The sequence below is a fragment of the Macrotis lagotis genome, chromosome 1 (genome assembly GCF_037893015.1).
Source record: "Macrotis lagotis isolate mMagLag1 chromosome 1, bilby.v1.9.chrom.fasta, whole genome shotgun sequence".
Classification (NCBI taxonomy): domain Eukaryota; kingdom Metazoa; phylum Chordata; class Mammalia; order Peramelemorphia; family Peramelidae; genus Macrotis; species Macrotis lagotis.
In genome coordinates, this window is record NC_133658.1 from 779,012,546 (window position 1) to 779,073,493 (window position 60,948).

Here is a 60,948-nt window from a genome sequence, read left to right on the forward strand (position 1 = left end):
CAAAACAATTACAAGTTATCACTAAGATAATACATTATGTTCAAGTAGGTTTTATCCCAGGAATGCAGGGTTGGCTCAATATTAGGAAATCTGTTAGTATCAATAAAAATCCTATCAGAAATCATATGATCATATCAATAGATGCTGGAAAAGCTTTTTAAAAAAATGCAGCACCCATTCCTACTAAAAACACTAGAGAGTGCAGGAATAAATGGATTGTTCCTCAGAATAATAAGCAGTATCTATCTGAAACCATCAACAAGCATTATATGAAATGGGGATAAGCTAGAGGCATTCCCAATAAGATCCGAGTGAAACAAGGATGCCCATTATCACCATTGCTATTCAATATTGTATTAGAAATGTTAGCTTCAGCAATGAGAAGAAAAAGCAATTGAAGGAATTAGACTTGGGAAGGAAAAGACAAAACTCTCACTCTTTGCAGATGACATGATGGTATACTTAGAGAATCCCAAAAAATCATTTAAAAAACTACTAGAAATAATTAGCAACTTTAGCCAAGTCACAGGACATAAAACAAACTCTCATTAATCTGCAACATTTCTATATATGACTAGCAAGATGCAGCAGAAAGACCTTGAAAGAGAAATCAAATCCAAAGTAATTTCAGACAATACTAAATACCTGGGAGTCTATGTGCCAAGGCAGGCTCCAAAACTTTTTGAAAACAATCACAAAACACTTCTCACACAAATTAAATCAGATTTAAATAATTGGGCAAATATCAACTGTTCATAGATAGGCCAAGCTAATATAATAAAAATGATAATTCTACCAAAATTAAACTCCTTTTTTAGTGCCCTACCAATCAAAATTCCAAAAAGTTAATTTAGTGAGTTAGAAAAAGTGGCAAGTAAATTCATAGGGAGAAATAACAAGTCAAGAATTTCTATGGATTCAGTGAAAAAAGTGCAAAAGAAGGTGGCTTAGCCCTACTATATTTTAAATTATATTGTAAAACATCAGTCACCAAAACTGTCAGGTATTGGTTAAGAAATAGAATGGTGGACCAATGGAATAAACTAGGTGCAATAGAAGGAAATGATTACAGTAATAAACTCAAAAGAGTCCACCCATTTGGATAAAAGCTCTCTCTTCAATAAAAACTTTTGGGAAAAATTAGAAGTTAGTATGGCAGAACTTTCATTAGGTCAACACCTCACACCCACTACCAGGATAAGATCCAAATGGATACAGGATTTAGACATAAAAAAACAATATTATAAGCCAACTAAGAGAGCAAGGACTAATTTACCTGTCAGATCTATGGAAAGGAAAGCAGTTTATGACCAAGGAAGAGATGGAGAACATCATTAACAATAAACATGATAATTTTGACTACATTAAATTAAAAATCTTTTGTGTAGACAAAACAACTGTAACCAAGATCAAAAGAATGGTAGTAAATTAGGAAACAATGTTTTTCACTAGTATTTCTGACAAAGGACTCATTTTTAAAATATACAGAGAACTGAATCAAATTTTTAAGAAGACAAGTCATTCCGCAATTGACAAATAGTCAAAGGATATGCAAAGGTAATTTACAGATATTGAAAGCAAAGCAATCCATAGTCATATGAAAATTGCTCTAAATCACTAATTATTAGAAAAATGCAAATTAAAGCTTCTCTGATGTACCACCTCACACCTCTCAGACTGGCCAATACAACCAGAAAGGACAATGGTCAATGTTATAAGGGATGTGGGAGATTTGGGACACTAAAACATTGTTGGTGGAGCTGTGAACTCATTCAACCTTTTGGGAGAGCCATTTGGAATTAAGCCCAAAGGGCAACAAAAATGTGGGTGCCCTTTGATCCATCAATATGAGTTCAATAATGGCTTGTTGAATTTCTTTTTCTGAGATAGGGTTGTTTAGGTATTTAATCTCTTCTTCATTTAACCTGGGCAACTTATATTTTTGTAAATATGCATTTCACTTAGATTATCAAGTGTATTGGCATAGAGTTGGGCAAAATAATTTCAAATTATTACTTTAATTTCCTCCTCACTGGTAGTGAGTTCACCTTTTGCATTTATGATACTAGTAATTTAATTTTCTTCTTTTTTTAATCAAATTGACCAGAGGTTTATCAATTTTATTGTTTTTTTCATAATGCCAAGTTTTGGTTTTATTTATTAATTCAATAGTTTTTTGCTTTCAATTTTATTAATTTCTCCTATAATTTTTAGAATTTTTAATTTAGTATTTAATTGGGCATTTTTAATTTTTTCTTTCTCCAATTTTTTTAGTTGTATGTTTAGTTCATTGATTTCCTCTTTCTCCAATTTATTCATGTAAGCATTTAGAGCTATAAAATATCCCCTGAGAGTCGCTTTGAATGAATCCCATAGGTTTTGGTGTTTTGTTTCATTATTATCATTATCTAGGATAAAATGTTTAATTCTTTCTATAATTTGTTTTTTGGTCCACTCATTTTTTAAGATGAGGTTATTCAGTTTCCAATTTGCTCTGGGTCTATATCTCCTTGGCCCAGTATTGCATATGACTTTTACTGCATTCTGATCTGAGAAAGATGTATTCACTATTTCTGCCTTTCTGTAGTTGATCATTAGGTTTTTATATCTTAGTACATGGTCAATTTTTGTATAAGTTCCAAGTACTGCAGAGAAAAAGATATATTCCTTTTTATCCCCATTCAGTTTCCTCCATAAGTCTACCATATCTAATTTTCCTAACAATCTATTTACCTCCTTAACTTCTTTCTTGTTTATTTTATGATTTGATTTATCTAGATCTGATAGTGGGAGGTTGAGGTCTCCCACCAGTAGAGTTTTGCTGTCTATGTCTTCCTGTAGTTCTTTCAACTTCTCCTCTAATAATTTGGGTGCTGTCCCACTGGGTGCATATATATATATATATATATATATAAATATATATATATATTCAATATTCAATATTGAAATGACTTTATTGTCTATGGTACCTTTTAGGAGGATGAAGTTTCCTTCCTTATCTCTTTTAACTCTATTTTTGCTGCTGCTTTGTCTGAGATAAGGATTGCTACCCCAGCTTTCTCTCTCTCTCTCTCTCTCTCTCTCTCTCTCTCTCTCTCTCTCTCTCTCTCTCCATATATATATATATATATATATATATATATATATATATATATATATATATATATATCTGCTTCAAATGAGTTTCTTGTAAGCAGGATATTATAGGAATCTGGTTTTTTAATCCACTCTGCTATTTGGTTATGTTTTAAGGGAGAGTTCATCCCATTCACATTCAAGGTTATGATTACTAATTCTTTATTGCCCTCCATGCTATCTTCTCTCTGTTTGTATTTTTCCCCCTTTCCCCCACCTTTATCTATATTCCTCAATATTTTGTTTCTGAATATCACCCCCCTTCAGTGTGTTTGCCCTCCTATATCATACCCTCCCCTTTCTTTACCCTTTTCCTTTTTCCCTTTTCCCTTCCCTTCCTTTTGTTATTTTCCCCTTTTTTCCCCCACTCCCCTTCCCTTTCTCCATCCCCCCTTCCCTTTTCCCCTTTTAATACTTGAAAGATTAGATGTTTTATAAGTTAACTGAGTATGTGTAGGTTGACTTTCAGCCAAGTCTGATGAGAAGAAGATTCAGGTGTTTCTCCTCTGCTCTGTTCTTCTCCTCTATTACTGGCGTTTTTTTGTACCTCTTAGTGTAATGAGTTTTTGTACCTCTTAGTGTAATGAGTTTCACTCTATTCAATCCCCTCCCTCCTCCCATCTCTTTCCTGTCCCCCTTTTTAAGGAGGTGGTGTTTTTTTAGATCATTCTATCTAAGTCATAGAAAATTAGTGAGTGTCTATCCCTTCTAGTTCAGTATATTCTATCAAATAAAGTCAAAATTCCTGAGAGTTATTAGAGTCTTTCTCCCAAGTGGGGTTAAAGCCAATTACATCTCATTAGATGGCAGTTTCATGGATAGGTCATGAATGTCCATCATTTCTGGCTAGGTGTATTCTCTCTGTTACAGTTACAATTCTCAAGATTTATAAGAATCTTTTTCCTCCCGCCCATGCTGAGATATAGCCAGTTTCAACTTACTGGATTGCATTTTTTTTCTTTTTACCACCCCCTTTTTTTTTTACCTTTTCATGTGTCTCTTGAACCTCTTGTTTGATGTTCAAATTTTCTGTTTAGCTCTGGTCTTTTCATCAGAACTTTTTGGAATTCTTCCATTTCGTTAAATGTCCATCTTTTTCCCTGGAAGAGAAGGCTCAGCTTTGCAGGAAAGTAGATTCTTGGCTGCATTCCAAGCTCCCGTGTTCTTTGAAATATCTCATTTAAGGCCCTTCGATCCCTTAATGTTGATGCAGCCAGGTCCTGCATGATCCTTACTGTTGCTCCTTGATATTTAAATTGTTTCTTTTTGGCTGCTTGCAGGATTTTCTCTTTTATCTGATAGTTCTGGAGTTTGGCCACAACATTCCTTGGTGTTTTCATTTTAGGACCTTTTTTCTGGTGGGGATCGATATACTCTTTCAATAACTACTTTGCCCTCTGATTCCATGATATCAGGGCAGTTTTCCATCACTAGATCCTGTAATATTAAGTCCAGGCTTTGTTTCTCTTCAGTGTTTTTCAGGAAGTCCTATAATTTTCAGGTTGCCCCTCCTCAATCTATTCTCAAGGTCAGTGGTTTGTTTGATGAGGTATTTTACATTTTCTTCTATTTTTTCTATTTTTTTTTAATTTTGTTTAACTGACTCTTGCTGTCTCATAGAGTCATTAGTTTCTGTAGACTCCATTCTTTTTTGGGGGGAGGAGTTTTCTTCATTAACTTTTTGCAACTCCTTTTCCAGTTGGTCAATTATACTTTTGAAAGAGCTTTCCATTTGACCAATTGAGGTTTTGAGAGAATTAATTTTTTTTTCATTTGCTCATTTGAGGATCTGAGAGAATTATTCTCATTTTATATTGGTCCAATTGATGATCTGAGAGATTTATTCTCCTTTTGTATTTGTCCAATTGTACTTTCCAAGGTTTTGTTTTCTTGTTGCAAGGTATTAATTGTCTCTCCCAAATTTTTAAGCTACTTCCTTATTTCTTCAAGGAAGTCTTTCTGTGCTGGAGACCAGATTGTATTCTCCTTAGAGGTTTCATGTCTCTCTGAGTTAGGGTCTTTTCCTTCCAGGAATTTTTCCATGGATCCACCTTTCAGCTGACCCTTCTTCATTTTGCTAAGAGCTTGGGGGGGGGGGGGGGGCTGGTTCACCGGGGCTTGGGAATCACCAAAGGCTTTACTCACTTAGTGCTATTTCTCTGGCTGGCCAGTAGGAGGTGTTGGTTGCTTTCTCTGGAGTGTCTGTGACCTTGCTTGAGGCCTTCTCCCTTTGCTTGAAGGGAGGAGTTGGAGCTATTGAATTCTTTTGCCTTCAATTAATAATGGGCTTTACCCTGGCCTAAGGTCATTCCTCATTTGGGCTGGTTCTTCTGCGCACACACCTGGGCCTGAAGCAGAAGTAGTTTTCATTTGTTTGTTTGGGAAGAGGCCTCAGCCACATTGGATTTCCTCAGACCTGAGGAGCCCAGGGATGGTGTCCACAGCTCTCCTGGACCAGAACTCTCCCCCAATCCCGGTCCCCAAGCTCCAGGGGGACAGCACCAACACCAGAGCCTCCTCTGCTCCGCCAACCCAAGCCCCTGTCATCCAGCCCCACCGCTCATCCAGCAGGTCTGGCTCTCGGGTCCTCAGACTCCCAGTTCCAATTCAGCTGTTAATCTGATTGATCCAGGGCTGATCCTCCCTCTGAGCCCAGACTCACCTGCCCGAATTCAGCCAAAGCTGCTGCTGGAGACAAATCCTGAGGTAGATTTTCTTTCTCCTGGCTTTTATTTCTGGGTTTTGTGGGTCAGATTTCTTTTAAGAGGTGTGTTTCATGTGATAGATGGGGAAGAGATCAGGAGACTTTAGAACTGTATCTGTCTTCTCTCTGCCATCTTGTCCAGAAGTCCTCTGTCTGTAATAAATTAAAAAGGTTTTCCACTAATAAAAGCAATGAAACAAAGATTAGAAGGAATACAGAAATTTTGAAAACAATTGTTGCAGTGTTTCTGTTAAAGGTCTCATTTCTAAAAAGAGAATTGAATCAAATTTATAGTATTACAAGTGATTCCCAAATTGAAAAATGGTCAAGGATATGAAAAGGCAGTTTCAGCTAAACGAATTAAACTATATATATATATAATCATATGAAAAATTGTTCCAAATCATTATTGATTAGAGAAAGGCTCATTAAAGCAACTATGAAGTACCAACTTATGCCTATCACAATAGATAAGATGATAAAAAAAAGGAAGAAAATGATCAATGTTGGAGAAGTTGTGGGAGGATTGGGACATTAATTGACCATAGGTTGAGTTGTAAACTGATCCAACCTTTCTGAAGGGCAATGTGGAACTATGCCCAACAAATCTGATCTTATCTTTTGACTCAGCAATACCAAAACTAGGTTTATATCCAAAAGAAATCATTGAAAAATGAGAAAAGTCTGACATGTTCATGAATGATTTCACTTCAAAGATATGTAATCCAGATAAAATAATGTAACATAAATCCTGCCTCTTTGTATATGTTATTTTAATGGTGAAGTAATTTCTGGTATAGAAATTTCATTAAATTTTAGAGATCAGGAAATCATTTGTACCTAGAGTGATGCATCCTTGATTACCTAATTACCTAATTACCTAAATTGAATTCAAACTGCTCTCAAATAAACTTATTTTTTGATAGAAGAGAGAGCAAGGCAATGGGATGACATGAATTACTCAAGGTCACGCAACTAGATAATTATTAAGTGTCTGAGGTAGGATTAGAACTCAGGTCCTCCTGACTTCAGGGCTGGTGCTCTATCCACTGTATCTCCCAGCTGCCCACAGAATTCTTTAATTATAAAGATATGGGGAACTTAGGATGGAGACACTGCTTCCAAAGATTAAAGTCAACAACTAACCTATCATCTCCTGCTTTTTGAGTGTTTTCCAGGAAATTTACAAGTAAAGTGACTTGCCAAGGGTCACAGAGCTGGTATAGGTCAAAGGCAGGACTAACATCTGGATCTTCCTGGCAATTTTCAGGTCTTTATATAGCAATTTAAAGAGAAGGAGGGAATAAGGAGTAACAAGAGATACATTACTTCCTGTGCTCCTTTCTCCTTAGGACAACATGTCTAGTGAATCTTTTTTTAGTGCAGTTTTAAACTTTTTTTAAGAAAAATTTTATATATTTTGAGTTTTACAATTCCCCCCCCATTCTTGCTTCCCTCTCTCCCATTCCGCCAGAGAAGGCATGTGTTAGTCTTTACACTATTTCCATGGTAGACATGGATCTCATTTCAATGTGATGAGAAAGAAACCATATCCTTAATGAAGAAAAAATAAAGTATAATAAATAGAAAATTATATAATAAAATAAGTTTTTTTTCCCAAATTGAATGTAATACTCTTTGGTCAGACTCCACAAATCTTTCTCTGCATACAGATGGTATTCACCATTGCAGATAGACCAAAATTGTCCTCGATTATTGCACTGATGGAATGAGTGAGTCCATCAAGGTTTATCAGCAATTCCATGTTGCTGTTAGGGTGTACAATGTTTTTCTGGTCCTGCTCATTTCACTCAGCATCAGCTCATGCAAATCCTTCCAGGCTTTCCTGAATTCCCATCCCTCTGTTTTCTAATAAAACAATAGTGATCCATAACATACATATACCACAGTTTGTTAAGCCATTCCCCAATTGAAGGACATTCACTTAATTTCCAGTTCGTTGCCATCACAAACAAGACTGCTATGAATATTTTTGTACAAGTGATGGTTTTGCACTTTTTCACAATTTCTTCCAGGTATAGACACAGTAGTGGTATTGCTGGATCAAAGGGTAAGCACATTTTTGTTTTTCCCTTTGGGCATAATTCCAAATTGCTCTCTAGAAAGTTTGTATGAGTTCACAGCTCCACCAATAATGTGTTAGTGCCACAGATTTCCTACATCACTTCCAACATTGATGATTGTCCTGTCTGGTCATATTGGCCAGTCTGAGGTGGGTGAGGTTATATCTCACAGAAATTTTAATTTTCATTTCTCTAATAAGTAATGATTTAGAGAAATTTTTCATGTGACTATAGATCATTTTGATTTCCTCAGCTGTAAATTGCCTTTACATATCCTTTGACCATTTTGTCAATTGGGGAATGGCTTTTTTTTTGAAAATTTGACTAAGTTTTCTGTACATTTCAGAAATTAATCCTTTGTCAGACATATTAGTTGTAAAGATTGTTTCCCAACTTGCTACATTCTTTTTTATCTTTGTAATCAAAATTATCTAGTTTGCTTTTAATGATGTTCTGCATGTCTTCCTTGGTCACGAACTGCTGCCCTTTCCATAGATCTGATAAATAAACTATTCTTTGATCTTCTAGTTTACTTATAATATTGCTTTTTATGTCTAAATCTGGTATCAATTTGAATCCTATCTTGATATAGGGTGTGAGATGTTGGTCTAATCCAAGTTTTTTCCATACTAATTTCCCATTATCCCAACAGTTTTTATCAAAGAGAGAGTTTTTATTTCAATAGCTGGACACTTTGGGTTTATCAAACAGCAGATTACTAAAATCATTTCCTGCTATTGCACCTAGTCTATTCCACTGATCTGCCACTCTATTTCTTAGCCAATTCCAGACAGTTTTGATGACTGATGCTTGATAATTTTAGATCTTTTGAGGCTAAGTCACCTTCTTTTGCACTTTTTTCATTGAATCACTTTTCATTTCTTCATATAAATTCACTTACAACTTTTTCTTACCCATTAAAGTAACTTTTTTGAAATTTGATTGGTAGGGCACTAAATAAGTAGTTTACTTTTTGTAGAATTGTCATTTTTATTATATTAACTCAACCTATCAATGAGCAGTTGATGTTTGCCCAGCTATTTATATCTGATTGCATTTGTGCGAGAAGTCTTTTGTAATTGTTTTCGAAAAGCTTTTTTATGTAGCTTTGTATGTTGACTCCCAGGTATTTTATATTGTCAGATTTTACTTTGAATGGGACTTCTCTTTCAAATTATTTCTGCTGTATCTTGCTAGTCATATAGGGAAATGTTGATGATTTATGAGGGTTTATTTTATATCTTGCAACTTTGCTAAATTTGCTAATTATTTCTAGTAGTTTTTTAGAGAATTTTTTTGTGATTCTCTAGGTATTCCATTATGTCATCTGCAAAGAGTGAGAGTTTTGTCTTTTCCTTCCCAAGTCTAATTCCTTCAATTATTTTTCTTCTCATTGCTGAAGCTAACATTTCTAATACAATTCTGAATATTAATGGTGATAATGAGCATCCTTATTTCACTCTGATCTTATTGGGAATGTCTCTAGCTTATCCCCATTTCATATAATGCTTGTTGATGGTTTCAGATAGATACTGCTTATTATCCTGCACTCTCTAGTGTTTTTGGTAGGAATGGGTGCTGCATTTTTTTCAAAAGATTTTCCAGCATCTATTGATATAATCATATGATTTCTGATAAGATTTTTATTGATATAATTAATTATACTAACAGATTTCCTAATATTGAGCCAACCCTGCATTCCTGGGATAAATCCTACTTGAACATACTGTATTATCTTAGTGATAACTTGTAATTGTTTTGCAAAGATTTCATTTAAGATTTTTGCATCTATATTCATCAGGGAGATAGGTCTATAATTTTCTTTCTCTGTTTGAACTCTTTCTGGTTTAGGTATCAGCACCATATTAGTGTCATAGAGTTAGGCAGAGTTCCATCTTCACCTATTTTTCCAAAGAGTTTATATAGAATTGGAACTAATTATTCCTTAAATGTTTGATAGAATTCACTTGTTAATCCATCTGGACAATGAGATTATTTTCTTAGGGAGTTCAATAATGAATGGTTTGTTGAATTTCTTTTTCTGAGATAGGGTCATTTAGGTATTTAATTTCCTCTTTAATCTGGGAAATTTATATTTTTGTAAATATTCATCCATTTCACTTATATTGTCAAATTTATTGGCATAGAGTTGGGCAAAATAATTCCAAAATTATTATTTTAATTTCCTCCTCATTGGTGGTGAGTTCACCTTTTTCATTTATGGTAATAGCAATTTGGTTTCCTTCTTACATTTTTTTTAATCAAATTGATCAGAGGTTTATCAATTTTATTCAATTGTTCATAAAACCAGCTCTTGGTTTTATTTATTGGTTCAATAATGTTCATGCTTTTGATTTTATTAATCTCTCCTTTGATTTTTAAAATTTCTAATTTGGTATTTAATTGGAGGTTTTACTTGGTTTTTTTTAGTTTTTTTTGCAAGGCAATGGGGTTAGGTGGCTTGCCCAAGGCCACACAGGTAGGTAATTATTAATTGTCTGAGAACGAATTTGAACTCAGGTACTCCTGACTTCAAGGGCTGGTGCTCTATCCACTGTACCACCTAGCCACCCCTTAATTGGAGGTTTTAATTTGTTCTTTCTCTGATTTTTTTAGTTTATTTATTTATTAAGTTTATTGATTTAGTTGTCAAAATTTACTTTAATTTATTTATTTTATTGATTTCTTCTTTCTATAATTTATTCATGTAAGAATTTAAAGATATAAGCTATCCCCTGAAAGCTGCCTTGAATGCATCCCATAGGTTTTGGTATGTTCTTTAATTATTGTCATTACCTGGGATGAAATAAATAATTCTTTGTGTAATTTGTTGCTTGATCCATGCATTCTTTAAAGTTTATTTAGTTTCCAATTAGTTCAGGGTCTATAGCTCCCTGGCCCCATATTGCATATGATTTTTATTACATTATGATCTGAGAAAGAAGTATTCACTATTTCTGCCTTTGTGCAATTTATTATTAGGTTTTTATGCCCTAGTTCATGGTCAGTTTTTGTGTAAGTGCCATGTCCTGCAGAAAAAAAGAATTATGTTCCTTTATATCCCCATTTAATTTTCTCCATGTGTTTATCATATCTAGATTTTCTAACAATCTATTTATCTCCTTAACTTCCTTCTTGTTTATTTTATGATTAGATTTATCTAAATCTGAGACTGGGAGGTTGAGGTCTCCCCCACTAGAGTTTTGTTGTTTGTGTCTTCCTGTAGCTCTTTCAATTTTTCCTCTAAGAATTTGCATGCTATATCATTGGTTGCATATCCCCCTACTTTAAATGAGTTTTTATAAGCAACATTGTAGGATTATGAGTTTTGATCTCTTCTGCTTTTCACTTATGTTTTAAGGGAGAGTTCATCCTATTCATATTCAAAGTTATAGTTACTAACTCTTTATTACCCTCCTTGAGATCTTCCTTCTGATAATATTTCCCCCCCTTTCCCCCCTTTATCCATATTCCCCAGTGTTTAGTTTCTGAATACTGCCACCTTCAGTGTGTTTGACCTCCTATTTCAACCCCCTTTCCTTTCTTCCCCCTTAACGCTTCTTCCCTTCCTTCTCTTAGTTCACCTTTGTTTCCCCTCCCTTACCCTTTTTCCCTTTTAATACTTGAAAGGTAGATAATTTTCTTAACTTAACTGAGTTTATGTAAGTTAACTTTCATCCACATCTGATGAGATGAAGATTCAGGTGGTTCTCACCTCCTCCCTTCTTCCCCTCTATTTCAGTAAGTCTTTTATACCTCTTGATGTAATAAGATTTACCCCATTCACTCACCTCCATCCTCCCATTTCCTTACTGTTCCCCCTTTTAAAAGAGATAAAAGAGATATTGCTTTTAAATCATTCTAGCTGAGCCACTGAAAATTTATGAGAGTGTATCACTTCTGATTAAGTATTTTCTCTCTAACAGAGTTACAGTTCTCAAGAGTTATGAGAATCTTTCTCCCTAGTAGGGACATAGCCAGTTTGATTTTATTGGATATCAGGTTTTTTCTTTGCCCTTTTTAAAAATGTTTTCATTGTCTCTTGAGTCTCCTGTTTGATGTCCAAATTTTCTATTTAACTCTGTTCTTTTCATCAGGTAATGTTGGAAATCTCCCATTTCATTAAATTCCCATCTTTTCCCCCTGGAAGAAAAGCCTCAATTTTGCCGGATAGTGGATTCTTGGTTGCATTCTAAGCTTCCTTGCTCTTTGGCATATCTCATTCCAGGCTCTTCAGTCCCTTAATGTTGATGTGACCAGGTCCTGCATAATCCTTACTGTGGCTCCTTGGTATTTAAATTGTTTCTTTCTGGTGGCTTGCAAAATTTTCTCTTTTATCTCATAGTTCTGGAATTTGGCCACAACATTTCTCCATATTTTCATTTTAGGATCTATTTCAGGAGGGGATCAATAAATTCTTTTTATAACTATTTTTCCCTTTGGTTCCATGATATCTGGGCAATTTTCCATTACTAAATCCTGCAGTATTAAGTCCAGACTTTTTTTCTCTTCAATGTTTTCAGGAAGGTCTATAATTCTTAGGTTGTCTCTTCTTGATCTGTTCTCAAGGTCAGTGCTTTTGCTGGTGAGTTTTTTACATTTTATACTATTATTTCTATAGCTTGGTTTTGTTTAACAGAATCTTGTTGTTTCCTGAAGTCTTTAGTTTCTACTGGTTCCATTCTTAGATTCTATTTTTAGAGAAGAATTTTCTTCATTTACCTTCTTTGCAACTTCTTTTCCAATAGGTCAGTTCTATTTTTGAAGTTTTCAATTTGCCCAAGTGAATTTTTAAGAGAATAATCTTCTTTTTGCATTTGCCCAATTGAAGATCTGAGGGAGTGTTAGTCTCATTTTGTATTTGTCCAATTGCATTTTCCAAGGATTTGTTTTCTTGTTGCAAGGTATTAATTTTCTCTTGAGTTCTTTTCCTAATTTTTCCCATTCATTTTAAACTCCTTACTGATCTGATTTCTTCAAGGAACTCTTTCTGGCTGGGGGGGGGGGGGCGGGAATCAAATCATATTCTCCTCAGAAGTGTTACATATATCTGGGTTAGAATCTATTGCTTCTAAGTATTTTTTCATGGGTCCCCCTTTTGCTGGCCTTTCTTCATCTTTTTAGGATCTTGTGGGGGGAATGGCTCTGGGAGTTTTGCTTTTGAAGGTTCTAGAGGCTTTGTTCACTTGGCTTAGTAATTCCATGGGCCGGCCAGTAGGGAGCACTAATTGCTTTCTCTGGATTTTTTGAGGCCCTCAACAGCAGGGTCTGTGTTGACCTTGAACAAAGTGCTGAACAATGTGCTGAGCTCTGGAGGAGGGAGTTAATCTCTCTTTCTGTTGAGTAAACTCTTTTGCCCATTGAGCCTGAGAGTATTGGGGGGGGGGGGGTTGCTTATTGTTTGTTCTGAGAAAAAGTGTTGACTGAAAGTATGGAGCTCAGGTCCCTGACCCAGCTGGTTACTCTCCAGGGGTGCTCTGAAATTCTCTGTGCTGAATCCCACCGTCTGGTAGGTTCTCTCCCCCTGGCCAAAGACTCCTCATCTAAAGGTGTCTCTTGCAACTGCCACACACCATAGTCCCTGCAGTCAACTCCAGTCCTCTGGCTTTCCCCAGCTGCCATTCCTGTGATGGCTCTCTGTTCTCTGTTCCCGGTTCACCCATATTCCCCTGAGACAGACCTTATTGATAGATGTTCTTCTCCTAGCTTCTCTTTCTGAGTTCTGTTGATTGAATTCCTGTTAAGGTTTCTTTCATGTTATTTTTGAGGAGAAAGAGGAGCACTTAACACTGTGACAGTGACTGTCTTCTCTCCGCCATCATGGCCCCTAGTGAATCTTGATGGTAGCATGTAATTGGGGCAGCATTTGTAATGTTGATTCATTTAACATTTTCAGCAATGACATAAGATTTAATTTCTTAGATCCATAAGAGCAATAATTACAAACACCCCCTTAAATACACACTCACAGACACCACAAACCTCCATTGCAAATAATGAGCAGCTTTTCATTAAAATGAGACATTTTCCCATAGATCACACAGGAGGGAAATTCCATCAAATTTTTCCTTCCTTCTTTATGTGTTTGTAAAAAAATGGAAGGTTCATTTTTCCTTTCCTAATGTGGTAAAAAAAATATAGTATTCTCAGCAAAGATAATAAGACATCCAACTTGTCATTCTTCTTTTATTAGGTCCATGAAGTCATGGGTTATCTTTCTTTTCTAGTGGTGAATTTTGAATTATGTTCCTTCCAAGGTCTTAGAGGTTTTTAAAATGTATCATATATCTTGTTTGGAGCAAATGATACATCCTTCATACAGAATTTTCGGACATAAGTTCATACCCCTCAGACTGCTGATATCATTATACATGATTCGGTTAGTTGGGTTTTGATCCATCAACTCTCCTCTAACTAAATATTCTGTCTTTCTTCAGCAACTGTGTGTAAAATTACTTAGAATTGAAGCAGATTATTGCCATCTATTTGGGGTCTGAGAATCACCTTCTTCCCTTCATCACTCATTAGTTATTTAAATCTTAACCAGGAAAAAAGTATCAAATTTGATAAGCTCTTGGATCCAACTTGTTAACTATATAAATTGAACTTGCCTTTCAGGTTGCTTGTTTATGCACAAAATTAAAAAAAAATACTTCCATCCTCAATCCCAAGAAATATTATGTCTGGGCCACAAAGGAAAGAATATGACCTATATCAAGGTCAAGTTCAATGTGTTTATGAATTAATTTTCTAGTGCTAAATTAACTTCACATTGACACATGTTCTAAAAATTGTATATGGTTAGCATACTGTGGACTTACAGAGTTGGCAGAAATATGGGCTCATTTTAGAAAACTGTTCTTCAAGGCCCTTTGTTCTGTATTAACCTCAGTTCATTCAGAGAATTTGAGCACCTGCATACTCTTAGACCCTTGTCCAAGGACTATCTCCTGCTTTACTAAGATAAATGGCAAAAATGAAGGACTTTTTGGTAAACAGTAAAGTAAGTTCTACTTCCTTTATCATTCTAAAGTCATGAGGTTAGAGGAAATAATCTATGAGGCCTCTGTGATCATAAAGAATCCTGTTGGGGTAGGAGGGTTAGTGATAGTGAAGTAGGGAAAATCACAAGAACAATTTATTATTAAACACTGTGTGACAGACCTTGTTCTAAATGTTTTACAAATATTCTCTCATCTGAGAGAGGCAATTTATGGAGGTTGGAATAGTGCTGGCTTTGGAGCAGGGATGGGTAGAAGACCCATGATCAGTTGTTGCCACTGCAACTACAGGGATGACTTGAAATTCAATAAATTTAGGAGTTTTTAGGGATGGATTAATTAAATGCTTGATCAAAAATGGCAGGTGAATGATGTTATAACATATCCAAAAGTCCCTTAACAGAAAAAAGGTTCCCCACCCCTCCTTGGAGCCTTATAACCTGCATTCAAGTACTAGTTCTGAGAGTTATTGTCTGTATGCCCTCAATCAATCAACTGAACTCAGTTTTTTAGATATGTGACCCTTACTAGCTGTGTGACCTTGGGCAAATCACTACACCCTGATTGCTTTTTATCCAGGACCATCTCCATTCATCCTGATTTACATCTGGTCACTGGATCCAGATAGTACTGGAGGAGAATGTGACTTAGCACAGCAGTCCCTAACTCATACCCAATTCATGTGCTTGTCATGGCATCATCTCCCTGATGTTATGATATTCTTCTTCAAGAATGAAGGACAAACATTAGACCATCTATAAAATTAAAATGATTATAGTGGAAAATGTCTAAGCTTTCTCATAAGATTAAATCTATGATCCTATTTTGTTAATTGTTTCATTTGAGAAAAAAAATCCTCTCTGGGTAATTCAATTGGAGAGGCAGTAGGGCAAAATGAATAATATCCTGAATTTGAAATGAGGAAGATCTGGATAAAGATTCTGTTTCTGACACTAAATACATTACTATGAACAAATAATTTATTCTCTCTGAGTCTCAGTTTTCACATCTGTAAACTATCTGTGTTATGGACCTCACAATTTTTTATTGTAGAATTAAAAGATACTATGTAAAATACTATGTTCACTTAATAAATTATATTTAGTATAGGAATAAGGTTTAGTCCTGTGGTTTCATTCCTATAGGAAACTCATAGTTAGGGAGTCTCCTTCTATAAATACAGCTCAGTGCCAGTCCCACAACTTAGTCTAAGAATGTTACCCAGAGCACTCAGAAGTTAAGCAACTTGTCTAAGGTCACAGTCAGAATACATCAGAAATAGGACTTGCATAGGACTTCTGACTTTTAGACCAGTTCTCTAGTCATAACTCCATGATACCTCTGGGGTGTAGGGTGACTTCAAGGAAGACTAAGACCTTGGTGTCAGGGTTGCATTTCAACTTGATGTCTACCTGAGCCAGCTAACACTCATCTGTGGCTCCAAAAAGTTGTAGCATGCAGAGCAGTCACTTCCTGGTAAACCATTTTGACAGACGGGCTGAACCAGATTTACAGTAATCAAGGGAGTCTCAAACTCATCAGTGTGTAGTGGAGGGAGTCTACCCCAAGAATATGAAGTCTTCCACTGGTGGATTGGGCAGAGGAGAGCAATTTGTTCCAATGGCCATGAAGCCAGCTGAAGCAGGTGCTGTGGAGTGCTTAGAGCTCAGTTAGACATCAAAGAAGCCAAAATTATTCACTGCATCTAGAACCATCACCAGTTTTGATTCTGTCTTGCCATGCTGGATCATGATGACTTTAAAAGAGAGAGTGAGGCTATGACATCCTGCAGCTCTGCCTCACTTAAATTCAATTTACACCTGCAACAAAAGACATCATTCATAACCATTCCTCAAAGTCCTATGGTAATAGGCAAGTGAAGAAGCAGCAGCTACATATACATTGGGAGCTCTAATCACAACCCTGCACACAGGTGGTCCACTGAAAGCAGTAATGGGAATTGGTAAGTCCCTGGGTAACTGAGCAGCCCTTTTAAGGATCACACTGATGTGAGGAAGGGGCTAGAAAAGGTGCCCTAAAAATTGTCTGCTTACCCAAACCTGGCCTGATTACCGCAGCTGGTGGGGAATCCCACAGTTGGGTCCAGACACCAAGAAAATCTGCAAAAACTTCATGAAATGTGTGCACATCATAGAGAACATAAGATCTAATAGACCTGAAAGATGAACAGCTCTTGTTGCAAGAGGCCTCAGCAGGTATGGTATTCAAATAGTAGCCCTTCTGAAACAAGGCTGGCAAATGAAGGCCAGCTTACTGAAGTTGGAGCTGAATACACATTTTTCTGAAGTAGTGATAGTGAAAAGAAACACTGTCAAACTGGGGTAGATTTTGAAATCAAAATTAATCTAATAAACATTCTTGAGTACCTACAAAAAGGGGTAAATGATAGCTCATCATGATGAGATTGCCAATTTCAAAAAAATACCATAGCCCCATTATCAGTGCCTATGCTCCCACTGAGACATTGATAAAGTTAAAGAAAAATTTTGTGATGACCTGGAGACCCTTATCATCAATGTACCGAAATAAGAGGAAAAGCTTATAATTCTGTTTGACATTAATGCTATAATAGGCTCAGATTACCAGACATGGAAGGGAGTACTTGGGAGGAATGGAGTTGGAAACAGTAACATCAATAGTACCTGCTGAAGACATGCATTTCATGATCTTATCACACTTTCTCCCATTTACCTAAACACAATAAAACTTCCTGGATGTGCCCTTGTAGCAAACATTGACATCTAATAGATTATGTGATTGTAAGAAGAAGCAACAACCAGGATATGAGAGTGACAAAGGCAATATGTGGTGGAGATTGTTGAATTGATCACAGATGCATCCTGTCTAAGCTAAATATTCACATTTAACCAAAGCAAAATGAAAACTAGAAGAATTAATGTCTGAATGTTGAAGTGTCTCTCTGACTGGGAACAGTTCATTGTTAACTTGGAAGGAAAACTAAGCCAACACACAGTTAGCAAAAAAGGAATGGGCAGCTTTCAGAGATCTAGTGTACAGCACTGCATTTGCTCCTCTGAGCCAGAACACTAGCAAACACCAAGACTGGTTTGATGAAATAATGGGGAAATATGGAAGCTGCTAAATGAAAAACAAGAACTCTATAGGGTTTACCAGCAGGATAGTTATCCATTTCCAAGAAGGTAGCATTTAATTCTATCAAAAATAAAGTCCAAGAAAAGTTTAGTGAGATGCAGTAAGAAGGCAGATGAAATTCAATTTTATGCAAAAAGTAACAAACCAAAATGCCTTTATGATACTCTGAAGTCTACGGACCAAAGACATGGTGCATCTCAACTACTCAGTGCTGATGGATCCATATAGATTAATGTTAGGGACGTGATTCTAGAGAGATGGGCTAAACACTTCCACAGTGTTCTTAGCAGACCATCATCAATCAATGCATAAGTCATTGACCATTTACTTCAAGCTAAAGTCAATCAGTTCCTAGGTGAAATTCCAAATGAAAAAGAGGTTTGGAATGTCAATAAGCTCCTTTCAAGTGGCAAAGCACCTGGTGTTAATTCTATTCCACCTCAGATCTATAAAGTGTGGTGTCCATTACTCATCTAAAAAATGACTAAAATTTTCTAACCAACGTTGCCTCCATCCTCCATCTCTATAAAGTAAAGGGAATAGATTGATCTGTGACAATCACAGGGTTATTTCTCTATTATTAATTGCTGGTAAGTTTCTTTCCAGAGTCTTTCTTAAAAGGCTGATCCTTCACCTGGAAGATGGTCACCTCCCTGAGAGCCAGTGTGGCTTCAGAAAGGGCTGAGAAACAGTGGTATTTGCTGCCTGATAACTCCAGGAAAAATTCCAGGAAGAGAACAGAGGTATGTATAAAACATTTTGTAGATCTGACCAAGAACTTTGATTCCATCAGTCATGAAGGTTTATGGAAAATTATATCAAAATTTCATTGCTTAGAGAAATTCATCTGCATTATACATCAGTTCCATGATGGCATGCATGCCTGGGTTTGGGATAGTGGGTGATGCTTTTGAGAATTCCCAGTCCCTAAAGGAGTAAACAAGGATGTATATCCTTGCTCCCATACTTTTTAATATGATGTTTTCAGCCATGTTATCAAACACCTTCACTAAGGATGAACATGGTCACAAGGTCAGTTATTGATGGCAAATTCTCCAAATTGAAAAGGTTACAAGCCAAGACCAAAGTATAGGGAGTGATGGTGCATGATCTTCTGTTCACAAGTGATAATACACTCAATGCAGCCTCTAAAGATGGGATGCAACAAAGTATGGATTGATCTCTTTGGCTTGTGCTAAATTTGGTGTAACAACACCAAAAAAGTACAGGTGCTCCATTAGCCAGCACCACACCATCCATATGTGGAATCATCAATTATGGCAAATGGTGAAGGTTTTGAGTATTTTGGACAAGTTCACTTACTTTGGCAGTGTCCTTTCCAGGGAGGTGTACATTGACACTGAAGTTGACACTAGCATTTCAGAGCTAATTCAGTATCTGGGAGGCTCCAAACCAAAATATAGGAAAGTATGACTACCAAACTGATGGTCTACAGAGCTGTTGTGCTGAACTCATTGCTATATGCCTGTGAAACCAGGACAGTCTACCAGCATCAAAAATTTTCTTAGGAAGATTCTGAAGATCACCTGGCAAGAGAAGATACCAGACACTGGTATGTGTATGACACTCTGGTGTATGACACCATATACTCTCATACACATCTCAAGCTGAACTGCCAAGTATTTCAACATTACTAACAAAGAGTATTACTATGATGGGCTGGATATGTTGTGAGAATGCCAGACATACACTTGCCAAAAGAACTACATTATTGAGAACTCACACAGAGCAAGCACTCACAGGGAAAGGAAGCAAAACAAGACACTTTGAACATCTCATTGAAGAACTTTAGAACTGATTTTACAGCATGGGAGATACTAGCACAGGACTTGCCCTCATCAGTGCACTCTATAAGGAAGGCAGAATTGAAGCAGCTCAAAGGAAACATGACATGCATAAGGTTAGAGAACCCACCTCAAGTCTTCACATGGACTATTTTTGCCCAACCTTTGGTAGAGCATTCTGAGCTCATGTTGGCCTGATCAGTCATGGTACAATATACTATAATTTGCCTCAAATATAGTGATATCATTTTGGCCTTTTATAACAAAGGACAAGAGCTCTATAAATTATGGCATCATCTATTTGTCTATCTATCCATCTATCTATGTGTTGGTCTGTTTGCCTTCCTGCCAACCTCTGTCTCTCTGTTTTTCTATCTATCTATCTATCTATCTATCTATCTATCTATCTATCTATGTATCTATCCTTATTACTATTGCTTTTATTTTAGCAAATATACACTGGGACTTCCCAACATTAATGAAATCATCAGTCCAGAACAAACAACAAAACTATGTCAAAGAGAGTATATCATGTCTGAGGAAAGAAAGGAAAAGTCAATACTGCCTGTCCTTCAAGGGGCTTTAAATTCGATGCCTATGTCTAGCAGTGCACAAGATATCTTATCGAAGGAAACATGTTATGAGAAATATGCCAGAGGTTAGAACAGACCATGCCACTCACACAGACATATCAGAAAGGATAATCATTTAAATTGCCCTGCAAATGAAGACTAGGAATAAAATTTTCTGCTATATCCAAGTTACTTTTTGGTTGCATGTTGTTGTTTAGTGTGGCATATTAACTAACCCTGCAATCTGACTAATTTCCTAGGCTTATGGCTGCCTCTGGGCCTAATTTGTCTCTATTATTAATAAATAATTAACAACTACTTCCTACCAAGAAATTACTAAGGAACACTGAGCTATTTAAATGAACACTTAACTAAAGATTTTCAAATAGTATCTACTCACTGTGATTCTGGATGCTCTATATACTCCACAGAATCCTATGGGCACTGAAGAAATATTAAGTCAATCCTCAGCTTCCTGGCTAGGTAAGTGACTGTAGCATGGAAAGGAAGACAAATCTTTCAGAAGTCTGTCTTCCCAAATCAGAAGCAATTCCTCATCCACTAAGAAGAGGCAATGTCTAGTGCTCCTGGGCATGGTCAAAGCCATGAGGGAGATAGAATCTGCATCCTAGTCTCTGCTGCTACCAGTAAAAGATTAAACAACAGCCAGGAAGAAAGAAAGAATTCCCCCTGAGCACCAACTGTCTCAGTTGCTTAACTGCATTTAATTAAGAAAACTTCAGGGTTCTTAAGCTTTGTCACCATCGATTAGCCCCTTTCTCCCCTCTAGTATAGGTCAGGTCCAGAGTGAGTATGGAATAGGTCATCCTGAAAGAGTTTCTCCATCAGTTTGCCTGGCAGTGACCCATACCTCCTGGTTAATGAAGACAGCTATACATAGGGTAGGGTTATCAGGGTGCCCAAAGCCAAATTTAGGGATTGAGGAGAGCATACAGTATTCATCAACCTTTGGAAATATAGAAACAAGAGAAATTATCACCTAGTTAACAAGAATAATTAGTCAATATGGGAAGATATTAAGTGGACTATTTCTTCCCATCCTAATGCCATCTGTTCCTTCTCCTCTGTGTCTCACATATGGAGAAGGAAGATTTGTCTCAAAAAATATTTCAGTTACAATTTTCCTAATCAATGCTTGTCCTTCTGTCATCTTAACATAAAATGTTTACTTTATGCTGTTCTTTGTTTAAGACCTCTAATACATTGTCCAAGGGCTGTATCTTTCCCTTCTCCAATCAGTTCTGAAATTTCCACCACAGAAATAGAAAATTCCTTTGCTTGATTTAAAGTGTAAACAATAATTTGTCCATAAATTAACTTTCAAGAATAATTTCCTACCAGTTGCTTTCACACAAAACATAATTTGTGTACTAATGCATTTACTTAATATTTCCTTTGTTCTTTGCCTTCTTCACAACACAGTTGCATTCTGCTTTGGAAGAAAATGTCATTTTAGTTAGAGGGCCCTTGTAATCAAAAGCATGGTAGTGGGGAAAAATGAATCAGTTAGATTTGGATACCCAAAAGATAAGATATTATTGAAATGTGTACATGATATGGCAATATCAGGATTTTGATCCTTAAATGTACATTTATACAGGGTTCAGTATTCTATTTTGGAATAACTATGATTAGAAGATGATGGAATGCTAAGGCATCACAGAGAGTCAGAAAAGTTTTAACTCTATTACTTAATCTTATCTAAGTCATCATAACAAGACTTTGGTAACTCCAGGAATGGAAAAATTCTTAGCTTCTAGTAGTCTTCACATTAAAAATGAATGAAAAAAGATTTCAAATGGACACAGATATAGAGCTTAATGTATGCAAAGAATGATTCTATAATATCTGATTATTTCTAGTGTATTTATTCATATTCACTATCCATAAATAAATGATACTTTCACTTAAAGTTTACAAAGATTTTTATTGTCCTAATCACATTTAATCATTTGAGTTAGGCAATACTCTCATAATTCTCAATATATAGATGAGAGAACCTGTGACTCATGAAGGTTTCATGACTTAACCAAGATAATATCAGAAGGGGAATTTAGAAATAGGTCTTCCAGACTGCAGGTCTAACACTTTATCTACTGAGTCATATTTACCTTTCCCTTATCTCACTTTTCAAACATTCTACATTCAAACCAATTATAATTCTAAGGACTGACTGGCTAATTCCATCTTTTTTTAAAGATAGTGTTAGCATATCAGCTATCAAATAAGCAAGTTTCACTGAAGATACTAAGGAACATAAGCAGATGGGCTTCACTTAGAATTTCTCCAAAAATAACATCATTAGAGAGTTGATCAAAAATATGTCTAATTATTGCCTGAGATTAAATGTTCCTAAATTCTATTATCCCTATCTTCTCTATTATCTATTATCCTTAGAGTCCAAAAGATGTTGGTTCAAATCTTGTTTCAGACACTTTCTAATGATTATGAAAGCATTCACATTTTAGGACCATCATATATAAATATGCAAAATTATATATACATGGAAATTATACACATAAATGTTTTGCAAATATTAAAGAGCAACATAGTATCTCTGTTCTTCCAGAAAGCAGAGAAACAAGCTCCTAAACCATTTCCACAAAAGTCACAGTGTAACATAGGGATGAACAGTAGAAGAAAGCATTTTTTCAACTTCCTTGATTTGCAATAATCTTGCAAACATGTGTCTTCAGGTCTCAAGTTTCTTTTTTTTATTTATTTTTCCAATTACATGCAAAAGTATTTTTCTTCATTCATACTTTTGTAAGGTATTGAATTCTACATTTTTCTACCAACCTCCCTTCCCTCCCTCCTATCTATGGCAGTGAGTACTCTTTTATAGGCTGTACATGTAAAATTGTATTTAATACATTTACATATTAGCCAGATTGTGAAAGAGAAATTAGATCTAAGGAAAAATATGAAAAAGAAAGAAAAAATAAAAGAAAGTTTAAAAAGTGAACTTAGTGTGCTTTACTCTGCATTCAGACTCCGTAATTTTGTTTTGTTGGGTTTTTTTGTTTTGTTTTGTTTTGTTTTTCTGGATGTGGCTGACATTTTCCATAATGTCTCTCAGACTCATTTTGATTACTGAACTACTGAGAAGAGTGGCAACCATCAAAGTTGATCATCTCACAATATTCTTATTAATATGTATAATGTTTTCTGGTTCTAATCACTTCACTCATCAATTCAGTGAAGGCTTTCCAGGTTTTTTTAAAAGTCTGACTGCTCATGATTCATATTCATATAACATAACTTGTTCAGTCATTCTGCAATTGATAGGGGAATCTCCTCAATTTCCTATCCTCTCCCACTACAAAAAAGAGCTGCTATAAATATTGAAGGATGATAGCAAAGAAATGTATTCATGAATAACTTGGGTTATTCAAATAACAAGATAGAATGATATTATTAAAATCTATGCTATTATTGGTGTAAAAAATTTCTTCCCCTCACACATTGTTTGGATGCCATGCAATTGCATCCCCTTTATGCCAATCAAGGAATAAACATTTGTCATGCACTGATTTTATACTATATGAATCTCTTGTAACTGCCTTATAAGAAGATACAATCAGTGGGGAGGCTAGGTGGCCTAGTGGATAAAGCACCGGCCCTGGAGTCAGGAGTACCTGAGTTCAAATCCAGCCTCAGAGACTTAATAATTACCTAGCTGTGTGGCCTTGGGCAAACCACTTAACCCTGTTTGCCTTGCAAGAACAAACAAAAAAGAAAAGATACAAACAAGAGTAACACAAGATAGGCAGGCAATTTGTATTTTTGGAGACAGAAACCACATTTGTGAAATTCTAAATGTTTGAGTATTTGATTATTTTTTGTGATAACTTAATTGCAAAGAATCAATTACAATTTAATTTTAAGGCAGACATTCTGAAAGGAGTGATTTCTATTCTGCCAAATGAGATATAAAATCCCATCACACTGTCTTTTTAACTTATTATATACTACTTTTGACATCTGTTGATCTCTACATAGATCATTAAATACTCCATGTAAAAAAGAATGCCCCTACCCAATAATCCTTTGAAATCAAACTTAAGAATAATAAAAAGGATGGAAACTTATTCAAAGTCATATAAAATGGAATTTAAATGAAAGGTATTATTGCTAAATTAAAAAATGAAAAGTAGGTAAATTTAGGTAATCATGAGAAGGCTATAGTGATACAAATGATAAAAGTAAAATTAAAAGACCAATGTAGACAATACTTCCAATAAAACAGGTAAAAGATGTTGGATAAAATGGAAACCTTTACTTTGCTTGTTACCATCCAAAAATAAATTGTGCTAAATTTTTATCTAGCTGAACTAATTCAACTGTTACCTTTTTGGTTCAGTGGAAAATCCAAAAGTGGAGGTGAGGAGAGGGGTAGTTTGAAGTTATTGTGAAAAAATAATAAAAAGAAACCTAAATATAATTAAAAACAGAAAAATTTTATATATGTGTAAAATCATTTCACAATCATTTTGGATTATTTGTTTCAAGTTTTCTCTAAATTCAACTTGATTCAATGAAATATTTATTACATATCTACCATGGCCAAGCTTTTGAATTAAATCCTCAATCTTCACTCAAAATATGAAACTCAACCATAGGAAACCTACGTTTAAGTCCCAGCTTGCCCACTTCCTAGCTGTGATACTTTGGGAAAGTCATGAAGTATATACTGACCTAAGTTTCCCTATCTGGAAAATGGGACCTATTGTAATTCTATTTCATAGAGATGAAATGACAATGAAAAATATGAATGTAAAACACTTTTTAGGGTGGAAACAACTATAAATGCTAGCCACTGCCACTGCTGTTTTTGTCACAATCGTTACAATGCATTAAAAATATCTCCTGAAATCCAGAGCAGATGCAATTTTCACTTTGGAATCTGAATGTTGCTGAAGATAGCAATTTTCTTCAATGACCTTCCTCTGAAAAGAGAGACTGCTCCAGGGTATTTGGATGATGTGGAAAGAGTGAGGAGCCAGTTGCCTCAAGATAAGCAGGGTGGTTAAATAGAGTATGATGCTGGAGATAAACCTTTCTTATATTCTTTATAGAATACATTTTGCTTCTTAAAGTCCTAGCCCTCCCTATTTGACTTTTGCCCAATTCTACTACATGCAATGTATGAGTTTTACATATTGAAATAAGAAACCAGTCAATTAGGAAAAAAATTGAAAAAATTAATTAGGTTGAAACAATTTGGATTAAATCTTAAATCTTCTATGGTAGGTTGAACTATTACCTTGATGATTAGTTGTTGTTTTCAGTAAATGCTGGTATACAAAATAGGCTGATTATTGCAATATGTGGGTATTAGAATAAAGCACCTAATGCTGTGTTTATCTTGCACAATTAGGAGGCCTGGAATTAATTCATTACAGTATTTCAACCTCTTTAAGATCATAACATAAATTTGTGCTATCACAAAAATGACTCATTTTTAAAAAAGGATCATTTTCTAAAATCTAAGATGACTAGAGAAAAAGAGGGAATTTTAAAAATTATTATAAACTGACATTTACACATGAATATAGGATGGGTCTGTGCTATTATTATAACTCAAGGAGTCTACCATCTTTCCACTGACATAGTTCACAATCCTCAGTTTTCCATAACTCCTAGAGAGGATAAGATAAATGATTTACTCAGTATTACATAATAAGTATTAGGTATGGGAAATAAACCAGGGTCTTCCTGATTCTAGGCCAAACACTCTATAGAGATTTATTTTTCTATCATTTTATTCATGTTTAATATTTCTTCTCTGACTCCTTTTACAATTGAGGAAAGCTTCAATCACTTTAACTTGCCTAGTCAAATATTTGTAAGTGTCTGAACCTAAATTTTAACTCAAGTCTTTTTGACTACAAGTCTAACACTCTCTTCACTATACCATCTAAATGACCCTGACTTTTACATAGTGCTTTAATATTTGCAAAGGTCTTTACATACATTATTTCTATGTTTAAGACAGAGAAACTGTGGCTAGTAACAAGAGATTTATTGTTGGCAAATATATTTAATAAAAATAGGAGTAGGGCAGAAATGTGAAGGATAATGACATTTCTGTCTTTTATTTGCTTTGTAAATATTTTTGCTCAGCCTCTCATAAGAGCTGGAAAGGAACTGGACTCCATAATTCCAGTTTTCTCATAGATTCTGCTTTTTTTGTTTGTTTTACAGAGTTCACAATTAAGTAGGGGTTAAGGCACCTGATCGTTATGAGGAACAGAAAGATAGTTGTTAAATAAAAAAAAGAAAAATAGTGGTAAGAGCTTATTTTTATCCCTCAGATAGTCTGGGACCTCATTCTGCATATTAGATCCATATAAAGATAAAGGGGTACACATAGTCCTATCCTAGATATAATGTAAATATCTTTAACTGTCCTTAACCATGTGTAGTGTTTTCTATAAACTGCTATGGATTAAAGAATTATTGTTCTGCCCCTTTAAAGGAGAGGCTTCCTAGTCATTGCATCTTAACAGAATGTAGATGAATATTTAGCATGGGACTGAAAAACTGTTAGGAGGAAGGAAAAAAAGCAAGCATTTATCAAGTATAGTGTTAAGTGTTTTATAAATATAATCACATTTGATCCTCACAACAACCCTGGGAGAGAGATGCTTTAGTTTCAGTTCAGAAAAATGAGGCAAAAAATGATTAAGGATTCACTAAGGGTCACTTGGCTAGCAACTCCCTAAGATTTGATTTGAACTGAAGTATTTCTAATTCTAGGTCTTTTGTTCAAGCCATTTTTTACCAAGATGCCTAGGATAACAAAGAAAAGTTCATTGACCATGGGACAAGCAGAACTATCTAACAGAAACAGAAAATCAATCCAAGGCTATATACTAAGCAGAGAAAAATATTCTTTGAATAACAAAAAACTGTCAATCTTGCAAAGTCATAAGAGTTATTTGCCTTACCTTAACATGTATTTGGTAATTTGCCTCCTTCATGTAAAAATATGTGTGAATATGAATACACACATAAATATCAGAATTTGTCCACCTATTTCCCAATTATCATTTTCCAATTCTTTGCCCATACAAAAAGAGCAACCATAAATATTTTTGCGCATTTAAGTCTTTTTTTCCCTCTTACATACTTTCTTTAGGATACCAAACTACTAGTGCCATTGGGATCAAAGGGCATGCACAGGTTTATTATCTTTTGGTTTAGGTCCTAATTGCTCTCCAAAGTGGTTGAATCATTTCACAGTTATATCAACATTGCATTAGTGTTCCACTTTTTTCCACATCCCATCAAACATTGATTTTTCTTTTTAGTCATTATAACAATTCTGATTAGGGTGAGGGTGCATGAGTTGTTTTAATTTGAATTTCTTTAATAAATAATTTAGAACATTTTTCATATGACTATAGATGGCTTTAATTTCTTCATCTGAATACTGTCTAGTCATATCATTTGACCATTTATCAACTGGGGAATGATTTGTATTCATATAAATTTGGCTCAGAATTCTATAGATTTAAGAACTGAAGACTTTAACAGAAACACTAGATAAGAAATGCAGCTTTCTGCATTCTTTCTATTCTTAGTAACATTGGTTTTATTTCTTTAAAACCTTTTTAATTTAATGTAATCAAAATTATCCATTTTATATTTTGCAATGTTCTCTATCTCTTGTTTGGTCATAAACTTCTTCCCTCTTCAAAACCTGAAAGACAAACTATTTCTTGTTCTCCTAATTGCCTTATAATATCACATTTAATGTTTAAATTCTATACATATTTCAACCGTATTTTGGTGTGAGATATGGTTCTAAGTCTAATTTTTGCAATACTAATTTCAAGTATTCTAGCAATTGTTGTCAAATAGTGAGTTCTTCATCCACTAGGTAGAGAAGAAAATTTTTTTATGATTTTTTATGAAAACTCCAATAAAATAGAGAAAACTTTGGTTTATTTGATTTTAAAAACAAGAAGAAAACCAAATTACCAGTATCAAAAATGAAAAAGGTGAATTCATTATCAATGAGGAAGAAATTACAGTAATAATTCAGATCATTTTTGCCCAATTGTATGCCAATAAAACCTAAGTGAAGTAGATGAATATTTACAAAAATATAATCAGGCCAGTTTAAAAGAAGAGCAAATTAAATATTTAAATAACTCTAGCTTAGAAAAAGAAATTGATCAAATCATCAATGAACTCCCTAAGAGTTCAGGGCCCATTGGATTCAAAAGTGAATTCTACCAAATATTCAAAGATTGGTTCCAATTCTATATATAGACTATTTGAAAAAAAATATGTGAGGGAGGATTTCTACCAAATTCCTTCTATGACACAAATTAGTGCTGATACCTAAACCAGGAAGAGTCAAAACAGAGATGTAAAGTTATATACCAATGACTATAACTACAAAAATAAATAAAGAAAATATTTTTAAAGAGGGGGAAAAAATCATGAAAGAGAGGACTTCAGAAAAATTTGAAAAGACTTGCATGAATTGATGCTGAGTGAAGTGAGTAAAAACAGATGAACATTCTCCAAATTAACCACAGTATTGTGTGGTGAACAACTACTAAGAAAGATGTGGTCACTAAATGCAGGATGTTTGGCTGCCTATACCCCACTCCAATCAGTTTAGTGACAAGGACAATTCTAAAAGACTTGTGATACCAAATTCCATCTGCACCCCGAGAAAAACCAACAGACTCTAAATGCAGACCAAAGAGTACTATTTTTCACTTTATAAAATTTGCTTTAAATTTTTTTTATTTCTCGTGTTTTTCCCTTTAGTTCTGATTCTACTTTCACAGCATGACTAATTTAGAAATATGTTAAACATTGCTGGACATGTATAATATACTAGACTACTCACTGTCATGAGGAATAGGGAGGGAAGGAAGGGAGGTAGAAGTATTTGAAACTAAAAATCTTAAAAAAAAAATGCATGTTGGGGTGGCTAAGCGGCTCAGTGGATAGAGCATCCATCGGTCCTGGAGTCAGGAGGACCTGAGTTCAAATCCAGCCTCACACCCTTAATAATTACCTAGTTGTGTGGCCTTGGGCAAGCCACTTAACCCCATTTGCCTTGCAAAAACACCTAGAAAAAATGCATGTTGAAAATTATTTTTGTGTATAATTAAAAATAAGCATTTAAAAGATCAAAAATCAATATGTTGAATCCCAACAAATGCAGGATTTTCATATGGCTTGAGAAGAAATAAACTTATCCATGTCAGAATTAGAGTTGATTAAAATCTCAATATTTATAAACGGAAGAACTGGACTGGTAAGTGACTTACATTTCCAATCAAGGCAAAATAGAGATATTTTCCTTCAAATATGATGATGATGGTAATAGTAGTAGTAGTAGTAGTAGTGATAATGTTGATGATGATGAAGAATTAAAAAAACATAAGTGATAGTAAATAGAAACAGGAAAACAATACATGCAATGGATATATTAATATAAATAAAAAAGGATACTAAAAATAAAATGCTTTGTGACCATACTGAACAATCTTAGCGCCAGAGGAGAAATGCTGAAATGTTCATATGTACTTATATCACCTCCTTGAGAAATGTACAACTATCAATGTAAAATGTTAAGTAATCTGGCAAAGCCATTCATCTGAATCACAACTGATTTCATTTTTTTTTTTTGTCAAAAGAAGAAGTGTACTGGATTTTTAAGGGAAAATATATCTCTTTAAAAGACAGATGTCTAAACAAAAAAACAACAAGGGGCGGCTAGGTGGCGTAGTGGATAAAGCACCGGCCCTGGAGTCAGGAGGACCTGGGTTCAAATCTGGTCTCAAACACTTAATAATTACCTAGCTGTGTGGCATTGGATAAGCCGCTTAACCCCATTTGCCTTGAAAAAACCTAAAAAAACCCCAAAACAATTAAAAAATCTTAAAAATAAATTTGAATCTTTACATGATCACTAAATATAGAATGTTCGGCTGCCTAGACCCCTCTACCAAAACAAAGTAGTCAATGACTGTTTCAGTATCGAATTGGTATATTCCATTTAATTTCATAATTAAGGATAGGAGAAACTCTAAAAATCAGCAATATTTTAAGAAACATTTTATTAATTAATTTTCCAACTATAAGAAAGTAGTTTTTATCAATCACTTTTTTGCAAGGTTTTGAGTTTTACATTTTTCTCTCTCCTTCTTGTCCCTCCCTCCTCCCTGATAGAAAGTAATCTGATATAGGCTCTACATTTATACCCATACTAAACATGAATATATATTTGTTATGTTGTAAGAGAAAAATCAGATCTAAATGGCACTGGGGAGGAAAAAAAATGACATAATGCATAAGAAAACTTTTAAAAATTGAAACACTGAGGGGCAGCTAGGTGGCATAGTGGATAAAGCACTGGCCTTGGAGTCAGGAGTACCTGGGTTCAAATCCAGTCTCAGACACTTAATAATTACTTAGCTGTGTGGCCTTGGGCAAGCCACTTAACCCTGTTTGCCTTGCAAAAACCTAAAATAAAAATTGAAGCACTGGTCTTCATTTAAACCCCACAATTCTTTTGCAGGATCTGGATGATATTTTTCATCATAATTCTTTTTAAATTATCTTTTATTATTGTACTACTGAAATGAACAAATCCATTATGATTGATAATCACCCCATGCTGTTGTTAGTGTGTATAAGTTTCTTCTGCTCATTTCACTCAGTGTCAATTCATGCAAGTCTTTCTAGGTTTTTTTCTGAAAGCCTGTGCCTCAGGATTTTTTATAGAACAATATTGTCCCATTGTACCTCAATTTGTTCAGTCATTCCCCAATGGATGAGCCTCCCATAAATTTCCAATTCTTTGCCATTATATAAAGAACTGTTATGAATGTTTTTATGCATTTGGGATGTTTTACCCTTACATGGTCTCTTCAGGTGATAAACCCAGTAGTGGTATTGCTGGATCAAAGGGAATGCCCATTTTTATTGCCCTTTCAGTATAATTCCAAATTCCTCTATAGAAAGTTTTGATCACTTTATAACTCCAACATCAATGCATTAGTGTCCCAGTCTTCTCAAATTCTATCAAACTCTAAACAGTAATATTCGAAGAAATATGATGATAACAAAGGAAACAGAAGACACCATACTTTCTCTCAATTATTTGACCAAATATTTGGAAACTTAAAGTGATTCCAAATGAAATAACTGAAATTTAAAAGAGAGGAGGGAGAGAGAGAGAACACTAATTAGCAAACTACTGAATAATGCCAAAATTTTCCCAATTTTTGTAAAGAACATGACAAAATGATGTTTTAAATACAATGAAAGCATAGTAGATCTTTATTTTAAAATATAAAAATGTCTTAGCTCACTGACTGAATTTGAACACAGGGACAGTAGTTTGACAAGCCTTAATAGAGTTTGATCAAATGAAATGATAAGCTATTTCAGCTTTATGGAAATATTAAAATATCACTGAAAACTCTTTGGAAGGTGTGAAATTTGAATCAGGACTTGTAAGATGAATTTATAAATCAGGCTATTACAGAATTTGGGAAAAGGCATATGCAAAACTATTGAAATGGGAATAAATATTTTCTGGAGAAAACAGTATGAAGATGGAGAATAGAAAAAAATAAAGGGTTGTACAGGGAAATATCCTTCCAAAAGAATCAAGTATGTCTGGATATTACTTAACATATTAATTCCTAGACAAAAAAAAGAAAGAAGAGATTACTATGAAATTGTTGTACCAAGGTCAGTCATGTCATAGGGACAGTATTTTCTGGTATATAGGCCTTTATAACAGCATATTGATGTGGTGATACCTGATTAAGATGATTAAAATACTAATGAAAATAATAAATTGATTTATATAAATAATATTTTCACGGCAAACAAATTTCTGAAATGATTCACAACACTCTGAAATATGGTCATTTCATACATCACTCTTCTGAATCACGAATCCGAATTTTGACTTAAAGTATTGAGAAGTTTCCCCTCATAGACCAGTCAGGTTATCAAGAACCAGTTTCAAATGAATTGCATAATGATTTCTTTTTTCCATGAGTACATTCAAATTCTGAATGTCATGTCTTAATTTGTCAGGTCAAAAATCATAAATCTATTCTACTTGGGGCAATATTGAATTTTTCTTCATCTTTACATTCAGATCCTGGGAAAGTAAAACCAGAGATGACTCAGATCATCACTAAATCACACATAGGAAAATGGAGTTTGCCAGACAGCAGGACAATAGACTTCCTCCACTTCTTTTCTGCTCTCCCCAGACTTGTAAGAAAATCTTGCTTTCAGGTCCTTGTAATCATTTACCTTAGTTTGGAAATGGCTGATGCTACCAGGATAACTTTAAATTCCTGGGAAGAGATAGAAGTATCTTTTCATGGATAGCCTTTAAATTGTGGCCATTGGCATTGGATTCTGTATAGTCTCAAATGATTTCTGGACCTGAGGTAATTGAGAGACATTTGCAAACATTTGGAAGGAAAATCATTTTAACGGGATTAGTAGAACAATGTTTTGGTGGATAAAAATGAAGTGAAAAAGTTAAATGGGGAATGAGAGTTCTTGTCACATCATCATATTAGAGCACCTTTGTACTGGAGGGATGTTCTGGACACTATGCAAATAGGAGTGAGAGTCTCAGAAAATCAGGAAAGAAATTCAATAAAGGAATTGAATTTAATTAAAGACAAACTAACTCTAGTTCACAGTTTTATAATGAAAATAGGGAAAGGATAAGATAAATCTTTGATATTTTTTTCAGAAATAGCCACTAATAATGCAACAATTTTCCTTATACTCTCTAGGTATAAGAATAAATGGATATTTTATTATTTGTCTAAAGAAACTTGATCTGGTGCTAGACTGGACATCTTGCTAATAGTTCTAAAAGAACATCTGAAATGGACAATTTCAGATAGTCTACCAACCTTCCGGAAAAACCTCTTCCACATGACAACACCATGAGTATTGTTGAAAGCATTTAATGAGTAGGTTGATGAAGAGGGAACCCATTTGATCATCTTCCAAAGAAATGCCATCTAGAAATAATGACATGATAAGATTCAAGGCCTTGATTTTCATTTTTGTGATTAGACTATGAGATGTAACTTTACTACTTTATATCTGACTTAAGCAGGTTGAACCAAGTCAAATCACCTGAATCTCATTTTATTCAACTAAACATTACTTTTAAAATAACCAGACTGTGTGAAGTACTTTGCCAAGAGATAAATTATTGAATTAAATTAATGGTTTATAAATAGAAGTAAAAAAATTATACTTTTTTGAACCCAGAATTATTATCTCTTTGCAAGGGTAATAGGGGAGATTTCAAAATCAACATAATGGAATTAGAGACTTAGATGACATCATTTTGTAGTTTAGATAGGGTTAAAAAAATTAGAGTTGGTTGGAGTAAAATGATATGTTTGATAAATAGACTTGGCTTGCTGTACTTTCAGAAGTAATGGGAACAATACTTCTTTATATATCTTTGTATTTGTGTTTCCTCAAATACAAATGACAAAATAAAACAGGAAGAGGATAAATATTAAAAGATTTATGGGAAAATCAAAACCTTAATCCAATGTTAGAGGAACTGTAAAGTGATAGAATCATTCTTTAAAATAATTTGTTCTTGTTTGCTATTCAGAACTAACTATGTCTAACCTTCAAACAAGAGATATTATGCATTGCCATATATGCAAAAGATATATATGCATATATATGCATATATATATGAAACAAAGTTATTTAGAGCATAACCCTTTCTGTTTGGAAAAATATAAATTAAAAAAACAAAATTAAAGGACATTTATAAATATAATAAAACATAATTGAAAAAATAAATTATGAATGAATGCAAATTGAAATTAGAAAAATATGCTATCATAACAACATTTAAATTTTTTAAAAACCTTTGACTTTAGTACTCTGATCAGTTTAATGTTAAAAAACAATGATTATGCTTAAGAAGTGAAATCTATTACTGACCTATCAGAGAGGAAATCTACTTAAATTGAAGTTAGATAGATAGACAGACAGATAGCTAGATAGATAGATAGATAGATTGATAGATATATACAAGTAAATATAATGATCAATATGGTCATTTATTTTGCTTGACTATCCATTTAGGTAAATAAGCAAAACACACATGCAATTTTTTTCTTTTCCTTTTCTTTCTTTCTCTTTACATTTTCAGTAGGAGGTTTTAGGAGAAAAAAAATTGCTAAACAGAAAAAACAAAATTTTATAAACCTAAAACTATTGTTGACCTTGATATGGAAATGTCCCTATAGTCTCAAAACCTATGAAACTATAGAGTAAACCTTTACAGAGTCTGTCAATTTGGGAATAGTTTTAAGTACAAATACCACACCAGATTGCTTTTATCCTTTCTGGAGTCAACCTACTTCAGCACTGAGAGATTCAATGATTGAGGGTGAATTCTTTGGTAATTGGATTCCAATGAATCAAGTAAAAATATTAAATAAGGGGCAGCTAGGTGTCACAGTGGATAGAGCACCAGCCCTGGAGTCAGGAGTACCTGAGTTCAAATCAAGCCTCAGACACTTAATGATTACCTAGCTGTGTGACCTTGGGCAAGGCACTTAACCCCATTTGCCTTGCAAAAAATATTAAATAGCCCCAAGTTATGTGTATCTATCTTCCTCTCATTTTTTAAAATGCTTGTGGTAAAAGTCTAGAAAGGGAGATATTAAGTATTAAGAATAAAATAATTTGCAAACTATAAAAACATTAACTTAGACATTTGTAGTCTTAATGTAACATCTTTGAACAGTGTTCAAATAGTTAACATACTAAAGAATGGATTGAATTTTTTTTAATCTTTATATCCTATAAAATAAACTACAAGACAAATAAAATTTGTAATTGAATGGACGAATGGTTAATAGCTTCAGCTCAGAAAGTCCATTAAATATATTGGTTTTATTGTATATCCAAAAGCAATTTCATGATGTATTTGTTTAATTTCTATTTCAATTCTCATGAAAAGTGTTTTTGGGAGGAGAAGGCTAAAAGCAATCAGATGAAATTTAAGAGGGATAAATGTAAAGTTATACACAGAGATTCAAAAAAACAATTTCACAAATAGAGGAAGGGGAAGGGTATAACCTTGAACAGTTCTTGCATAATCTGATCTGGAGATCTTTAGAAACTACAGATTTAATATTATTCAACAATGCAAAGTACAAAAAACCTAATTCTATCCTAGGTTGTAACAAGAATTATATATTATACAAATGAAGAAAGAACAATGATATCTGTATACTTGCTGCACTATGTCCCAATCAGATCTCATTTGGATAAATGTGTATAATTCTGAGATTACCTTTTTAGGGATGGTGTGTACAAGTTGAAGGAAGAAAAGTGAACAGCATAGTAAATAAGTGTTTTCAAAAAGATGAACATGAAAATGATAATACCTTTTCCACAAGTAGCTATTGTAGAGAAATAAGAACTAGAAAGATTCAAAAGTTATCCCTATACAAACTTAATAGATAATTATATTTGATGTCTTTCTTCCAAATTGGCCAAAACAAATGGAGATTATAAATAAAAGAATAACAAAAACAAATCTTGCATAATATAGTTCAGGAGTGAGGAATGGGGGTGGCTAGGTGGCACAGTGGATAGAGCACTGGCCCTAGAGTCAGGAATCCCTGAGTTCAAATCGGGTCTCAGATACTTAATAATTACCTAGCTGTGTGGCCTTGGGCAAGCCACTTAACCCTACTGCCTTGCAAAAAAAAAAAAAAAGCCTAACAAAAAAGATAGCTACAGGAATGAAGAATTAAAAAGAATTGTCAATTACCCAGAAGTCAGAAAAATCTTCTTTCTATGAATTTAGGATATCCTGGATTATTTTTTAATTTAATCAAACAATAACTTTCAGTGTTAGATTTTTTCAGTAGATAATATCAGATCCCACAGCAAAAAAAAAGACAAATAAAAGGCAGCCTTCATCTGACTAGTAAGAATCAGGTGGACCTGAGTTCAAATGTGTCTCAAACATTTAATAAATACCTAATTTTGTGACCTTAGATAAATCACTTAGCCCCATCCCCTTGCCAAAAATAAATAAATAAATAAACACTTAAAATTTTAAAAAAGATTAAATAGGATTAGAAAGAGAGCATTGTATACATTTTTAGCATTAACTTGAAAAACAAAGAAATAATGAGAGAGGAAAGTTCTAGAAATTATCCAGAAAGAATTTTTATACACTAAAATATTTGCTATAATTTGATGACAATTATGACCTCTTTGAATTGCTGTATTGTTCTTGGTAGATCCTCAGTTATATCAGTCATAGCCACATGATTAGTGGGAATAAAAAGTTAAAAATCAAGTAAAGGTGACAACCTCAGTTCCCTTAAAACCATATTAAAATCATTAGGGAAAAATGTATGAGATTTAAGAACACACATGGATTTGAAATAGGTTGAAGAGTAAGGTGAGTCACAGAAACCTAGGAATAGGTGTATAGAATTCAGTTTCAAGTAGGGAATGACAGTTTACTGCTTTATATTTTAATCTGGAAAAATTTGTGAACTGCCATTAAAAGATTGAATACAGAAACTACTTCTTTTCTCCTAGATATGCTTATTGATGAATATCTCACATGTTCATCATATTTAGACCAGTTTATACTTTATTTTATTCCCTTTATAGTCCTTCTAACTTTACTTTCCTGTTCCTAAACCACGATAAATTTATGTTGCCATTGATTCTAGAAAGGATGTATTAATCTTCTCCCTTCTGATTCAACTCATTTTTAAAATCATGTATGTATGTTTATATAAATGTACCATATACGTGTTTATGTATGTATGTTTGTATGTATATATGTATGTGTGTACAAACAAAACAACTCCTTCTGGGCCACCATCATTTTACATAGGTTGCCTCCTTCAGTAAAATATATGCTTGTAGGATAGGATCTTCTTCACATTATGATGTAATTAGTGAAGTCTCTATTATATGATAGGAATTTAATAACTTTCTATTAATTTTCTCATTCATTATTTCAAATAAGGAAAAAAATAATGTGGATACAAATGTCCTTTCCTTTAGAATCCATGAATTTGAGCCATCATGATATCCACAAATCTCATATTGATATATTCATAGATATGGGTCTTCAAAATATGGAAAGATAGGGGTGGCTAGGTGGCACAGTGGATAGAGCACCAGCCCTGAAGTCAGGAGTACCTGAGTTCAAATCCGGCCTCACACACTTAAGAATTACCTAGCTGTGTGGCCTTGGGCAAGCTATTTAACCCCACTGCCTTGCAAAATGCTAAAAAAAAAAAAAAAATTATTTTTAAAAAGTATGGAAAGAAACTTGGAAGTCTTTAGAATACACCACACGATATACTGTTTGATTTTTGTATACTTTGTTGTATACAGAATGTCTCTCTCTCCTTCAGTCATTCTTGGATGATTCACAAAAAACTGTAAAATGAAAATCTATAATAAATGATAAAAACTAAAAAAGACAGAATGGTTATTGGAGATCCAATCTTCACTCCCTAGAAGATATTTTACTGATGATAAAAAAATGGCAAAAATTTTAAGTATGGATTCGAATATCAAATTCAATTTTAATTGATCCCATATATTCCTATATATGTGAAGACAATCGATACTATCCAAGATATTTCATGCTAGTGTTATGGAAACATTGCCCAATATCTTCAGACATGTGCTAGTAGAGAATACTTAAATTAGTAACCAGCATATTTTAATAGTTCTGAACATGTGTATTAAAAATGAAGCTTGTCCTTTTAAGAGTACAAATATCAGAAATCCTTTAAAGTCTATATACTTATTTGTTTTGTTTTTAGGAGATAAAACCAACATATTAGTGATATACTGGAATATCTTAGTGGCAAAAGACATGGATTTAACTAACAAGGAATTAGAGAAAATTTATATTTGCTAAGTTGCTATGAAAGAAGTATTTCTGTGCATATAACTTCCCTAATAATGTCTATTTTAATCATGGCAGGCACTTTTAAAATGTAATACTTAATTCAGCAATTTAACTTGGCAGAAATCAAGTTTAATTTTCAAAAATACTCATAGTCTGATAGATTATATTACATATTATTTGACTTAGTATACTGAAGTGAGGTTTGAGCAGAATGATCAGGTAACATGATTGTGGACATGAAATGCTTGTAGGAATGATGACATGGGCCTTACACCATAGGTGATGGATTTTCAATGAGAGTCATATTTGCCCATGGGAGTCTCAGGTTCATGATCCAATAAAGGAGGTCCTCCCCTTGCCAAGATCAAAACTCAGAATTTCTTTTATATAACAAGTTATAACGTGAACTCAAATTCCATTATCAATATTTTCCCCATAGGATTATATTTTCACTAAATAGTTTTAGTGTTCATGAAACACATAAGAAAGGGGAGCAAAGAAAAATTACTCCATAATAAGTACCAGAAAGCATAAGAAACTTGTTGGTTTACAAGGGGTACTATAAAGAAATATCTAATGGCCATTGGGGAATAAAATTTATTGCTGAGAAGAAAAGGAATGATGAATAGTCATCTGGGTTGTCCCTTAGGAAAAAAAGTACAGCAACTTTGGAGAGACTCTCTGAACTTGATAATTCATATGGCTCTTCTTCAGATGAGATAGATAACCTCTAGAGGATGAGGGAAGTGAACCAAGTTTAGACTTGGAGCAACATTGCCTGTTTCTCAAAAAAGATGAGGGTTGAATTCAGAGATAGCTACTTTTAACCTACCTCTCCAGCTATAGAGACCTAGTTAATAGAAGATAAGGAAAAGGGCTGAAAGCAGCAGTAATCTAAGTCATCTACAAGCTTAGAGTTGGAATACCTCTTGGTAGATCAATGGATGCTCATAGCTAAAAGGGCCATTCTCCAGTTTAAGAGTTCACCTTAAAAGTAACAGGCTTATTAGGTAAATTATGAAATCTAACAAATGTTTAGAAAAATTAGAAGTGATTATTCTTTTTTCTTTTTTTTAGTTTTTTTTGCAAGGCAAATGGGGTTAAGTGGCTTGCCCAAGGCCACACAGCTAGGTAATTATTAAGTGTCTGAGACTGGATTTGAACCGAGGTACTCCTGACTCCAAGGCCGGTGCTTTATCCACTATGCCACCTAGCTGCCCCAGAAGTGATTATTCTTAAAGACAGATTACTTCTAAAGATGGAAGCCTGAGGGCAAGAATTACCAGAAACTCCCCTGCCAAAGCTCCAAAAACTGTAAAATTATACTCTAATCAAATTTTAGAGGGTCATAACCCAGAGAAAGCCATCTCTAGCCATTTAGGAACAACTTTATGGATGCTGGTGTACCTGGGGCTACCTGGGTCTGTGGCAGTGGTAGCAGTTTCCAGATCTCTTAGCCTCGGGGATTGTAGGAGATGGTTTAGAGGTCAATGAGTGAACTCTGTCACACCAGTGTGAGCATGGAGTGCAGGCCAGTGCCAGCCTCAGGGTAACCAGAGGAATCTATGGAGTCACCCAGAAGCTGCTTCCAGAGAGCTCAGTCCACAGAGGGTAAAGGGGTGGGGAAAGACTGCAGAAGTGTCTTTGCTATCCCTAGGGCAGGACTCTGCTTCTTCAATCCAGATCCAATATGAGCCCCCATACTACCATAGAGGAACAGGTATCCTCCTCACAACTCCAGGGAGGAAGGGAACACCTGTGGTCATGCACAGGTAAGAGAGCAGTCAGAACCTCTCATAAGACCTTGAGGGAATTAAGGTCATTTGAAGGTCCATTTGAACCCCCAAAAGCTTTGGAAGTGCAGTAAATCAGTCATAGGCTGAGAAAATGAGAAAACAACAGAAAAAGGAGAATTTGACCTTAGATAATTGCTTTATTTCCATGAAAGGTCAAAATATGCACTCAGAAGACAACAAGGTCAAAGTTTCTGGATCCAAAGCTTCCAAGAGAAATAGACATTGTTCTCAGGCTGTGGAAGAGCTCAAAAAAAGACTTTGAAAGGCAAGTAAGTGAGGCAGAGGGAAAATTAGGAAGAGAAATGAGAGCAATGCAGGATAATCATGAAAATTAAGTCATCAGTTTGGTGAAAGAAATACCAAAAATACTAAAGAAAATAATATATTAAAAACCAGTTTAGGACAGCCAGGTTGCACAGTGGATAGAGCACTGGCCCAGGAGTCAATACACACAAAAACCAATTTAGATGAAATAAAAAAGTTCAAAAAGCAAATGAGGGGAAGAATGCCTTAAAAAGCAAAACTGTCTAGTTTGAAAAGGAGTTAAAAAAATTCTCTGAAGAAATAGCTCCTTCAAATGTATAATGGAGCTAAAAGAAGCTGATGACTTTGTGAGAAATCAAGAAACAATAAAAACAAACCCAAAAGAATAAAAAACTGGAAGAAAATGTGCAATATTTCATTGGAAAAACAAGTGACCTAGAAAAGAGATACAGGAGAGAAAAATTCAAAAATTATTGTGCATCCTGAAAGATAGAAAACAGCTTAAACTTCATTTTTAAGAAATAAATCAGCAAAATTGCCCCAATATCCTAGTAGCAGAGGATTAAATAGCAATTGAGGAAATCCAAAAATCACTTCCTGGAAGAGATCTCCCTCAAGGTAAAAACCTCCCAAGAATAATATAGCCAAATTCCAAAACTAAAGACAAAGAGAAAATGCTACAAGCAGTCAGAAAAACAATTCAACTACCTTGGTGCTAAAGACAGGATTACACAAGATTTAATGGCATCTACATTAAGGGCAAGAAGGATGTGGAATATGATATTCTGAAAGTCAAAAGGGCTTGGATTACAACCAAGAAACCAACTACTCAACAAAACTGAACATCCTCTTTCATTAAAAAAAAGATGGAAATTCAATAAAATAGGGGATTTTCAAATTTTCCTATTGAAACGACCAGAGCTGAATAGAAAATTTGATCTCCAAGTATAGGATTCAGGTGGAGCATAGAGAAGGTGAATGGGAAAGACTAATTTTGAGGGATTTAATGATTTTGAACTCTTATATTCCAGTTTGGGAAGAAGATACCGATAACTCATATGAGCCTTCTCATTTATAAGAGCAGTTAGAAGGAGCATATATAGACAAGGTACAGGAGGGAGCTGAATATAATGGTATAATATAGGATAAAAAATGGAGTTAATGGTGATGAAGGAAAGTACTGGGGGGAATGGAAAGGAGGGGAAGAATGGGCTAATAAAATATTTCACATAAAAGAAGAAGAAAACATTATTCCAATGGAGTGGAAGGGGGGGGAGAAGGTAAGGGGGAATGAGTGGGCCCTAAATGAATAAGAGAGGAAATAACATACAGTCAATAGGGATAGAAATCTAATTTACCCTAGAAGAAAAATGAGAGGAAAGGGATGGGAGAAGGATATGGGTAAGGGAGGAGTTGCAGGTAATATAAGAGAGGGAAGAAGAGTGGAAGAGGATGGTTAGATACAAGACACTTCTGAGGAAGAACAAGGTGAAAGGAGAGAGAGAATAGAATGAATGGGAGTGGGGAGTATAATGGAGGGTAATACAGTTAACAATAGCAAATGTGGGAAAAATATTGAAGCATCTTGTCTGATGAACTTATAATAAAGAATACAACCTATCCCAGAGACAGATGGTATCTGAATACAGACTAAGCTATGTTTTTTTTTCTCTCACTTCATTTTTCTTGAGATTTTTCTATCATTTTGGGGGGAAGGGAGGTTTATATTTACTTTTACAGCAAGGTTATTGTAATAATGTGAAAATATTAAATAAATCATTAAAATAAAAAATAAAATTCCCATTTCCAATTCAAAAATGGCATTATTTCCATTGCTAGAACATGCATTTTGTGTTTTTCCATGTAGATGCAATATAGACTACTATGTATTATATATAATTTGTATGCTTTCTAACCAATGTGCTTTTATGCTGTTAAATTTTTTTGCTATTTATGATATTATGCATTGCTATACTTATACTACTTCTATAGATGCATGTAATTTCTGCATCTATGAATGTCACCATTTAAAATACATAGTATGATGCTACATATTTGGTTTCTGGCTTAAATAATGTTTTCTAATATATTACTGATTATACATTAATAATGTGTTAATAGTTGCTTCATTTAATTTTAGTGTGATTCCCCTATTAGGAAATCATATGCACTTGGATCCTTCAGATATTTCTCTGAGAGAGGAATGTATGACACCTTTACTCTCTGAAACTTGCTTCTCCAAAGAGAGTGATGAGGTTTCAATTACAAAACAAATATCAAGAAAAAATATTCACAATGAAATGAAAAATGTACAGAGGACAGCAAACATCATTGGTTTGCAAGAACCTATGCAAGGACAAAAGAAAGTTAAAAGAAGAGGGCAGAATATGTGCTCTAATTATTGTTTCTCTATAAGATTTCTCTACCTTTGAGCTGGGATCTGAGGATGAGATAAGAAACAAGGCAGGAGAAAGAGAATGAAAGTAACCTAAAGAGTTTTTTCCCCTAAATTGATATATCTAAGATCACACTTCCATAAAAAAAAATGGAGCTGAATTATCTTAATCTTTGAATTCAACTTACTTTGATCCTCATGAATGCCATTAGTAGAATTAAACATGAATATTATATTTTATTACTTAAATCATTATTTATAGGGGGAATGAACTGACAGGGCTAAGGAACTGTATTGTATCCTGAAATTCCTCTCCATATTTAGAAACTGACTAAAGTTTGCATAGGTGTGAGAGAACCTGAAACCACATATTCCATGGAATAGCAGTTTGAATATACATTCTGATAGTGGTCCTTTTCTTTTTTCTCTAGCTATTTACTGTTAAATAACTATGTATTGTATTCCATAAGTTGTCTTTGAAATGACTTCATTTTGTCATGACTACATGATGAGATGCAATATTAAGATACTTTTAGATAAAACAGATTTAAAGAAAAGATAATTTTGTCAGTAGATGGAGGGTTTAGAAACATTATGATGGGATATAGATATCCTGAATGCATCATTTAGACCATGAGATAAAACACTGCTCCCTAGAGGCATGAGAAAGTGCCTACTCTCTGAGAACGTCAGAGCAATTGGAGATAGTTTTGGGATGTGACATAGTAACCACCAGTCTTTAGATTGGTGCACTTGTTATGTAAAATAAGCTAATGGCAAAGAATGTCATGTATCTTAGAGAGACTATAATTTATTTAATGTATAAATTTTATAATATATTTAACCAAGAGCTTGACTTCTTTAGAATGCTGTCTTCTTCCTCTGCCTAAACATATTAAGTAAGAATTTTCATTCACTCATTATAACTATCTTAATTCCCCTAATCTAATGCTAGATATTAATAACCAATCAAAGATGACTATATTTATAAATGACAGTCTTCTATAAAGCTTTATTGTTATTGTTATTGTCGATGCTATTGCTGTTGCTGTCCTGTTAAATGTTGAAATACACACATACACATACACATATACACACAAAAACATATTTTAAAAAGGAAATTGTTAAGCTGACATATATTTAAAAGAAGATAAAATGGATGTGACAAGGACCCAGTCCTAACATAAGAGGTTTGTTTGTTTGTTTGAAGGAACTGCAAATGTTTAACATGAATATGGAAATTTCAGGGTGGGAGATTGTGGGAGGAAGCATGTTAAAATGTCTTAAATTATTTGATACGTGTAATAGAAAAGTGTGATTTGTTTTGATGGGTTAAATAGCATAAAACTGGTTGTAAGTTAAAGAGAGGAAAAATAGGTAAGATATAAGAAAAAACAAACAAACAAAAAACAGAACAGAACAAAACTTGAGTAGATATGTCTAAAAGTTGAATCGAAGTATCCAAAGGTAATAACCTCCCTGTATCAGAGGTCTTTAGGCATAAACTGGGTAATAGATATTGTGGAAGAAATGTTTTTCTCTTGAGTTGACCAGATGACATCTGAGATTTCTTCCAATTTGGAAATTATTTGATTGTATTTCCTTGTTTTGTCTTTGATTTTTCTTTTCCTTTTCTCTTTAATTTTATGTGATTATGTAGTCTTGTATTTATTGTGACCATAGTCCTATTGTTTTGGGGAAGTCCTTTTAGATCAATAAAGCACTGAGACATTGGGAATTAAAGTACAAGTAGTATTAAATTGCAGTCTTTCCCATCATCTAAATGCTCCCACTATTCTGTAGATTTAGATTATTTTGTTTGGGCAAAAGACAGTGTATTTAAGGCCAGTTTATGTGGATTATGTCAGAGTTGTAAGTTCCCTTCTAGGAAACCACTTACATGGAGTTGTAGAGTGAAAACAAATGAAGTCTTTCTCCACATGCTCTTTTCTAGTAGCTTCCATCCAAAAGGTCTTTTTATCCTCTATGGAGGTCTGGACATAGCTGTCTGCAGAAGCTTCCTCTTCCCCTTGATCTGAAACCATTCCTAGATCATATGGATAAAATGACGTCAGAAGCCTTGGTCCCAGTTGCACTACAGTAATAACTAAAGTAGTGCTTATTTCATATATTTTTATACACAATATGCATACACATGCATGCATATACTCAGAAGTTATCCCTTTTTATGATTGTGAAAAGAACTCATTGTTTTAGAATGAAGAAAATTGCAAACTCAAGAATAGATCTATGTTGGACATAAAACTAATTATTAAGAGGGAAAACAAATTTTCAACATGTGAGGCAATTCAGGGATATTTCTGAGACATGGTAAATAGAATTTATTAATTTTCCCATAATGCATAACAAAAAAAACTTACCTACTTGGCAACCATGGATAATGATAACCTTTGGTTTATGTCTCAAGCTGTAACAGTTACTATTGTTGAAAATTTCAAAGATGATATCATTGTATAGGATATCTGGGTCTTCTTGTTTATGTTTTATCCCAAAGATGCCATTATTGTTGCCATAAGTCATGAACACAAGAAAGGTGCTGTCTGAGGACTGGTATTCTGGCCAATCAGCAAACTCCTCCAACACTGACTACATTTCCTGAGAGATACTCATAAATTATTAACTGAGGTGCTAGAGTTGGTAAATCCCAGGTTATATAGATGACTATAATTGACAAGGGAATTTTCTTTGAAGAAATGACAACAGCTGTTATAATAGTAAGTTATATTCATATTGTACCTACTGTATGGCAAACAATGTGTTAAGCACTTTACCAAAAAAAATCTCCTTTGATGATCCCAGCAATCCCAGGAGGTTGATGATTTTATTGTCCCCATTTTATCATGGAAGAATATGAGGCAAATATTGGTTAAGAAATTTTCTCAAAATAACATTATTTTTAAGTGCCTAAGGCTGGGTTTAAATTCAAGACCTGATTGTAAGTCCTAAATTTTATCCCTTGTACCATTTAGCTTCCCTATAAGATGGAAAACCCAGGGAAATGAGATTGGTTCTTGCTGGTGCACATAGTGATGATTCATTTCTTTTGGGGGGGGCAAGAAAAGATATATAGACATTAATATTGTATCCTTATGGTTATTACCAATGATGTGAGGTTTTCTTTGACATCAACACTATATCCCAGATCCTGAAGTAGTTCCATCATTCTCTGGATATCAAATCGAGACATAAAGATGTTCATTTAGGTGATCAAATTTATTGTTAGAGATGATGAGGGCCCGGCGTGTACGGCTTCCTTTATCCATGACAGCATATATCTATAAGATTACATATAGATTCACATATACATTTACATAGATAGACAAAAACACACATGTATGAGTGTGTGTGTGTATAAAATGACAAGACCACATCTTTTCACACTTTTATCTCCACAACCTCGAACAATTTGATACCCTACATGATCCTAAGAAATGATAATCTCTTCCTAATTTATTATTACAGCATTATTGAAGGAAGGGACTGAATTTTAAAGTCCATTGTTCTACATGTAATCTGATAGTCCCAATATATCAGATTACTTCTCTTTTCTGTTTAGAACATTTTAAGCCTTGCATTCCCCCTCACATTCCCTAAGTGCCAGACCTCTTTTAAACCCCTTCTTCCTCAAAGGAGATTAAAGTTAAAAGGAGAACTTAGTGTTTACATAATGAAACCCACTTCTTTAATTTAATTTTAAAAGTTTTAATAATTTTTTAAATCACCATTGCTTCTAAATATACCTCTGATTTCCCTCAACCCTATTGATTCTTGCCTTATAAGAAATGGAAAACCAGAAACTACAATCAATAGTCCATATGATTAATTTCTTCAACTCAATAATGAAGTGTAATACTTATTTTCTTTATATAGTATTCATTGCCAAGATTGTACATTATAAATATATATAATTTTGTTATATTCAATTATTCTTTAAATTATGTTAATATCCAGTATTGCATCATACTGCAAGTTGGCAAAATTCTTTTTTTTAAGGATTTTTGCAAGGCAATGGGGTTAAGTGGCTTGCTCTAGGCCACAGAGCTAGGTAATTATTAAGTGTCTGAGGTTTGATTTGAGCTCAGGTACTCCTGATTCCAGGGCCGCTGTTCTATCTACTGTACCACCTAGTCACCCTGAGTTAAATCATCTCATTTTATCTCAAAGCATCTACCTATCTATCTATCTATCTATCTATCTATCTATCTATCTATCTGTATATTGTATAGTAGGGTCTATAATTCCTATTTCATAGATGAGGAAATATTATCATCGTTATAGTTTTATATCTTTTTTTTGCTCACCTTACAACAATCTCCATCAGTTCATACCCCAGAGAGTCTTTACTAATAACATTAGAGAAATATGCAAAACTCTCAGTAGTACACCTCTAATCTTGAAGAAGAAATGTATTCCAGTAAATCCTTTAGAGACTCAATAAGTTATTGCATATGTAAGATGGTAAGGGGAAGTCTAGAATCTAACTACACACTATGGCTACTCTTTGGATCCAGTTACTCACCAGCTTTGCTTCCTTAATCCATCTAAGTGCATTATCTATCCCACATCTATCATTCTTTTCTTTTCCCCTTTTATTCCTTATCTCTTTAAAAATAGGTTCTAGAATTTTGATAAGAATTAAAGTCTAGATTCAAATGAGCTAAGGTGTGTGGCCTACTTTTACTTTTTTTTTTAAATTGATATTATTTGCTCTTCTCTATCCCTTCTATAGTTTTCTTCTCCATAGTCATTCAAAGATCACTAGTAATGACTTGGTCATCCAATTTGCTAGTTTGGTACTCTTTGACCTAGATGATCTGGACAAGACAATATGAATTTATAAATGATAAGTGTTTATCTATTATTCCCATGTTAACATTTCCTATCGACTTCCGGAAATACATTTTTTCTGTTTCTCCTAGCCCAAAGATAATTTTCCTTTGGAAGAGAAGTGTTCATGTAAGAATTTAGTATAGTTGTCTTCTTACTGATATCTAATAATCTCATCATGTTAACTGCTTCTATCAGTGATCTTTTAAAAAATACTCTTCTTGACCCCTCTTTTTATTTTTATTATTCTTGTATGAACTTGTATGATATTCATGCATATCATATATCTTTAGAAGAAAGTTACCTGCTTGGCAGTCCCTATGGGCTTATTTATGTTTTTTCTATCCCTTTCTTCCAAATACTTTCTCATAATTCTTATCTTCATTCATGGCTCAGTTCAAGCTCTGCCTTCTACACTTTTCCAAGTTATTCATCTTCTCCTTTCTCAATATTGTGCACCCTGAGTTGAAAGCAAGTACTTGAGAGCAAGACTTTTATCTTTTGTATATCTTGAACCTCATACAGTGGCTTACATAAAATAGCTGCTTACTAGATTTTGTGGAATTGAGTAAAGTCTTCCACCTTCTATAAACCTCTTTTTATCATTATTGTATATTTCATATGGCAATCACCGTAGCCTGTCTTGTGGGACAGTTAAGTGAGTCTTTTCATGACTTCTTCAATTACATATTTTTAAAAGGACTTAATAGTTAATTATCTAGTAAACTGAAATGTATTAGACACAATAAATATTCTTTTAAATGAAATGAGGAGAATCAGTGCCCCAGGTGAGAGAAAGGTCAGAATTATGTTTTTTTTTTACTTGAGAAACAGAAAGGGACTCAATGCTTATCTGAGCTAAATAAAAATGGAAATCCTGAGGAGAGACCTCTATAAAGCTTTGGATGTCCTGGACTATTTCTAGACAATAAAAAAGAATCACCAAAAGTTTATCATATTATTGACTCTCCTTTTATACTCTTTCATCCAAAATGTTACCTCTTCATCCTTTGCTTCCTTCAGTTCATGGTATAAATCGGTAGAGCTGTGTTTGACCTTATTTAGGGGTTCAGCTGCCTGGATAGCCCGAGGTGCTACAAGAGAAAGAAAAAATATTTCTAATAAGCCAGGATATCCTTTGATCTTTTACTTCTGCTAGACCTTACTGTTATTCTAAGGAAATGTCTCTGAAAAAAGACAAACATTTTCGCATGAACTAAAAAAAGGAAAATTAGATTGAGGGGAAACTATTTTGAAAAAAATTACTTTTTTCTTAATACCATTGAGGATTATCCTTTGAAGATCTAAAACTCTGACAAATGCAAAATCATCTTTTATTTTTACTAAAATCTTCCTTCTCTTGACTTGCTTTTATCTAATAATTCTACCAGCATTTTCTCAACCCTCAAAGACCTCTATCATTCTTTTCTATAATACCCTCTGGATTCTGTAAATTGCCAAGTTCTTTGGCTTTTTTCCTTGAGAATGTATTCCCATTCCTCCTTTCCTTTAAATTCCCACTATCACTATTCTACAAGTTTAGGCCTTTAATTTTTGATGCCTAAATTATAGCAATAACCTCCTTGCCTCTCTTCTTTCCAGATCCCAATCTTTCATGAATGTTGCTTAATCTTACTGAAAAAATGCTTTCATCATGACACTTTTGCCAGCTCCCACTTGTTCAGTAGCTCCCTATTCCTTACAAGTGGAATGTGTTTTGTGTGTGCCTCTGAGATTCATGTTGCATAAAATTTGAGCTTTCTATTCTGTCTTCTTTTATTTTTTTTGTATCTCTGCATATCTTTCCAGCCTCTCTTTTTAAGCTTTCCATTCCAAACTTGTCAATCTATCATAATCTCAGCATTCTGTGAAATTTCTTCACTCTGAGAATAGCAAAAGAATAGTGACATCATAAATGAGTTAAAGGTGATGGAGAATAGTAAAGATGAAATAGCTACTTGAAAGACAAGAAAAAGATCATGGAAGGGTTAGGAATCCTATTGCTTCTGGGCTATAAGGTAAACTTATGCAACCTAATTTCAATTGGCTATTTAATGCCAACAAAACAATCCTTTTACTCCTATTTAATTCTCTATCCCACTTTCCTCATAGAGATTTTTCAAAACTTCCTTGCAACAGTAGCCCAATCCAAACCTCTTAAGTACTTCCATGTATTTACTTTGTTAAAATAAATGCTATTTGTTTAAAAAAACTTCCTCTTTCCCCCTTCTTATAAATTCTTGGCATTATATATGTTCTCCATTATTTCCCTTATTATAATTTTTGAAGAGAAATTAGAAATCCTCTTACAGTTTTGAGCAAAGTATGTGCTTAATAATTGATTTTGCTTTCTTTCATTCTCCTCACTCAGCCCAACTCCTCCACATCCATCATTGATCCTTTACCCTCCCAACTGAGCTAGTAGGTTGACTATTTCATTTTATTTCCCCACTCTTTCTCATCATCTATATATTCCTCCATATTGGTTCTGTCCTTGCTGCTTTCAAATATTCACAAATCTCCATCACCCTGAAAAAAAGTCTTAGGTTTTTTTTTTCTTATAAAATTCATTAATGTTTAGTCTATATAATCCATTCACACTCTCAGCCCAATTCTCTGAAAAAACTAGCCACTGAATTAATTTTCCTACCACTTACTATTTTCTTCCTTCTGCAATATAACTTCCAACTTTACCTGTCAAATGAAATTGATCTATCCAAAGTCATCAATGATTTCTTAATTATTAAAACTAATGACTTTTCTGTCCTCATTCTGTTTTTATTTGCAGTACTTGTCACTGTTGACCAGGCTTCTCACCTTAAGATTTGATTACACTATCCTCTCCTGATTCTGTTGCAATTTATCTGGCCATTTTTTTTTCAGACTCATCATCTATATCATTTCTACTATCAGTGTACAAGCTCAATCCTTGACACTCCCCCCTCTCTGGATCCCTTTCTCTCTATGCTTCTCTTTCTGTCTCTCTATCTGTCTCTCTCCTCTCTCTCTCCCTCCAGATTGATCTGGAGCTGTCTTTTTTGTTGCATCTTTGTTTTTTAGGGGGATCTTGTTTTAGGACTATCTGGAATGGAGTAACAACATTTAAAAAATTGTAGAATATTAGAAAATCCCTTATATTTGTATTGTGTTATGGAGGTATAGTATTATGTGGGGAGCAGCTAAGTGGCATAGTGGATTGGATGCCAGACTTGAATCCAGGAAGACTCATCTTCCCAAATTCAAATCTGGTCTCAGACATATGCTAGTTAAGTGACCATGGCAAGACACTTAACTCTATTTGTCTCATTTTCCTCAAATGTAAAATGATTTAGATGGAAAATGGTAAATCACTAAATCATCTTTGCCAAGAAAATACCAAATAGGGACATAGAATCAGTCAAAACTGAAAACAGCGAACAACTACAACATGTAGACAAAAGAAAAATTCCAAATACATTATTTAATTTGATATTTCAAAAGATATGGGAAGAAATTCAGGTTAAAAAATTTTAGTTCCATTTTTAAGTGAGGCAATTGAGACTCAATTAGGTTAAATTATAAACATGAATATATAACATGACTAGGTAGAAGAGGCTTAACTTGAATCCAGTTCTGTTTTTTATCCCCCCCCCCCACTATTTTCCTTTGTATCATATCATTTATGCTTAATACTTGACCCTTCTAATTTCATTCATAGCTCGAGGAGGAAAATACAGAACTGGATTTCAATTTTGCCATTCCTTGGTTTAGAGGCATAGTTACCTAATAGGAGGGAAGCCACTGTCTGCGACATCCCTGAATTTTCTGTTGGTTCTGAATTTTCATCTTCTTCTTGGATTCCTTGCAGAAAAAATAATAAAGGAGAAAAATATAAGCATATTTTTGGCTTGAGAACTTCTGACATTTAAGTTGAATATAACTCATATATCATTTAATAGTAATGTTAGGAAAGTTTTTTAAAGCTTATAAAATTAATGAGACTTGACTATAGTTAAATAGCTAGTGTGAGATGTTGCATTTAAACCCTCCTTCTCCTGATTACAAAGCCAGCAATCTATCCATTATAATACTGTTTCTTAAATGGATTTGAGTTGCCTTTCTCTGAAATTTCAGAGTTACAGGAAAATTGGAATTGAATTAATCTTGAAATTATCTTTAATAGTCAATTGAATTATCAAAGCTAATGCAATAAGTAAATTATATGGACAGTGATTCAAAGTTTGAGGTCTCCTCTGATGCATCAGTACTCATGTAATAGAAACTGTACAAGGTAACAAAAGTTAAGTGATAGAAAGGTCTTATAGATTTTCTTAAATTTTTAGTCCATAGAATAGCATCCAATATGGATAAGGATCATAGGGGTCTGAATTCTAACATCCAATGGTCACTTGCTAAGGGAAGTTAAAAGAAAATATGCATATTGTTCTCAAGTGACTGAATTACTGAAGCTTTGAGCCTAAAAAGCAAGAATTCTTCAAGCCAAAGGCAGACACTAGATTGGAACCCAATAATAAGATTTAGGGGTTGAAGAGAATACTATGATTCATCAAGATATTCATCAAACAGGGGTGGCTAGGTGGTGCAGTGAATAGAGCATCGGCCTTGGAGTCAGGAGTACCTGGGTTCAAATCCGACCTCAGAGAGTTAATAATTACCTAGCCATGTTGCCTTGGGCAAGCCACTTAAACCCATTGCCTTGAAAAAAATCTAAAAAAAAAAAGATATTCATCAAACCATATGGAGGGAAGAATGAGAAGTCATTAAATTATCAAAATTGAAATGCCTTGATGATGGAATCAATCCATTTTCATTGTGTCTCCTGGAATAAAAAAAAGCCAAGTATTGAGTTCTAAGTAGAAGAAGAATTATGTGAAATAATGCTGAAGCCAGATATTGGATTTAAAGTAGAAAGGGGATTATGAGAGACAGGATGACATGATATGAGTCCTTTAGGTAATGCCATTGAGTCTTACCTAAATGCAATTGTCTTGTAGTTGTCAATAATCTTTTCGTAATAATTTGGCCTATTTGGTCACTTTTATGAGTGATGGTCTTAACCAAGTCTTCAATCCTGTCCTTGACAGAGGAAAATTGCTTTTGCATATTCATTATCTGATTTGGAGTGAAAACCTCTTGCTCAACCAAATCATCACAAATATCTTTAAATATTTTTTTGATAGTTTTTAACATCTTCTCTGGATCATCATTCTTCTTTTGTTCTATTAAATGGACAACAGAAATATTACAATTTAGAGATCTTGTCAGAAAATTATCTTATTTTAGAAAATAAAAACTCTTGGAAATAACTCAGTATGACAATCACATTACATATAAGAAACAAAGTTACTACTAAACAAAAATATGACACTGTTAGTTTTGCTTTACTACTTTTTAATAAAGTTAGTAAGTAGGTCATTTTACCACCAGCCTCAGTTTCATCAATGGGAAAATGGATGATTGAATCAGAAATTCAGGAAAGGAATTTTATGTATCAGAAGTTCTTTGCTCCAGTGAAACTGAATACCAAAGAAGAAAAGAGACAGCTATATTTTTCCATTTATATCACATTGTTATGACAGGGAATAAACATTATTAAAAATTAATATTATACCATTAGTTTGGCCATCATGCACATCAAAAAATGGTGCTCTTTTTTAAAAAAAAAGGATGCGAGGAGTTTTTGAACTGCTATGGAGCAATAGTATACTGTAGTAGATAAAATGCTAGACTTGGAGTCTAGAAAAAATCCTGACTTTAAATTTTGCATCATTTATTTCCTAGTCAGTTAATCTCTGCGAGCATCAGTTTCTTCATTTGTAAAATGAATATAGTGAATATGTTAGCCTCCAAATAACTTTCCAACTCTAAATCTATGATTCAGGAGATATAATCAGAGACTACAGCTGAAATTTGTGCATTCTTAGCTCAGAGCAGAGATTTTAAAAATCCTCAAAAAAGAAATATATTGAGATATTTTCTCTGTATAATTGCAAATACTCTCTAACACAAACAAAGCTCTTTGATAGACCAGAATTTGAACATGACTGAAGTATTTTTTTATGTTCAGGATGAAGTGGGGGGGGGGAGGGTGAAGGAGGAAAGAAATTGGTTAAAAAAGTAAGGCAGCTTTCAATTTGAGGTCCTGGTACAAGGTGGAAGGAATTCTCTTCCTCCTTCAAAAACTTTGAGGTCGGAACTATATCCTGGATTCTTGTAAGCACAGTAGACAGGGCAACAAAAAAACTCAATCAGGAGACCTAGATTTGTTTCTAATTCTCGCTCTTACTCTATGTGGAAGTAGTATGCAAGCTCTTACCAGGTCTCTGTTTTCTCCTCTATAAAATGACAACTTGGGGCTCTACCATCCCTTACAGTAATAAAATTCTATGAAACTGAGACCTTTAGGGGTTTCAGCAATTTTTTCAGTCATACTCCTGGAAAGTAATGAAAAAGAAATGGGGAAAAAAGATACAATGTTCAGAAAACAGCCAAAAAAAATGCTTAAAGAAACAATAGAAAACCAGTCCCCTTCGACCTTTCTTTCCAAAATTGAAAATAGGATCCAAGTCCTGATACCTTGTGGTCATCCCCCATCATAAACCTGGCCTAAGAAAAGTTCTGCCTTCAAAAAGCAGCGCCCCCCCCCCCCCCCCTCAGTTTCAGAAAGCATCTTCCTGGTATAATATCCTTCTGCTATGAACTCCCAATCTTACTATCAGCAAAGCTGGGCTTGGATATTCCCATCCTATTAGACATCCACCAGCCATGGTCTTTCTAACTTAATGATAGTGCAAGATAATGAAAATGAAAGTCTATATTAGGTTTCCTATGTATGCTTATGAGGAGAAAGGAGGGAGGGCATTATAAGATTGAAGGAGGCACCTCATAATACCACAGAATTTGAACATTTGTTCTCAAACTAGTGTTCTTTTCATTTGCTTCTTGCACATAGCCATCCCAATCTTGAAGAGTTTTTGAAAAGAAAAAATCCTCCAGCTCAGAACAAAAAGAGCAATTACATATTTATACATTCTTTTTTATTCATTTCTAAGAATTATGAATAGTTTGTATATCTAAATATTTTCTTCAATTTATTTTAAACAAAAGTCAAGCTTATCAAGAAAAGAAAACCAAAACCATCAGATTTACAGTGTATGCTGAACATTAACTGTCCATGTTCATACTTACTGAGAAAATACTGAAAGAAAAAAACTACAATCTTCAGTACGAGGGATTTTAGTTAGATCTGATGGTTAAAAAGGAAAATCTGGGCCCATAATCTTAAAGAAAACTTTTCCTCTCTCCCCCTTATAACAATAGCAAGCCCTGTTTGTATTTTCTGCTAGACAGTATCTTTTCTCAGTTTTTTAATCTTTCCAGTTTCTCACGTAAGAAGACATAAACTTCTCTTCTTCAATCTGCTTGTCCAAAAAGTCCCTACTAGAACTTTTTTAAATGGTTTGAAAAGTAACGTACTTAAAGAATAATGTAAAGAATTAAAGGGAAAATTTTCCCACTTCAAATCCAACAAAGCTTTATTAATTACTTAATAGGTTTAGGTATTTCTTTGCAAAAAAGGAGATAGAAATTGAGTTGTAGAGCAGTTTTAAATAATATCTAAAGGATCTCGAGATCTTCCCATTTGCCCTGTCATAGGCTGAACTGTTTATAATACTAGTCTTTAACAACTGCACTGAAACTGCATTCCTGGAATTCCTTCATCTTTCCATCTTCATGAAAGTTACAGCCTAGCAACCACTGGGTCTTTCCAGTCTTCCTTTACATGAATCTTCTCACATACAAACATACACATTGTAAAAAAAATGAAATGTCTTTTTCTAATCCTTAAGAATTCATAATTTGCTCCAAATTGAAGGCTATTAGTCTTTTTTTTGATACTGTACTAACATCCAATTGTAATTTCTGTTATTTGTACATCTTTCACATCCTCTTTTCATATCCTGTGATTAGCTTCCATAGCAACTTCCTTTTTTGGTTCCCCTCGAAATTAGTTGTGTTCCCATTAGAATTTCCTTTTTTTCTGATTTGCCAACTTCCCCTTTAGAGACTTAAGCTATAGAGTCTTCTCTATCTTGTTATATTCATTGAAGTTTGTCCTCTTATAGGCAAAATTTGTCCAGTATGTCTTTATCTATTAAATAGCACACACACACACACACACACACACAAACAAAATCATTCTTTTCAAAATTCTAAGGTTCCTGAAATCTTAGTTTTACCAGAATTCCTTCTCCCCAGAATCTTGAAGTTTCAAGTAGAGGTAACAGGATTTACAAGTCTAGAAGCTAGGGGAGGTAAAAGAAAAAGGGAAGGAAATAAAAAGAAACAAACAAAACATGAAGGAAGGAAGAGAGAAAGGAAAAAATAAGGCAGAGAAAGGAAAGAAAGAAGAAAAAAAGTAAAAAAAAATAAAGAAGAAAGTAAAAAAGAATTGAGAGAAAACATTTGAGTACTTAATTATTTTATTAATTCTATTATTTAAATCCCTTTTAGTAATGCATGAGGTCCAAGTAACCATGGCATTTAGAGAAGTTGAATTGACTGGTTCACAGACAAAGAAATCATGGGTGTCTCTTCCACTAGACTCATAGATTTAGTGATGGTAGGAACCTGAAAATTCCTCTAACTAAGTTTTATAAAACTCAAATAGAAATGAATTATTGGAACCACATATTTACTTAGAAAACAACAAATTAACATCATCTATGATGCATTATATTTTTTATTTTTATTAATCATTTCCCAATTACATTTTCATCTTTTAATTTTACAGAGGGAAGCAGGCAGTTTGAGATTTCTGCAACCAACTCCATATTTTAGGAAGGAACAAAGTATAGCCCAGAGACCTTACCTGTCCAAAATAATTCAGAAAATAAATGAAAAAAGGAGGTTATATACTCAAATCCTATAATGTCAAATCCAGCAGTCTTCTTTAGCTAATTTTAAAATCATCTTCAAAAAAGTAGTAATTTATACCATTTAGTCTCATATTGAAAGAAAAAATAAAAGTTCCTTGAGGGCAGGCATCCTGATATTTTGTTGTGATATTATCAATGTCTAGGTAGTAGGTACTCAACGTTGTACTCAGATAATTGTTTTGAAATAGTTGTTAAGAGAATCTTTTAAAAAACAAGAGACAATACTGATGGAAAATGGTTAAGTCACTCATACTGAAATAAAACCCTTCTCCTACCATTCTAAATCAATTCTGCCATCATAACAAACTATTAGATGGAAATTCCACAGACTAACCTCTCTTGGGATGGGAAGCAACAGGTTCCTCCTTCCAAAAAAACTAATATGTAAAAAGTACTAGCCAGGATATCAGTTGATGAAGCTTCTGGTTCTGTTTTGGCTGTAGCTTGTTGTATGACCTTGGGCAAGTCACTTTTTGAATCTAATTTCTTCATCTCTAAAATGAAATAGTTCCCTAGGGATTCCATGCTGGTAGTAACTTTTAGCTTTAAGATCCAATCAAGTTTGTCTGTCAACCTCTCTACTTTCATAAGCTTCACTGTGAGAAGGGATTCACTGTAACTTGTTTTTTTTTTCTTTTTCCCCATAAAACTTTGGTCTGGCCCCATACAGTTGTTGTTAAGGAGGATATTAATAAACTAAGAGAGAATTGCTCAATCTCACTCTACTACCTTGAGTCTGCCTTAGTACTTAACCTTACTAATTCCCTAGATGATGATTGCCATCTCTCATTCCTTCGGACCTTGGCAAGAAATAGATAAAAATAAAATGAGAAAGAAGGATGTAAAAGGCCTCTTCTGAATTTTTTTACATATGCAATCCAGGATTTCCCAAGACATGAAAAAAATAAAATTTCCTTAGAAGAATTCTTTTCTTTGCAAGATGATTCCCATATATTATTTCACTTGAATTCCTTAATGATATGGTGAAACAGTTACTGCTGGTATCTTCCAGTATTATGATTATTAAAATTAAGGAACTGAAAAGTTGAATGATGTGTACAGGGTGACATAGCAAGTAAATATTGGGGTGATATCTGAATCAGGATCTTTTTTTACTCTTATCTTTGAGGTCTCTTTTCTTCCTCTTAAAAATAAAAAAGCATTAGAAAATTTAGATTGAAAGAAACCAGCACATTCTTTCACCATCTACTCTATCTGATAAAGATATCAGAGTTACCAAGTATGATATAGCTCCTGCAGTAACAAGAAGATTAAAGGGGAAAATATATGCAGAAGAATAAATGCTGAGAATATTTGGAATTAATGGGAGAATTCATTTAATTGGATTGAAGGATGGGAAGTGAACGCAATGTTAGCAGTAAGGAAGAGGAAAGAGAATTTATGTGGAAACATTCAGAATGGACTATGGAGGCTTTTTTATAATTTTTATGATTTATTAATTTTCAAATAAAAAAAGATTGTATAAATAGATATTACAGTATCAGGGATAACTTGTTAAATGAATAAATAACAATACATTATAATATTTTTGCTAATAATTATACTATAGACAGAGTCTGGAAAGCATGTACTTGTTAAAGTCTTTGTATTTGTAAAACAAAAGATCAGAAATCAGTCAGAAGAATCACAGAAGCACTAATGTCTTTTTCTTTTCCTAGTGGCTTGCATTTTGACATTGGAGAATCACAAATATTATTCAAATTTTGTGGACCAATCAAAAACTCAGCTGGCTTCTGTCAAATTGGACCATTTAATCTTTAAGCATTTTCTCCTACTCTGTCATTACTTCCTAGCATTTCTTGCTTTATAACTCTATCCAATGAATGGAATCATTTCCCCTCATTGTTACTAGATAAAAGGTGAGAATATTCCTTACTCCCCATGGACACTTTTTTTGATCATTTTCTATACCACGAGCTTTTTCTTGTGAAACACACTACAGTTTGGTTATATACTCATTTTGTCCTGAATATAGTGACCTGCACTTTAACTCACAATTATCAGTTATTTTAGCAAATGAATCAAAGATTTCTTCACCTTGTCACATCAGTTTTAGACTTTGAGAATACTTGTCAAATTCTGTTACACCCTGACCACATAAGTCACCAACCTCCTCCCTCCTTGTTTCATTCTTACAACTTTACCGTGTGATAAACCATATTAGATAGATAGATAAATGATAGATAGATAGATAGATAGATAGATAGATAGATAGATAGATAGATTGATAGATTACTATCTGAGTTTTTATTTTCCTTTCCAGTAAAAATCTGTTTCTTTTTATTATAAAGTTTATGTTAAAGTTTGGCTTTACTCCTGGGGTGGAAAGAACACTGACCCCAGATTCAGGTTTTTCAAGTTGCTGTTTATTGAACGAGTTCTGAAGACCTGTGACTTCTTCCAAGGTAATATCATTCCAGGCATGGTGTGATTCACTCTCCCAATCTGTGCTCTGACCCAACCACAAACACTCTTTTCCTCTCTTGAAATGAGACTAAAATCCCTTGTTCACTTGCAGCTTCAAGTTCATGTGCAATTGCTCCTCCTCACCTCGAAATTGCCACCAGGATCTGAAACCCAGATTCCCTCATGGGTAATGAATACAACAATGTCCTGATCCCAGTGCAGCAAAGTGTTCCCCATAATCTCCTTCTGAACAGTTGTTTGACCCACTTTCTACCTGTGGGATAAGAAAGCCAGAAATTACCCCTGCAAATTCAGTCTCTCCCAAACCTGTGCTCGTTTTCCTGGAAGGGATCTCTGCCAGACTGTGCTCCATTGTCACCCCAGTGAGACAGATCCTTCCTGTCTACCTTCTAAGTGATCTGGAAAACTGCTTTAATTCACCTTTCTGTTGGTTCTGCCATTCTAATATTAACATAAAGTTCCAAATAAAGAAATAAGGTAGAAGAGTGAGTTCAACACCAATGAATAGGGAATTAAAGGTACAAGTACACTATCTTGCTCATTGCATGCCAATAAACCTGATAATTTAAGTGAAATGGATTAATATTTATAAACATATAAAATGGATGAATGTTGAAAAACTACTTTTACATGTTATTGGAAAAATAAAATAAAATGTCAATTAAAATATTTACAATCATATAGATTACAAGCATGGAGATTATCAGAAGAAGTAAAATACTTATATATCTACATTTTTAAAAAAAACAATTGAACCAACTTTCAATGAACTCCCTGAAGAGGAGAAAAAAGAACTCCAGGGTCAGTAGGATTTTGCAAGTGAATTTTACTAAACACTTAAGAAACAATTAATTTCAATATTTAATAAATTATTTGGGGAAAAAATGTTGGAGTCCTACCAAATTCCTTTAATGAAACAATATGAAGTTGATATATAAACAAGGCAAAGTCAAAACAGAGAAAGAAAATATTTTTAAATAAAATGTTAGCAAAGAAATGAATACCTCTATAACAGTGTGCAAGTCCTTTGGGGAAGAGGCAGCCAGGGTTTTGGGTTTGTCCCAGTTTCAAGCATTACATAAAGGGGATTAAGGAAATTGATTCTCTGAAGATTTTGGGGTTTAACAATAGAGAGATTGTGCTGTGGAAGAAACAGGCTTCAATTGCGAGGGGTGCAGGTTGGGAGCAGCTCCCTGAAGCAACACAGGTCTCTTCAAGATATTGAAGATCTCAGGACATCACTGAATGCAACAGAGGTTTTTCAGGAAGTAAACAACTAAGCTGGCAAGAAATGGACATAGAAATGACTTTGCCTCAAGGAAATGATCACCATTTCTTCAATTCTTGCCATTGATAATCTAAAGACTGTTTTCCAAGAGACTATGGTCAAAGTACATCTCAAAGAGGCTCAGATTATGGGAAATAGGGACATGACCCAGCAGGCATTGCTGTTGTTGAATGGATTCAGACTACTGGTGAAAAATCCAGGTGATCGAGTTTGGAAAGAACAAATGCAGGTCAGGGCTTCAGTCAGCCTCTCCCATCCCATATGCAAACATATAACATGACAAAATGGGATGGGAGCTAAAAGAAAAATGAACCAGGGTCTGTGTGTTGTTTTTGTTTGTTTGTTTGTTTTTTGGTTTTTTTGCAACTCACTTCTAAGGTCTGTATATAATGAACTATCTTAAAGGAAAGAGTGATTAGAAAGCACCGATACAATTCCTTTGAAGTGCTCATTATGGAGAACTTTTGGAAATATTTCCTTCAATGAAAGACCATATGGGATAGAGGAACTCCTGAGAATAAAGTATGTCCCCCTCTCCTACT

The 60,948-nt window shown here is 34.1% G+C and overlaps 1 pseudogene; it reads right to left on the reverse strand.

Annotated features, from left to right (window-relative positions):
- Positions 1–32,808: 32,808 nt before the first annotated feature.
- On the reverse strand, positions 32,809–59,282 carry LOC141506979 (caspase-12-like; annotated as a pseudogene).
- Between the last annotated feature and the right edge of the window lie 1,666 nt (positions 59,283–60,948).